This window comes from Peromyscus maniculatus, chromosome 10 (genome assembly GCF_049852395.1).
Source record: "Peromyscus maniculatus bairdii isolate BWxNUB_F1_BW_parent chromosome 10, HU_Pman_BW_mat_3.1, whole genome shotgun sequence".
NCBI classification, from domain to species: domain Eukaryota; kingdom Metazoa; phylum Chordata; class Mammalia; order Rodentia; family Cricetidae; genus Peromyscus; species Peromyscus maniculatus.
The window spans coordinates 71,809,080-71,863,869 of NC_134861.1; the positions used below are offsets into that span (position 1 = coordinate 71,809,080).

Below are 54,790 nucleotides of genomic sequence, written 5' to 3' on the forward strand. Positions count from 1 at the left end.
TTGTAGAAATGGAAAGGCCAATCTTCAAAATTACTACAGAACTGCCAAAGGCTCCTGGTAGCAAAAACAAGCAAACAAAACCTTGAAAAATAAGTACAAAGTTGGAGGATGTATGCTTTCTGTTTGTGAAACTCACTACAAAACCATTATAATTAAAACAGCCTGGTACGAGCATAAGGCTAGTCCCAGAACACAAAGCTACCAAGTTCATCCAAGGGAGAAGGAATAATCTCTTCAACTGATGAGGCTTGGATAACTGGATAGCCACCCAAAAGAATTGAATTAGACACATGGCTTACACCAGCTATAAAAATTTAAGTGACTCATTAACCTAAACATAGTCACTAAACCCATAAATTATTAGAATGAAATATACGGGTAAATCTTGAGGACTTTGGAATTGATACTGGATTCTAATAATGTCAAAAGAAAAAATTAGTAAACCAGACTTCATCTCTTTGCACCAAAGGACATTATCAAGAAATTGAAAACAAGCCTTGGAAGAAAGAATATATCTTCAAATCATGTGACTGAAAAAGACTTAAAGCCTAGACACACAGAGAATTCAGTGACACAAAACAGCCCTGTTTAAAATGGGCAAAGGACATTGACAGATAGTTCTGCAAATACATATAACCAACAAACACGAGAAAGGTGTTCAGCATCACTAGTCCTTAGGCAAATGCAAATCAAAACCAAAGTGTCAAGTCAGATCTGCTTTCACATCTACTAGGATGTCTGTGTCTTTATGAAATGAACATGGGTGTTAAAAGCTATAGAGGGTGTGGAGCAACTGGCGCCCTCTTCCATTGCTAGTAGGGATGTAGATGCTACGGCCATGTAAGAAATGGGTTTGTTGGTGCACTGGAGCAACCTATTCCCAGTGTACAAGAACTGGCCCCAGGGAGTCAAGGGACCAAAGAAAAGACGCAGCCGAATCCAGGACTTCACAGAGTACACTCTACTGGGGACTTACTGAGAGAAATGTAGGTCTTGTTGGTCAGGGTACCTTCAGATCCTTGCAATTTTGGGTGGGGACAAAGTGAATCAAATTAAGCTGGAATGACCTTGCTTAATCACACTAGTACCAAAGTGTCCCTTAAAGTACTGGTACTGATGGCCTCGTCATTCTGGGTTCAGTTGTAAAACACACATTACTCCAATAATTTGTTTATTTTAACTTTCTGGGAAACAAAGGGAAATTGAGAAGTGCTATTCAAAAGTAGTCATAGAATGTACAATTCAGGACGGCTCATTCCGTACAGGCAATTCCTAAGAAGCTACCAAATGACTCAGTATTTCCTTCAGAGGTGCAGACCCAAGCAAATTCAAAACAGTGCCTTGAATAAATAGTTGTATACCAATGTACACACAATTATGTTGTGTTTGCAGCATTCTTCATAATACCAAAAGAAGAAAACAGCATGCGTCCATCAAAAGATGAATGAATTGACATATACCAAGTAATTGGCATAGCCAAGTAATGGAATATTATTCAGCCTTTAAAGAGATACAAGTTTCAAAGCATGCTACATTTTAAAATGTTATGTTAAGTTAAATAACCCACAAACGAAAGGACAATTATTGCATGATTTGCCTTTATGAAATATTTGGAGTAGATAAATTCAGAGGCAGAATAGAGGAAAGCTAAGAGACTGGAGGAGAGAGGAATGAAGGTATTTCTTAATTGTTACACAGTTTCTGTGATGAAAAATTTTAGAAATGGAAATCGTGCAACGTGATGAATGTAACTAATCCTACCTTCTTGTACATCAAATATGGTTAAAACAGTCAATATAATGTTATATATTGGACATAATTAAAAATAATGTGGTAAATGAACAGCATATACTACATACTTTAAATAGGTAGGTTATATGGTAAATGAACTATACAATAATTAGCATATAAAAGGAAAAAAGGATCTCCTTCCATCTACTAGAAGGAAAATATGTAAACTTTTTACAAACTAAGAAGGAGGAAATTTTCCTTACCATCACTCAAAATCCAGGAACAGAGTAAATAATATTAACTATATAAAATACATATAAAAAAAACTACAGACAAAGCCAAAAACAAATTGCAAACTGGGAAAAATTACAACTTGTATCAAAGCCTGCATATGTTCCTAAAGTTGAGGAGTTTAGAAAAGGCTAGCAGCCAACTGAAAAATATATGGGCAGACAGTTCACAGGGAAGGAATTTCAAATGACACTGGAAAGCTTGAAAAGAAACTGGCATTTTATCTGTGGGGTGAGCTCATTTCTTGTCTTATAGGGAAAAGCCAAAATATTGATAGTATTTCAGAGAAATGGAAAATAAATAAGTCCTTGTGTTTATTACTGCATGAGAAAGTTGACATTCTTTTTCAAATTGTGTGTGTGTGTGTATGTATGTGTGTGTGTGTGTGTAACTCTTAAATGTGGTGATCTCAAAGATGTATTGGAGTAGCTACAAAATGACATGTGAGCAGGCATGTGTTTGCAAAATGTTTAGATGAACTCAAGTATCCAATATTGGAAGATTAATAGAATAAATTATTGTGTATAAAATTAGAGTGCACAGAAAATGGGGAAGGCTTCAGCACACCCTGATTGGGGATATGGGTAGATACCCTGACTGAGGGTGGAGGTAGATATCCTGATTGGGGGTGGGGTCAGAAAATTAGAAGCAGGGGATCTTTTGTGGTTAGGAATACATATTTGGGTTCTTCAGTTTGGCCCTAAGATTTAAGGAAGAGTCAATAAATACAGAAGCCATTAACTATTAAGTCCTAGCCACTTGGAGCCAATTGCTCTGGGGTTTTTTGGCTAGATGTCTGGACTATATGCTATACTTGTGGTAACTTCATGGACTCGTTACTGTACATAGCGTGTTGGGTCCTGGGCTGCTTGCTGCAGGTTGTAAGTCAGAGTTCCATTTTTGCATATAATCTGACCATTGTTTGAATACTCAGAAATATCTTAATTGTGACAGTAGTTACACCTACGTACATTTATCAGAATTCAGCAAACCTAAAGCCATACTCAGAGACTGTGGTAGTTTGAACGAGAATGGTCCCCTTAGGCTCATGTGTTTGAATTCTTCATCCCCAGTATGTAGAACTGTTTGGGAAAGATTAGGAGGTGCGGCCTTATTGGAGGAGGTGTGGCATTGTTGGAGGAGGTGTATCCCTGCAGTAGGCTTTGAGGTTTCAAAAGCACACAAGAGACCCAATATCTCCCCCACCTCTCTCTCCCTCTCCCTCCCTCCTCCCTCTCTCTCTGTCTCTCTCTCTGTCTCTCTCTCTGTCTCTGTCTCTCTGTCTCTGTCTCTCTCTCTCTCTCTCTCTCTCTCTCTCTCTGCCTCCATCTTACAGATCAATTGTTTGCTCTCAGCTATTGATCCAATATGGACTAACTCTTTGATATTAAACCCCAAATTAAATGCTTTCTTTTAAATTGCCTTGGTCATAGTGTCCCTTCACAGCAGAGAACAGTAACTAAGATAGAAACGCAATAGAAGTATAAGAACCTTTTTAAAAATAAGCACACAGCCCCTAGAGCTGTTTGTTAGTACCTTTAAGCAAGCAAGTCAACTAATAATGTTGAGCATGCATCTTACCATGTGGGGTGAACTATAGACACTACTTCCTGCATGGGGTCCTCTTGAAGAAACTCGTGACCACCTAGCAGGTGAGGATGCTTATCACACATGCTTTGCTTAAAGATAACAGAACTAGGAAATGTATGGCTGCTTTTGAAAACAGAAAATCATGTTAGTGAATTTATATTAATATTTACAAGTAAAATTTAGAAGTATGAGGTCTCCACTTTGATTTTTACGTGGTGATTATATTTTCTCTCTTATCCTTGGTTCTTACTGACATTATCATTTGGTGCATGATTTGTCTACCACACTCCTTGAATGAATCCAAAATCACACTACAACGTTAATTCCTACTAATATTTGGACATCTGGGTATGGGTTTTCTTTTCAGAGCACTTCCTCATCATCCAGCACTACGGTTATTGTAGGCTAATGCAACATTTCTTTCTTCCAGCTGTTCCCTAGCCCTCTAGATCTCTTTATAAGAGAGAGATTTCAAGTGATCCTCAACTTTGTTTTCTGGCTCTGTCACACCTCCTTCACTTATTATTTGGGATTTTCTTTCCTGAAGATGTTCCCTTCTCTGCAGTACAGCTCCTAGAAGAAAAGAGAAATACAACACATCCTTACACTTTTCTCTATTCATCAATATCTAAATATCATAATGATGACAAATGGATCGTTAGTATTATAAGATCCAAGGACTTACATGTGGCCAAAGACATAAAGGACAAGCCTATTTTTCAAGTACATTCCAAACTTAGGCTCATGTCAGGTCCACTAGCAATACCATTGGTCAAAACAAGCAAGTCAAAGCCAAAGTCTGAAACGAAAAAGTATACTCCACCTACCAGGGATCAAACCAAAACTATGAGTGAACATTTTTGCTTTCTTGGGCAAAATTTGGGCCAGTAGATTATTAATCAACACCATTACTTCCCACATATTATAGGGCTGCATAATAAATATTTATCTTACAACAATATTTATAAAAACTCTCTACCCCAAAAATCCTATTGAAAGGGAATATCATATATGCAAATAGAGAACAGGGAGAAGGGGAGGGAACATGGCTGTGTAAAATGGGGCTGTCAGTTTGGGGTAAGGAGGATAAGGGAAATTATTGTTTCTTGAATGCAGAGTTTCGGTTTTGCAACATAAGGACAGTTCTGAAATGGGTGATGGATCTGAAATGGATTTATATATGTTATCAATTATAGCATTGTACTTTTTTTCTTGAGATAGGGTCTCACACTTTATCTCGGCCTGGCCTTGAACTCACAGAGATATACCTACCTCAGCCTCCTGAGTGTTGTTATGAATGTCTTTAATCCCAGTACTCTGGAGGCAGTGGCAGGGGGAATCTCTGTGAGTTCCAGGCCAGCCAGGGCTTCACAGTGAGACCCTGTCTCCAAAAACAATTTTAAAAAGTGATTAAAATGGTTAGATTTTATGTCACAGAAAATTTTAACACAATAAAAAGTTTGAGAAAAAGAAAACACAGCAAATGAACAATGTATTATGTTTTCAGTTTTTTCCTCCCTTTAACCAAAAAACAAGATAACAGAAAAGCTGTAAGTTCTTCTAAAAATTAACATTGATAAGAATATTAAGGCCACACAAACACATAACACGTGACTCTCCATCCGAGAGATGTTTTAAATTTCCGGATGAGGAAAGTGATGACCAGAGGGTGGAGTAACTTCCCTGGTGTCCACTGACGCGGTAAAGGATGAAACCCACCATCTGTGGGAGTTCACCAACCATAGGGTTTCTACTACTTTATGTCCACTACTGGTCGATAGTTAAGAACGGTCCTATCTTTATGTAATTTAAATGCCACTTTCCAGAAAAGTACTTTTTATGGTTTAAATATGGGTTTCTAAGTTTATGTGAGAACACATTCTCCAGCTGAATAATATACAAACAAATCATAATTTAATACCTCTTGGGATAAAATAGGAATAAAAGCTTAAAGCATTTGGCATACTTAACATGAAATCTGACTTTCATAAAAGTTAATGTGGTAAATCCATGGATTCAGTCATATTTTCGTGGCTTACTTACTTTTCTAGGAGGCGAGTCTGGGCTTGCCGGTGGCATCCTTCCCAAATGCCCCATGTGCGGATTAGATCAAACGCTACACCTTGTGTTTGAGCCAAGTGTGACTGAAAAGGGACGTGCAATGACTCAAGAGGGACAGATCATAGTGAAATCCAGGAAGGAGTAGACATGAAAAGACTGAGGAGTGGTTAGATTTGGCATACACACTGGAGGTAGAATAAGATTTCTGCAATCACCAGATGTGGAAGATGAGAACGAAGGAGGAGGTGAGGACTGATTTGGGCAGGTGAAAACATGGAGAAACCGTTGCCTCAAAGAGACAACTGAGGGGCCAGCAGTTCCGTCTCCTTGTGTAGCCCCCAACACCTTGCTAGGTCCTTCTTTTTGTCTAGGTGATTGCTGCAGTGGCCGGTTATAGGCATCAGCTAGCTAGATGATGTCATATCACTCCTCAGGGATGATATGACAACAGCTTGCCTCTCTCACTCCCTGGCATGCCATATGGCAGACAAGGCCACCATGGCTTGGAATATCTGCACAACTCAGCCCTCCAGCCACATGTGGTCATAGGTGGTGAAATGGTGAGCAGTGGCAGGGGAAGCCAACGCCTGAACACTTCTCTTTTTTCATGTGCATAGAATTGTAAGACATATCTCTAAGATTCTCCCAAAGTATCACATAATCAGAGCTCACTATGAAGGCCAGAGGGCCTCTAGGCCAGTGGAAGCACTCTGAGGCTATGATGAAACCCAGCCCCAGTATTTAATCATAAAAGAAACAGAAGATCAAGAAAATCGAAATTCATAGCCTGGGAATATCATCTTCATCAAGGCCAGTGCCCTAATAGAAAAGGAATGGGTCTTTGAAGTCTAGAATGGAGACAATGTATAGACTTCACACTTAAACCCTCAGACTTTTTTTTAAACCCTCAGTGACAACAATCTCCTGAGAATGAAGAGCAGTCTCCCCATGTCTGGAAAAGTTGCAAAGAAAATTGCTTCATAATATAACTTTGTTTTCTTCATGTCCCTTCCCCATTGCCTTGACTTCAAAACCAAGCTACCCAAGCACAGCCTCTGTGAGAAACTGAAATTGCTGCTTTAGAGAGAACCAGGACAAAGGTTTCTCCCTTTGGACAACTGGGGCATTTCGGGATAGACGGTTCTTGGTGTTATAGATCGCTTAACACCTACTCTGCCTTCTACCCACTAGATGTCAGCAGATCTCTTTCAGTAATGACAACCAAAGATGTCTCAAAATACGGTCAAATATTCCCCAGGGAGTAAAAAAAAAAAAAAAAAAAAAAAAAATCATCTGATGTTGAGAATCACTGAACTATGCTAAATCAAAAGATACTGCAAAATAAAAAAAAGGGCTAATATTCATCAATAGGAACAAGTGGAATGTATGTGAGAATAAATATAGAGAGCTTTAGATCGGAAGAATAAATACAGTTGTAAGGCTGAACAGAGGAAAGTCGATGACAGCCCCCGGTTTGTGGTTCAGTGGTTTTGGCAAGGACAGGTGGTGTGAGTTCTAACCCAGCCTTTGTGCTACCTGAAGATGACCTATGCCACATGAGAGTAAGATGCTAGAACAAAGCTGAATGGGTGCTGAGACTTAGAAGGATCGGGGAGGCAGGGATGTCGGAATGAATTTACTCCATGAAGAGTGAAGAAGAGTGACTAGACTGTTTCCCAGGAGGAAGGACGTTGGAATAAACTCAATACAAAATTACAGTACTCACCACTTGCCTATGTTGCCCAGGAGGGATGTCATACAAGCTGCCCTAATACCAGACCATTTGTTCCAAACATAGTACTAGATCCTGTGAAAATCATCCCAAGTAGCCTTGACTAGGAGATGTTAATCTCAACAACAAACAGGTCCCTGTCTATTATTTCTCCTAATTTTTCAAAAATTCCATCTTCAGATAAATGTTAGCAGACACTGCTTTCCTTCTTTCACGTCACCTTGTCTAGTCCTACCTCCCTGTGAACTCCTTCGGGGACAGGATTCATGTTTGAATGGCCTTTTCTACCTGGAATCAAAGTTCCAGACACTCAATCCTTGCGTGGGATGTGGCCTAATGAAGCACTTGTCTTCCAGCTCAAAATCCTGGCTTCATCCATGTCTCTTCAAAGTGATGACCAGCCACAAAATCTGCAAGAAATTAATAAAGAGGGGGTTAATGAAATAAGCTTCAGTTTTCACTGGTGCACTTCTGTTAAGACCATACTGGTATTCATCAACACCCCCAACACTACTCATCCCTGACTAGCACACTAGCTGCTCTAGATTGTGTTTAGGGTAAGGTAGCATACAGCGTCAGACTTTATTTTCCTTGTCCAACTGGGCCACAGCTGTTATAATTGCCTCGTGATCTTTTTTTCCTGGGTACAGGACAAATCCCTGAGCCTCCGAGATAATCCCAGATTAGTTGTTTTAATTTCCGACTCCTGCGTTCCGATGCGGTATAACAGCAATCCCAGATTCTTTTGCTAATCAGAGTTGGTCGCCCCCACCAGGTTAACTGCTGTCTTTGCGAGCTGGTTCATTTCTATATGGAATACAAAGTGACAAACTGACAAAGTTTCCACTGTATCCTAGTGGAATCTCTCCCAGCCTGCTTTCCGATGAATCAATGTAGCAGTCTCACACTGAAGCAAGCATCATCTTAAAGTGAAGATTCTGGTTCAGTATCCGATGTGAGCCAGAGAGGATCCAGTTTCTAAAAAGCACCCAAGAAGCAGATCTGCACAATCCAGTTAGAATATGGAGTTCACAAGTGCCATGGTTCTAGACCTTAGGTGTTGTACCTCAAGTCCCCCTCCCCAAGACCATCAGGAGACCAAATCCAATCTTTTTATTGTGTAACTTTTAATTGGCTAGGGTTAGCTGGGTGTTACAGTTATCCATTTCTGGGCAGGCCTGGACAAATCCCAGGCTTTGTCCTTGAGCTGCTCTAGAGGCTGGCTGGCTGGCCTAGCACGTACTGACTGTGGGGGCTGGCTCAGTGGCCCAGGCTCGGTGGGTCCTGTCTCCCTGACCCTGCCTGCTGGCAGGGGCAGCAGTGATTGTCTTTTGTTTACGGCCCTCCCAGAAACTGCTTGCTCAGTCTCAGAAAACTGAAATTGATGCCTGATCTCTGAGAGAAGACTGAGCAGCCCACTATGGCATCTGCTTGGTCCTTTCATTAGTTTTTTATGGAAATTAAGTCAGAAAAAATTAAGGGTACTAATGATGTTTAAGTTCCACTTCCATAGCTTCTGACTTCACTCACAGAAGTGCTTGCTCCCAAACTCTGACCCCCAGATTCTAGAGTTAACAGCGTTTTTACATACACAAAGGAGAAAACATTTAATGAGCTCTCAAATGAATTGCCACAAGTACCGGAATGGGTACTTCTAGAGAAAAGGAAATACCACCATATCAACTCCTCCAGTTGGCCTGTTTCAGTGGTTCCCAGCTATAGTCTGGTTACACTCAACCTTCCTAATACTGCCACCCTTTAATGCAGCTCCTCATGTTGTGGTGACCCCTCAACTATAAAATTATTTTTGTTGCTACTTCATAACTGTACTTTTTCTGTTATGATTCATAATATAAAACTCTGATATGTAGAATGTCTGGTATCCGACCCCGTGAAAGAGTCTTTTGAACTCTTAAGGGGTCGCGACCCACGAGTTGAGAACCGCTGGCTTGGGCGCCTGCAGATGTCCCGCCTCCTCCACGTCCATTGGCTGGTCTCTCCCCCCCCCCCCCCCCGGCCACAGCCTCCACTTCCGTCTCCACAAGGTCAACTTCCGGCGCGGAGCGCTCACGTGACCGGAGACGGGAAGTGGCGGGTCCTGGGCGCTTCTCATCCTCCCCGCTCAATGAGCAGCGGTCCACATCGGCTGCCGCTGCCGCTGCCTTTCCAGTGTCGGCCTCGGAGCACCCGCCTCCGCCGGGCCGGGCCTCGCGGTAAGCTTCCCGCCGCGGACCGCGGTCCTGGAGGTGGTGGCCTAACGGAGGCGCCGTTCAGTCGGCGCCGGGTCCGCCGCTCCCAGCCGACCCGGCCCACCCTGCTCCCCTCCGGGGGTGCGGATCTCCGGCCGCGTCCGCACCCCTTGTTGTTCTGGGCGCCGGGAGAAGGCTCCAGGAGGCAGCCCTGTCTCTCCCTCCACGGTTCCGCCCATCCGGGACAGATTATTATATATATTTTTTTCTTTTTTGCCAAATTAGCGTGCCCTGGGAGAGAAGGACGTGACATGGCTTCCACGGGGCCCAGTATAAATCCCTTAAGTGCATCGCCCAGCCTCTGAGCAGTTTTCTCTTCTGGGTGACAGCTCTCCGTCTGTGCAGTCGCTGGGCCCAACCCCACGAAGGCATTTGCACTGACACATTAGTATAATGATGTCCCGACTGAGCCGAGGGGAACGAGATCCATGATGAACGCTGGTGTTAGCTATCTGTGACGTGCAGGCTTGGGGTGTCAGAAGGCGAAGGTCTAAAGAGAACCCTGAGTGTGGACATGGGTTTGGGACTTGGGAAAAAGCTGTAAAAGGCCACTATAAACTTACTTGCTGGCAAACTGAAACGTTCTGTAAACAATGGAGAGTTCATTACTAGCCCCAAAGACTGACTGTCACGTAGCTACGTCATCCCATTCATGTCTGTCAGATTCTCCCCTGTGCCCCAGAGTGCTGCCTGGCACTTAGCAAATAGCAATATTTGTTGAATTATGTCTAACCCCTTTATGAGTTATGACCAACCCTCTCGTGTTGGGCCGTTTCCCACGCACTGAGTCTTTAGTATGGTGAGCATTGGCCGTTATTAATTGTTCTTTTGACCAGTTTTTACTGTTGTGGTAAAACAGGTTACATCAAGAGTTGGTTTTTTGTTTGTCTTTTTTTTTCTTTTTAAGTACCTAACCCACAAACCTGTGATAGAGCACTCCTCCTCCTTTCAGAGATGGCTGTGGAGATCCAGGCGATGACATTCATGCCCCACTTAGATAGCAAGCACTTGTCTAGTAAATGCAGTAAGTGCGGTCGACATTTAAGTGAAAGATTAGTGTGGATTAAGATCTTCATGCAAATCCAGAAATGTAGATTTGGATAGGGAGAAGATAAATCATCCTGCTTGGGAAAAGTGCTTAAGCCAAGATTTCGAGCCAAAAATGAACAAGTGCTTTGAATGAAAGGCTTGGTTTGAGAACGTTAGGCTAATATTGAGCAGGTGTGTGGTGTGAGGAGCACTTTTTAAAAGGTATTTGCTTCTTTTTCGGAACTGTAGAAATCTAAAAAAATAATAATAATAATAGTAACAGGTGCTGTTCCATAGAGGTAGTAAGTTTTGGTCAGTGTGTTGACAACAAAGCTGAGAAGAATAAATGTATGTAGATGGAGAAGTCACAGGATATGCCAACAGATTTCACTTTGACACGGAGGAAGTGGTCAATTATGACGAATTTTGAGCCTGAGTATTTGCTTACTGATGTGGAAGTTGGAAAGAGGCAACTTTGAGGGAACTATCCCTGATCTGTTATTGAGTGCTGCAGTATTACTTCACTGAAGTGTTTACTAAGCACCTACTGTGTGCCTTTGGTCAATTGCTAGCAATATAAAGCTGAATAAGATAAGGTCCTTGCCAACAGAGAACTACTTTTAATAGAGGTGAGTGCACTAGCTAGAAAATAGTTTGGAAGGGCTGTGTCAGAGGAGAGGTGAAATACCAAACAGTAGAAAAGGAAGTTTCCAAGGAGAAAAGGCTTCAAAGAAGAGAAAATGTCTTATCAGAATCTTGAGGGCAAGTTGGAATTTGATACAGTGAAAAGAATTTCGGAAAAAGGAAAAAAGTGAACAAAAGCCCAGAGGCCAGACAGTATACTGGGCGGTGTGCAGGTATGCAGTGTGTTGGGGATAAGATGGAATAGAGCTGTAATGTCACATCCAGGCCCTAGGACATACTAAGGGGTGTGCTGGCTAGTTTTGACATAAGCTAGAGTCATCTGAAAGGAGGGAACCTCCATTGAGAAAATACCTCCATTAAGATTGGGCTGTACGGGTATTTTCTTAATTAGTGATTGATAGAGGAGGGCCCAGCCCATCGGGGTTGGTGCCATTCCTGAGCCAGTGGTCCTGGGTTCTATAAGAAAGCAAACTGAGCAAGCCATGAGGAGCAAACCAGTAAGCAGTACCCTCCATGGCTCTACATAAGCTCCTGCCTCCAGGTTCCTGCCCTGTTTGAGTTCGTGTCCTGACTTCCTTCAATGATGAACTGTGATGTGGAAGTGTAAGCCGAATAACCATTTCCTTCCCAAGTTGCTTTGGTCATGGTTTTCGTGACAGCAACAGTCACCCTAACTAGGATGAGGGGTTAGTAACGTGGATACTGTAATAGAGTGGAGGTTAGGCTGGGTGAGTGTGCAGAGAGGGAGAAGAGAGCACTAGGGAGAATTGTGCTTCCTGGTTTGTCCTCTGTGGGATGGGTGGCCATTTCCACAGAGGGAGGAGACTGGCACTAGAGTTGAGGATTGGAGACTAGTAACTAGAGTGTGGGGCCTGGGGAAGGAGTCATCAGAGGTAGTGGGAAAGAGTTGCTGGGCGGCTTGAAAGCCAGTTTGGACTTGGTTCAGAGGTTGGCAGTGATGTGATGGCCATGGCTTTTTCTGCTGGCTAGTGGCCTAGAGAAGTAGAGAAGAAACCCAGTTTATGGAGATTGATAAGTGAGGACAAACTGGCTGCAAGTGGTAAAGTCAGCAAAGGGATGGATCCGAGGACCACCCACCTCCAGGCTAGCTTGGGAAAGAAGTTACATGACTAACGCTCAAGCGGAGGTGAATGAAGGATGGGAACGGAAGGTATGGGTTGTACGAGAAAGAAGTTTTGCAGTTGGCATGCAGAGAGAAGCTTCACAGAGTAGTATGTAGAAGAGATGCAGTTTGTGGAAGTTCTATGAAGAAGTCATTGTTCTATAAAAATGTACTTAATTAAAGCTTGTGTTTTCTTCCTTTACCGTTGAACGAAATGATATTAGAAGAAATTAATGCCATAGGCACATTTGCACTGAAAAATAGAGAGAAAACCATTTAAATTATTCTCATGAAAAATTGAAGATTTTTGAAAATTAGCTTAGTGTGTTTGAAGAAAGACTGAATTGGATGAGAAGAAAGGAAATGGAAAGCTACTTTTACAAGGATTTGATATATAATTCACTTACAAGATTCCCCCACTTGAAGTGTCCCTTCATCGTTTAGTGTGTTCACAAGTTTTTACACCATCGCACTAAGTGAAGAACACTTGCCTCTCCCTGTCAGCAGCTGTTCCCATTCTTCTGTCTCCTGACAGCTGCTCATCTTTCTGTCTTCATGAATTTGTTCCCATTCTAAGTATTTGTTATAAATGTAGGCCTATCGTGTATGGTCTTTTGTACATGGTTTCTTTTGCTTAGCACAGTGATTTATTGTGCCTTCATTCTTATTATTACTTTATTCTTATTATTCTTATTCTTATTACTTCATTCTTATTATTTTTCACAGCCTAAATGTGTCATGTTTTCCTTATCTGTCCATTGATAAACATTTGGGTTGTTCCTACTTTTTGGCTACTGCAAAATGTAGTTCACCTTCTCTGTGTCTGCAGGTTCCAAATCTAGTCATTCAACCAGCCACCAACTGAAGACATTTGGGGAAAAATGGTTTTTATACTGAGCATGTATGGAGTTTTGTTTCGTTTTTTAATATTCTCTAAACAATACAGAATAACAAGTTTATATAGCATTTGCACTACACTTGGGATTGAAAGTAATCTAGAGATGATGCAGTTTTGTAGGTTATATTTTATTAACTATAGCATCCTATGTCGGGCCTTAGACATCTGTAGGTTTGGGTATCTACAGGGCCCTGAAGCTGGTGCCTCCCCGCATATACTGAGGGTGGTTGTCATATCTCTGTGAACACTCACATGTGAGTTCGTCTGTGAAGGTCTTTTCATTTCTCTTGGCATTTGTGTGCTGGATGATAGTGGTGGGTGCGCGCATGACTTTGAAGCCTCTGCTGCACTGTTTTCTGAAGAATCCCACCAGCCATTGGGAAAGGAGCACTTGCTGTTGTGTGTCCTTGTGATTTTCAGCTTCCTAACAGTGAAAGTAGTAGATATCTCACTGTGGATTTCATCTGCGTTTCCCAAGTGCGCAATGGTACGGAATGCTTTGGTTTCTGGTCTTAGTCTAGATGAGAGCCAGAGGGCAGCTGCACATGTTTTCCTCAAGGAAAACATTCCACCATTCACAGCCGCTCCCCTCTTTTAGACATGGTTCCTCACCAATAGGTGAGGCTGTCTGGTCAGTGAACCCCAGGGATCTGCTTGACTCTGTCTCCCCAGCACTAGGCTAACAGCAGGCCCCAGCACGCACTGCTTGTTGTGTGAGCTCTAGAGAGCAGACAAGGTGGGACTTGTGTTGTCCTCGTGTTTGTGAGGGAGCACTTTACCACAGAACTATTGCCCCAGCCCAATACTGTGTTGTATGTGTGTGTGCATGTATGTATGGATGTGTGGGTATGGACATGTGTGTATTAGGGTTATTTGTCTGTCTGTGTATATATGTGTGTTGTTGAACACTTAGAAACATTTTTTGACTTTGACAATGCTGATTTTTCTGATTTCGTTTCCAAACTTGTAGCCTCGTGCTTTTATGATGTACATATATTAATATATCATATATTTATTTATTAATGAAGAATTTATCATTTGAGTCAGAAATGGAACAGTTTATGAGGGAGGGCAGTGGTTTTGATAATGAGCTCAATCCCTCGATTCTGAATTGTCTGCAGCTGAGAAAAGATGACAGCGATCAAGCACGCGTTACAGAGAGACATCTTCACACCAAACGATGAGCGCCTGCTGAGCATCGTGAATGTCTGCAAAGCGGGCAAGAAGAAGAAGAACTGTTTCCTGTGTGCCACAGGTGGGCATGTATAAGCAAAAATGTGTGCTTGGTACTTCTTCATTCCTTAGGGGCATTCCTTCCTTTAAAAAATATTTCCATTGTTTCTATAACTTGAGAAAATTATTGAACTGACAGATTAATTTTTCATTGTGTTTATTGACTATCGAGTGGGTGTAAGAAAGAATTTATACCTTGTATCTAAGGTAGATGACAAGTCAGGGAGACAGTCGGCACCTAGTGTATCTCTGAAGGGTCCCATCATCCTCCTCACCCCAGTCTGCTCTCCAGGAACAGGTGTCTGCCTCCCGAATCTTACCACGTTCCCCAGGTAGAATTTCAAACTAGATGCTATTTAGTTCTGCTTGTCTTTAAACTTTTAATAAATTGAATTATAATTCTTTGTGATCCCTCCCATTCAACAGTACATTTATGAGAATTTTGTTTTGTTTAGGAGTTTTTTTATTGTTTTACTTTTTGAGATAGAGTCTCACTGGGTTGTCCTGGAGCTTGCTACATAGACTGGACTGGCCTGGAACTCACAGAGATCCACCTGTCTCTGCAATCTGCTACCACACCTGGCCATAAGTTTGGATTTTGTTCTTTCACAAGGCTCTAGTCCCTTCCTAGTCACTGCTGAGGCGTATTCCACTGGGAGTGTCCTCCCAGGCGTCCACAGTGGTCTGTTTCTAGGCTTTGCTGTTTAGACAGCTCATCTGTGCATGTGTTTGTGCTTGTCTCCTGCTATACACACCAAAATTGTTTTAAAGAACATACTTAGATGTGGATTCTGCTCTAATATACAGTTATTTAAAGGGGATTCTCCTTCTCACTCCCACAGCAGTGCGGTTCTCTTGAGTTCTCTATGCCTTCAGCAGCAGTTGCTTCTGACAGACTAATTGTTGCCAGGGTGGCAGGGGTGACATGGTATCTCATTGTGGTTTCAAAATGCACTTTCCTGATTAACGATGAGGCTGAGCATCTTCTCATGAATTTATTAGCCATCTTCTTTACTTATAAAGTTTACCACATAAGTCTTTTGCTTATTTTCCTATTGGGTTGGTTGTCCTTAAATGAATTTGTACTTTTTTTTTTATATACTGTTATTATCTAGATAGATATTGTAAGATAGATCTATTACTTGCATAGGTATTTCTATTATGTGGCTGCATGCTTTCTGGTTTGTGGTTTCTCTTTGCACTTTTTATGGTTCCTCTTAATGAAATTGGAGGAGGTGGGAATGGAGGGTGGGTTGGGGGAATGCTAGGGGTCGGGAAGAGGGAGGACAGGGTAAATCTGTGGTTGGTATGTAAAATGAATAGAAAAATCTTTTAATTAAAAAAAAGAAAGAAATTTATAATTGTCATTAAATAAAATTAATCTGATGCTTTATGGCTTCTGCATTATTTTGTAAAGGTTTTGACTCACTCATGTCTTAGAGAGTGTGGTGTATTTGTATGTGTCTGTCTGTCTATGTACATGAGTACATGTATGTATTTCAGGGTTTTACCGTTTATCTCATTTTTGTTTTATTTTGTTCTTTATTCTTTCACCTTAATTTTCAAATCAACTTCTTAATTTCCAGATTTTGTTGGGGTTTTGATTGGGTTTTTTTGTTTTGTTTTGTTTTGTTTTTTTATTTTTTTGGTTTTTCGAGACAGGGTTTCTCTGTGTATCTTTGCGCCTTTTCCTGGAACTCACTTGGTAGCCCAGGCTGGCCTCGAACTCACAGAGATCCTCCTACCTCTGCCTCCCGAGTGCTGGGATTAAAGGCGTGCGCCACCACCGCCCGGCGATTGGGATTGTTTTTACCCTATCGTTCAAGTTGTAGAGAACTTGCGGTTTTTAGTGATATGTTTATGTCTGTGAACATGGTGATTTTCTGTTTTCATGAGCTTTGCTGTTTTCTCTAAAAATTTTGCATGTTGTCATATTTGCTGTGAGGTAATCTTCCTTAGATCTGTGTGCTGTTACCAGTGATAATGTAAGATTTGATGAAAGGAAATGATGTTGTCTTTTATAAACACCCTGTTTGCCAGGATATTGTTTAAGACTTTGCATCCATGTTCATTATCATGTGTAATTTTCCTTTCGTTCCCTTTGACTCTTTAACCACAGTTATTCAATAAATCAGGGCACATGCCTTGTCTTCTCACTGGAATTGTTGTGTTTGAAGTTATTTTTTTCCTTGAAAACTTGGCAGGAGAAGCAAGTAGAATGGCTAGACTAGTTTTGGGGAGTGGGATGTTGGCAGATTTTTGCTTAGCAAGTACAGTTTAGTAGGTACATTTTCCAAATATTCCTTAAGCCAGTGGTTCTCAACCTTCCTAATGCTGCAACCCTTTAATACAATTCCTTGTGTTGTGGTGATTCCAACCATAACATTATTTCATAGCTACTTCATAACTGTAATTTTGTTGCTGTTGTGAGTCATAATGTAAATATCTGATATGCAGGATGTCTGATATGCAACCCCTGTGACAGGGTGTTGGACCCCCAGGTTGAGAACCATTGCTTTAGTCCTTTTGATGTGGAAGATTTTAAGAGATTATGGGGGTGGGGGTTGTTGTTTGTTCCCTGTTGTTGCTGTTTGGAAAACCATTTGCTTTTCAAATGCATCGGCATTCATTCTAAATCCAAACTCCATTCTGTTGCCAGAGTCATGTATTGAAATTAGAAACTAGAGCATGCTATTTCTCTACTAGCAGCCCTGAGTACCTCAGATGGAGCCCTGAAGAGCCGGGCACCCATTTGTGGTGACTTCATTTCCATCCACCTTCTCTTGCACTGTGCTGCCTGTGTTGAATTACGTACTGTGGCTTTGTGGTGGCGTTAGGGTCCCTCAGGACTCTGCACTTACACATGTCAGTCATAGATTCCCCACCCCCACCCCCGGCCCTTTAAAACAGGGCTGAAGCTTTACCTCTCTAGCATCTGTCTGCCTTCCACCCTCTGGTCTGATTTAGGTGTTCCCTTAGGATTCCATGGAGTCCTCCGGTGACTTATTACAGAACATTGACTTACTTTACTCCTAAAGGTCACGTACAGCGAGGGAATGAAGAATGAGCAGATGGCTAAAGTGCTAACAGTCGTGTGTATTTTGTTCAACAGTGACAACTGAACGCCCCGTGCAGGTGAAGGTGGTCAAAGTCAAGAAATCTGATAAGGGGGATTTCTACAAAAGGCAGATCGCCTGGGCCCTTCGAGACCTTGCTGTGGTAGATGCCAAAGATGCCATCAAAGTACGTTTTCCCTAGTCCTTGGACTTGTGTTCACAAAGTGTCGTTCATGGATATATATAGCACTGTGTGCCCTGAGATGCTCTAAACTTGTCCTGTAGCTGTAGGCCTGCCATGTGTTGGTCTGAAATACATTAACCTCCACCTCTTCACCCCCAGCATTAAATAATTACAGCTGCATGCATTGTTCAGGTTTTACTTCGTTAAAACTTCACTTACAGTGGTGTTCAAGATACATAAATAAACCAGGACAAAATTGCCTTAATACTGTGTGTTTCTTTTTTTGAATTAAATATGCTTAGTAGAAAATTCTGTAAATTTTGGATTTTAAAGTAATATGTTGTGTGAGTCAACTGTCTAAAAACTATTCATTGTTGGGTAAGATATGACTCAAAGCATTTATGATTGCATAAAGCGAGCCTTCCTCCTTTAATCCTCCTGAGTGGGATGTAGACTCACCGTGAGGCAGCCAGTCAGGACACGTGACGTTTGTGAGTCAAATAAAGGAAGTGATAGGGGGCTACACACCTTCTTTTGAGGTGATTAAATGAAGTTTTAAGGATATAAATTTTATGCCATGTTTGAGTGTGCTCAAGCTTCAAGGACATAGACTAGTTCAGTAGTCACATTAAAGGGCACACCCACTGTGCCCCTGATGCCTCTCAGACCAAGGCTTGCACTGATGTAACTGTCAGACCTCTGCTGGTGTGGAGACCCACAGAGGCTTCCTAGTGAGACCTTACTCAGGGTCAGAGATCTGGGCTTGCTTTACCCAGCAGAGATGCATAAGGGGATGATTTGGCCACAGGCGTGGTTACCAGGTGTTTGGAAGGGTCTGCACTTGGCTGTGCCGTGTGCTTTGATCTTGTAAGGTCTTTTGTCTCACCCTTTGGTGTTGTATAAAAAGCCCTTTGGAATAAACCTTGAGGTGACTGGGTCCAAAAGAGGAAATGGCAAAGACACTTGTACATTGACCTCGTAAGATAAACTCCAGGGTTTTGTTTGTTACCTGGGCAGGGTCTCATGCAACCTATGTTGGCCTCAAGCTTCTTGTGGTAGCTGAGGCCATCTCTAAACTCCTGCTCTTGTGCTTGTTGGGATGACAGGCATGCACAGCCATGCCTGGCTGCATCTCTGGTTTTACACTTACTGTAGCATGAATCTAGGCATTAAAGAGCGGAATAAAACGAATGGTAATTGAATCAGTGCAAAGCAAAAGTAATTTTAGGAGATCCTTGCCAATGTGTGTCCATTACTCCTAAATGACACACATACACACAGAGGAGAGGAGGGGGAGGAGGAGAGGAGTAGGGGGAAGGGAGAGGAGAGAGAGACCTCTTCTTTACATATTTTATTGAACTAGACTTTTGCTTTATCTCTAAAAAGCACACAGGTTTTAGGAAAATGTAGAAAGCGGTTTGACAAATGTGGGGGAGGGAGAGTTAGGAGTATTTGGAAAGAAAAGTCTTTTTGTTTGGTTTTTTAGCTTCAGTAAATACTTTCTAACACGGAGGTGGTGGGGAAGCACCCTTTTGGAAAGTTTTAAGAGGAAATGCGTTGGCAGTGTAGACTTCCTCCGTCCGCTGCCTTCCCTGCATGAACCTGTTGCTTGGGGCGTCCCCCCATACTTCCCAGTACTTGCTCAGCAGACGACTCTCTGCTGGCTTGCTTAGTGGGGTTTTGTCGTTGATGTTTCATTTATGTAGGCACCTTGGTGTGTGTTTACTATATGTGGGTATGAATATGAAGTTTTTAGACCTAGCCTGGCAGGAGCCATTCAGTATCATACATTGATTTGCACAGCTGCTGCTACTGCAGCGCTCAGCCTCGTTACTGGTGTATGGGAAGTATTCCCAGGGAAGTGATCATTTCCATCAAGTTCATGTTAGTTGACAGTACTCTTAGATATGTTTGTAAGTAGTAAAGTAATTACTTTGAATCATCAACAGAAGTTTTCAACTAAAATTTAGTTATTACATTTATTCGCACATGTGCGAGCATGCATTCGTGTGTGAGTGTGTGTGTGTGTGTGTGTGTGTGTGTGTGTGTGTGTGTGTGTGTGTTGGAGATGCCCACGTTTCATAGCATACATGTGGAGGTTAGAGGACAGGTGGGGAGAGTCTGTTCTCTCCTCCTCCTGTGGAGCCTGGAGATGGAATGCAGGTTGGTAGGCTTGGCGGCCTCTGCCTGCTGAGCCATCTGACCAGTCAGCTTTTCAGGTTTTTGGAGGCTTAAACTCTGTATGTAAGTTGAACTAATTACTAATTTTATCCTACTGTTAGGTGATTATCATGCTAAAAGTCAAGTCTTGTTCCTTAAAATACCCCATTCTTCAAAGCACTAGTTACATCTAACTTTGCTTGCCTTGGAGGTCTATTGACATTTTGTTACCCCTAAATAATGCTGTGATGAATAAAATTATCTTCATACCCTATAGAACATTAATATGTTGGAATATGTTTCTGTCCTGTACTGTAGTGCATTGTGAGTCTATGTTTTAATTCTTTGGAAATGAACAATAGTACACATTCATATGATTTCATTTCCACATAAGGGTCAAGGAGTCCTGTAGTCAAGAAAGAACTATTGCTACATAATGGTTGAACTGGTTAGTTATTCTCAACCTGATACAAACTAGAGTCCCTGGAAGGAAGGAACTTCAACTGAGGAAATGCCTCCGTCAAAGTGGCCTGTAGGCATATCTATGTGGCATTTTCTTGATAGTTGATTGATGTGGGAGGGCCCAGCCCACTGTGGGTGGTGCCAACCCTGGGCAGGTTCCTTGGAGGTATATTAAAGGTAGCTAAATGGGAGCTTGGCAGCAGGCCAGTAAGCAGCTTTCCTTCATGGTTCCTGTCCTGACTTTTCCTCCATAATGGACACATCTTGTACCTGGAAGTATAAGATGAAATAAACCCCTTTCTCCCCAAGTTGGTTTGGTCATTGTCTTATCATAGCAACAGAGAAGTAGACAAAGCACTGATCTAACAGACTTATCGAAGGCATAATGTGATTCACATTGCCTCAGTTTCCTAAAACAACTTTAAGGTTCACCGGCATTTTTGCCTTTTTAGATGCTTACAATAATTCTACATTTTAAAAACAACAGTAAGTGCAGCTCTTGTTTCTCACTTGTTCTTAGAAAATACACAAGGGTTTAGATTAAATTTTTTCTCATGTTTTAATTATGTATATTCTTTAATAGGGAGTTAGTATCAGACCACAGCTATGAATAATAACACACTGTCAAAATATGTAACCAAAACTTCATAAGCAACGTAAAGAGAGAAAAGGAGCGCCATATTGAAGCTAATACACATTGTCATGTTACTGCAGGGAAGCTGAGCACTGTCCTTAAGTGTACACAGCCTTTCCTTTCACCCCTAGACTTGAAGGGCACCAGGAGAAAGTGTCCACTGGGAGATGCCGTTGCTTGTCCAGTTTTTGCTATAAATTAAATTCTCTAAGCACTTCAAGACATGGGTTGATGTGCGTGTAGTCACTGAAGCCAGGCCCTTGGACATGAGGCAAGTGTTCCACCACTCAGCTACATCCCTAACCACTTACATGATATTTTTAGTGGTCTGTTTTTGCCCCCCAAGAACAGCTTCCATTCTTAATTTGTCAGTCGGTTATAGAGTAACAATGAGAAGTGACGGGATCAAAATCAGCATATTTCTACTTCTTTTTGTTCTAGGAAAACCCTGAATTTGATTTACATTTTGAAAAAGTCTACAAGTGGGTTGCCAGCAGCACTGCGGAAAAGAATGCGTTCATCTCGTGCATTTGGAAGCTGAACCAGCGCTATCTCCGCAAGAAAATCGACTTTGTCAATGTCAGCTCCCAGCTTTTGGAAGGTAAACGTAAATGAAAACTTGTATTCGTGGTCAAGTGTTTCCCTGAATGCATATATCATTTGGCATTATTTAAAGTAATTGGAGTACTGGATCTACTTCATAATATGTCATAAAAAATTTCAAAGCATTTTTTCTTATTGAAGATATTATGTGTATGCATTATAGGATATTGATACATTAAATTTAAAAAGTAAAATCACTCATAAACCTGGGCTTGGTGGCACAGGCCAGTAATCCCAGCTACTTGGGAAGTTAAGGCAGAAGGATTACGAGTTCAGGACCTGCCTTGGCTCCAGAGTGAGGCTCTTGGGCAACTTAGTGAGACCCTGTCTAAAAATAAACACTGATGGATAGAGATGCAGCTCATTGCCAGAGCTCCTGCCTGCCATGTGCAGGGACACAGGATTCAATCTCAATACCTAAAAAAGATTCACTTATAAATCTATTCCTTAGAGATAGCTACTGTTAAAATTTTGGCATAAATTCTTCTAGGCTTTTTTTCTATGAATACTTAATTTTCTTTAAATAGGGAAATTTACACTTATGTTTCCTGACATTTTCTTTTCCTATAATAAATTCCGCACAAACATTTATTATGCTACTAAATACTTAGTTTAAACCTTTATTAGCATCGTGGTTTTCCGTTGTCTGGCTATACCATTGTTTGTTTAGTAAGGTTCCTGCCCTTTCTTACTTTAAACAGCTGTGGATGAATGTCCCCACAGCAGTACTTCCGTGCCTAGCAGTAGACATAGTCATGAGGAACCTAGTGCTGGGTTATACTGCCTGACTTGAAGTTCTGTCCGTTTCCTTTATTTTTAAAGTAGAGGGGATGATAGTGTCTGCCTACGGACCTCATTACCACTTCATGTGAGGAGCTAATAATCACCTAAGTAGGTCGATACTATAGTAACTGTTCATGCAGCAGCCGCAGCAACTTCTGTAGTTTTCAGTAATGACAATTGAGCGTTGGGGTATAGAGACAGAGAGGGAAGGTCTTGTTTTTAGCCTTTTCTTTCTGTCATTTAACTTGCAGCTCGATCTTTAAATAGTCGTCCCCTGAACCTTTGCCTGCCTGCCTGCACTGCCTGCACTGCCGTCTCCTGTGCTGTTCTTGCCCCGTCGTCCTACTCTTTGAAACGGTGTTGTGACTAACCCTCTGTGAGGGAGGGGGTCCTGGCAGAGCCATGGCCCTGAGTGACAGTAACTACACCAATGCATGAGTCACAACTGACTGAAAACAACCCCAGGAAGTGGTTTCATTCCCCGTCTTCAGGGACTAGTCAGTACTGTCTCTGAAAGACTGAGAGGAGATCTGGTAATAAGAAAAACAAGCGTGGAAGTTAAACTTCTTAGGATCTGCCCACTGCGGTTGGTGTTGGTGTTGATGTTGCCCCGAGCACCCAAATTCAGCATGAAGTTCAAATGCAAGCAATATGGGTAGTCGTTAAAAGTTTTAAATCTGTGCTTTTCTACCCAGCTAATATTCTTTGCTTACTTTCCTCTGCTTTCCTCGTACCTTTTACTCTCCAGAACTGCCTAAAGTTACAGAAGGTGCGTAACACCTTTTCTTCTTACTCTGTTCCATGTGTATGCATTACTTGCCTCTGTTGTATACTGTTGGAGTTGTACAAGGATTAATTTATTACAAAATCCATAGAGTAATGAAAGTATAGTACTATTCCGAAGGACTATTTCAGGAGAAGAAAATACTACGAAAGTAGTTGTGATGACTTAAAACACTTGTTTATTTGAAATGTTAGTGTAAGGCACTGTGGTAGATGAATGATTTACGTAGTCCCTGCCCTCTAGTGGTTAATAAGGAGTCACATCTGATAATTCTGCATTTCCACGATGAACAAAATGGCCTCATTGAAAAGATAAGGGACATGGCAGTGCCTCTCAAGAAACACTTCTATAGTACAGTCTCTAAATTGCATGTACCAGAAATTTTAATATCCTCCCCCACAATGTAACTAAATCTGCCTAACTTACTCTCTTCTTCAGAATCAATACTGTCTCACTTGGAATTAGCAGGTGTTTGTTCTGAGACAAATAAACAGATTTCAACCATGCTAAGTGAAAGTATTCATTTTCATGTAAAATAACAAACACTAAAAGAGCATCCAGACTTTGTGGTTTAGTTCATGTCCCAATCAGCCTATCCATAGCTTTCTTTAGAGCTAGAGTTCAGGCATGTTCTCTCATTGGAGTTACTAAGGAAATTTCTATAGTTCATCATTTTATCTATGCATGTGAGGTTTTTAAACAATAACAAAAATAGAATATGCAGTCAATATTTTCAGTACTCACAGTTTCTTGTGGATAATGCACATGCCTCTCACTTCAATTAAAAGTTATTTGAAGTGTGTGTGTGTGTGTGTGTGTGTGTGTGTGTGTGTGTGTGTAATAAAGAAGATGAAAATAACAAAAACAAGGAAATACTACCCAGAAAGAAAGGAAAGAACTGTTTTCTATGTTTATAGTTCATCATCACTGTTTTGTTAGAGCAACAGCCATCTCTGGTGGAGAATAGATAAATTAGATTCACTTCTTCATGCTCTCTATTTTAGTGGAATTGTGTTCTGGGAGATTTTGACTAGGGCCCATTTTAACACCTGTAAGTCAGCGAGCATACTAGACTGCATGCTTTCTTCTGCTCGTAGGACCTCACTTCAATAACATTGTGATTCTGTATGAAAATAAGGTTTGAGACTTTTCTTCATATTCTGAATCATTCTTTTCTATCCTTCAACCACTAAATGTGTCCTGTGCTTATAATCAGTCTTAACTAGCTGTCACCTTAAGTGCTGCCATGTTATAATTCTTCCAATTTTTTGATGACTTTCTTCCCTTACATTTTTGCCTGCTTTAAGAATCTGTTCCAAGTGGTGAAAATCAGAGTGTAACCGGAGGGGATGAGGAAGCAGTAGATGAGTACCAAGAATTAAACGCAAGAGAAGAGCAGGACATTGAAATAATGATGGAAGGCTGCGAGTGTGCCATCTCTAATGCTGAGGCCTTTGCAGAGAAGTTGTCCAGGGAGCTGCAAGTGCTGGACGGGGTAAGAACTCCTCGTGAGCTGTGAGTGAGGGGTGCACACCGGATTGCACTCCTCGTGACCTGTGAGTGAGGGGTGCACACCGGATTGCACTCCTCATAAGCTGTGGATGAGGGTGCACGCCGGATGGCAAAGGCTGGGGATGCTGCGCGTGTTTTCTACCTCACACTTCAGCTTTTCCAGCGTGGTTACTGCTGTCCCCCAGCTCACTCTTCTTGTTCATAAGATAGAGCCAGATGCTAAGGAGATGGATCAGTAGCTAACACACTTGGCACGCAAGCTTGAGGACCAGAGTTCAGATCCCCAGAACCCAAGTAAATACTTGGAGTGCATAGTAGCTCCTCTGTAGTCCCACGCTCATGAGTCAGAGATAAGGGGTCCCTGGGGCAGGCTGACTAGACAGATGAGGGAGCGCTGGGTTCGGGTGAGAGACCTGTCTCAGTAATAAGGGGGGAGCAATTAAGACATCCTACATTTGGTGTTCACGCTCACTTACACACATGCAAATGTGTGTTCACACATCACATATACACATGCACGCACATGATAAAAATCATTTCCAGTGAAGACATTTGGCTAAGGTTTTAGATTTTGGAATGTTCTTAATACGCAATGGTAGAAGAAAAAAGTAGACACCATCTTCTTAGGGGTTAATTCCTCCAGTCTCTGAATAGTTCATTACCAAAGAATAGCATTTTCATTGTTTGTAAAAAAACAAAACAAAACTGTAAGTACGAATCAGAATAAGAGAAATGCAGGTAAAATAAGTGAATCATGTACCAAGGGGAGCCGAGTCAGTATGGTGAGAAGGGAAAACGGTCTAGGTCTTGCCACTAAAGGGCTTTAGAACAGAACCCTCTGATTTCCCTGCATAGTTTCTGAGGCATGGTCTCAAATCTTAATACAGAGGCAAGTAAGCCTTCTCAAAGTACTGTGTAGAAGGTGGGTGGAAGCTGATTGACTAGATGCAAAGAGAGCGGGTATGTTTCCCCTTTCTGCTGCTTTTCCACATTTAAAGAGCACGGGCCGAATATTTTTTTTTTCACTTGGTAGGCTAACATTCAGTCCATCATGGCCTCAGAAAAGCAAGTGAATATCCTGATGCAGTTGCTGGATGAGGCCCTAAAGGAGGTGGATCAGATCGAACTGAAACTGAGCAGTTATGAAGAAATGCTCCAGAGTGTAAAAGAGCAGATGGACCAGATCTCTGAAAGCAACCACCTGATTCATCTCAGCAACACGAATAATGTGAAGCTCCTGTCCGAGATAGAGTTCCTCGTGGTGAGCATTTCCTAGAGTACCCGTCGAATGTGTAAAACTCATTTATAGACCTCGTGGGCTTGGGATTTCAAGAAATTACCGACTGGGTGATAGGATTGACTAGCTCACAATTAATTACACGTGCAAGTGTTGTGTTTGAATATATTCCAGAACCACATGGACTTGGCCAAAGGTCACATAAAGGCCCTTCAGGAAGGAGACCTGGCTTCTTCCAGAGGCATTGAGGCCTGCACCAATGCTGCCGATGCCCTTCTGCAGTGCATGAATGTCGCTCTTCGACCAGGTGTGTCCAACAGCCGTGATAGAACCTGACCGAGAACTGAGACCTGGTAACACTAAGAACTTTTTCATTTCAGTTCCTTCTAGGTGGCCATCATTGACTCTAACATCTTTACCTTCACAAATGTACTATTATGGTTATCTAGTGTTTATTCTGTTTAGTTTGGGCTTAACATCTCACTAAATAGCCTAGGCTGGTCTCAAACCCACAATCCCCCTGCTTCCCAAGTGTTGTGAGTGCAGACAAGCACCGCCATGCTGTACTCTCACTATAATCTTATTTTAAAATGTAATTTTATTTATACTGAGGTCAGAGGACATCTTCATAGATTCATTTCTCTTCTTCCACCTTTCCCTGTGTTCTGGAGGTTGACAGGTCACCTGGTTTGTGTGGCAAGCATCTTTACCTGCAGATTCATCTCGCTGCCCTACCACAATCTTTGGATCTTTCTTATTAGAAGCAAGCACAAGTACCATTCAGACATGCCAGAGAAGGCAGTGGTTCTAAAACTTGAATGTGTGTTCAGATCAGTTAGAAGACTTATTAAAACATTACTGGGCATATCTCCACATTCAGTAGATCTGGGCTGAAGTCCTGAAATTCACATTTCTAGTGGTTGCCACATGATATTAAAGAAGAAACAGTGTATTACATTATTTTTTTTTCCTTAATTTTTTTAAATTGGGGGCTGGAGAGATGGCTCAGCGGGTAGGAGCACTGGCTGCTCTTCCAGAGGTCCTGAGTTCAATTCCCAGCAACACATGGTGGCTCACAACCATCTGTAATGAGATCTGGTGCCCTCTTCTGGTGCACAGGCACACACGCCTGCAGAATACTGTGTACATAATAAATGAATAAATCTTTTTAAAAATTGTAAAGCAAGTAAAAAAGCCACTAAAGATTTGGGTTCTTCCAGACTGAAGTGTGGCTGTCATTAGAACAGTAGAGATTGGAGCTGCACCTCAGCGGGAGACAGTTTGCCTAACAGGGCTCTGGGTGCCGTGGGGAGTGGGGGAAGAAAATTAATTCACTGAGCATGGGGGGAAGGCCAGCAAGATGGTCGGTCCATCAAGAAAATGTATTTGCTGCACGACTTGGCGACCGAGATGGATCATTAGAACTTACTAAAGGTGAAGGCTGAGAATGGACTCCACAAAATTGTCCTCTGAGCTCCACATGCACACTGCCATGGCATTTCTTGTTAAACATGGAGGGAATCTTTGCCCTTACTGAGTCAGTGAGGGACTGTTGTTCTGATGCAGGCCACGACATGCTCCTGGCCGTCAAGCAGCAGCAGCAGCGTTTCAGTGACTTGAGGGAGCACTTCGCCCGGAGACTGGCCAGTCATCTCAACAATGTTTTCGTTCAACAGGTAATTTTAATTTATTATTAACTGACATATTTCCATAGGTCATTTATATGTTGCCCTAAACCTAAATTCCCACAACAATTTTTAATGTATTCATTTGGGCCTATAATATAGTCCTTCGTACATTTCTATGATTTTAAGGTTTTGAAATCTGTGCATAGTGCCTCATGGAAGTACTTTGGACTTCGGATAACCCTTTACACAGACATCAAGTTCTTTTTAGCTACATTCATGAATTACATATACAGTTGGCAGGTCTGTGTTAATTGTTGAGCCGCTTGTGTTTTTCAGTGTTTAGAGGTGAGAATTAGACCTGACTTCTTATTTTCAATGTTGCATAGGTTCTGTGTGTCAAATATATTGTGTACATGTAAGAAAACAATTAGATCAACTGTGAATGTCGTGACTCAGTCTCCGTGTTACAAACTTGCATCTTTTTCATGGAGTTATTATAATTAATGGCATGGCAACAATATTTTAATAATGCCAAGGGCACCTTACAGTGATTTGAGCAGAAGATATTTTAATAGTTAATATACTTAGGTTCTTGTGGGGTTCTTTTGTCTTTACTTTATTAGACATATTGAACAGAAAAAATAAGGAGAAATCTCAATAATCAATATGTGCTCTCTGGAAATACTGGCTTCTCTTTACAGTATTCTAAAACAATTGTATTATATTTTATTCCTGACTAGTTTACTCAGGCCCTCCTTCAGCTCTATAGCAGGTCCTACTTTCTTTCGGTTCCTGTGAGTACATAAAACTGGCTCCAGCTTCTCTGTTTTGTTTCTCATGTATATATAAAGTTTGCTAAAGTTAGCAGCAGAATTTTTATGCTTACAGCTTAACTTACTGACTTAAGCTACCCGTTAACTATATTTGTAACAGTTTTAAAATGTCCCATTTTGCCAAAAAGGCATTTAACCTCATTCTGCTTGCCTTTCTCCGCCATTTCTCATCTCCTTGGTTTTTCAGTAATTGCTTCTTGGTGGTTGAGGTGCGTCTCAGACATTGCTTCTCTTTCTGTCTGAGAGAAGCTCAAAGTCTAGGTAAGGGAAACAGACAGATTGACTTGGGGATTACAGCTGAGATGGCGGTGCTGTGCAAACATAAAGGAAGACCACCTCACTAAACATGGGAGGGGGAAATTGGGCAGACTCCCTCAACATTTCACTGGACTGAAAAGTCACACAGGAAACTCCCCTTTTCTTAGCTTATTATTTTTAGTGCTGTTGGCAGTGATGTTATCCACATGTGTAGATGGCATCACAAATGTCAATCAACAAACAGTCTTTTTGCATCTTAATTATTGGCTATAATGTGTAGTATTCATTCTGTTTGCTTCTTTGCCATGTAAACTAATGGCTCTGTTTAAAATGAATGCTTCCCATTTCTGAAAATCTAATATGTACTGTTAACATGGGAGTGATGCATGTTAAAAAACAGAATGTTGCAACAGCCTGTGATGTGTTGCCGAAGGTGGGAAAGGATATCTCAAGTACAAGAGATTGTCTCTGTGTTGAACTTAGTCATCAGGTCACTAGCTAAAGGGCTAAAGACCATGGAGATTTCCATTGCAGACAAAGGGACACAGTAGCTGGGAGGTTTTGACTAGCATATGATGGTACGCCTCTGCCACCACCCATCTTACTTGCCTTATTTAATAGCAGAGATAATAAAAGTATCTACTTCACTTAGAAGAGTGTTTGGCTCTAGTGAGGTGTGCCATGTTACCTCTTATTAAATTCCAGTATCTAGCTGAATGTGGTGGTACACACCTTTAATCCCAGCACTTGGGAAGCAGATGCAGGCAGATTTCCATGCTAGTCAAGACTGCACAGTGAGACCCTGTTTCAAAAACAAAAATTATAGTATATAATATATATGTGCTGGTAAAATTTTGTGGCTCACCAAGTTTTTATGTTTCTTAATTTGAATACCCTGTGAATTATGTTAATTATAGATTTACCATTTTCTTAGATGAGAATACATTATAAGATTAGTGTAAGGATTCAGATTTATATATAAAAAGAACCTGGGTAATGAGCATTCAGTAATTCAGTAATTGTTATTAATCTGTTGTTATGTATAAAAGAAACTTTAAAATGTTTTAACGTTTTTAAGCATGTGAAGAACAAATTTCTTTATACTTAGTGTTTTGCATGTGATAATTTTTATATTGATTGAATTAAGCAACTTAAACAATTTTACAATTCCTATGTTTGTTCTGGAACCATTTTATCTAAAATTAAATCTTCTAGTAACATTCAGTCTATCTTGACAGCAATAACTAAAGGAATGTTAGTTGATATGTGAACCGCCAGTTTCTCAGGCGTTTGTAACATGGAAATGCTGTGGACACTTAGTATAGTCACGTATGCAAAGAGCTTTGTAAGCTGCAAGGCCCTCCACACAATTGTTAATAATTCATTCTTCCACTCTCCAGAGGAGATTTAATGATTTCAAGTCTTCTCAACCTGAAATAATGTAACTTAGCATGTAATAGACCAGGTAAATGGCTGTAGAAAACATAGTTTTGTCTTGAGTCATTGAGAAAAGTTAACGGAGAAGAATATTTTGGGTGACGCAAGCATATGTGACGTTGCTCATTAGCACAGTATTTGGAGGATTGTGAAGCAGGAGAGCAGCCTCCCTTCTCCATCAGCACCATAGGTGAGAGACAGCGGGAGACACTCCTGACCCTGGAGTGTAGAGGCTGCAGACTCCTTTGTTCTCCACGCGCTTCTGTAGACCCATTCTGATGTGAAACTGTAGAGTGGAGACCGAGCAACGATCTACATAATAAAGCATGTAAATTAGAAGTGAGAAATCTCTCAAAGTAAAATCATTTTAGTTCCTTTCATTCAGGGTGCTTATCAAACTATTGTAGTTCTACTACTATTGTATACATTTAGGTGACTTTACCAAGAAATTAATTATCCAATTCCTCCTCCTGAGTCAGCAGTTTTTGTCAATTTGATGGTTTCCATAAAATACTGAAACCATCTCTGACTGGGCAACTCAAATGAATGGAAATGACTTCAGGTAAATGCGGCTTGTGTTGGCCTTTGCTTGCTCGTTGGAAAATTCTGTTTCAAGGCCAGTCTGCTCTTGCACCTTTCTCATCTCTCGGACACTGGCTTTAAGCTCCATCACAGATGTTAACTAAATATCGAGGAAGAACCAGACTGTTCAACAGAAGGCTGAAGCGTTACATTTACAGAGAGATGCACATACACTTACTCAATTCCACACACTCACAGCTAGACAGCAGCTGCAGTTTTTGATTCTGGTTAAATGCTTTTATTTGAATGTTTTTAAAGGAAGATAGAAGTTAGACTTGGTTATCAAGATTCCAATTGTGGCTTTCATCCTATGTGACCTGAGAAAGTTAATTAATACCCTGAGCCTTGGGTTCTTCTAGAAAATAGGGTTAATAAGCCAATAATCTAGCAGTCTATATTTTTCCAAAGCAAACATCAAGACACATGATCTAACTGTTTATTATTAATTTATTTACATAAAATTGTCAAGGTTTAAAATAGTCATGTGGTAGTTTGACTAGCACATCACTTTAATGGAAAAGTTGGAATTAACATTGTTATTAGGGATTATCATGGAAAACCCAAGATATAACCATCTATAGTCCTTACTAATTTTAAAATTTCATATCTTATACATTTTTATCTGTTAAAAAATAGTTTTCATGGAAAGCTCATTAAAGTGGATAGTTTGTTTTGGATGACTTCCCTTTAGTGTGTTTTTTTAATACAGTCTGTATCAAGAAGTTTATTTGCTTAGTATGTTGTAAAGTGATATAGAGAGGCAAGCTTTATACACTCAACTCTTGAAAGATGGAGTGATGCTTTATCACAGTGCCACCCATTCATGTTTGTGAATATTAATGGTGGTAGTATTCCATGGATACACAGGATGATAAAAACAGACAAGTAAGTACTTGATTTTTACTTTTCTGTATTTATTTGGTATTACTTGACTACATTTGGTTATTATCTAGAATTTTCTATTGTAACCGTGTTTTCTTGAACTTTCCATTGTATTTATTTACTTATTTACTCACTCTAGGGTCATGATCAGAGTTCAACTCTTGTTCAGCATTCTGTTGAACTGACTCTACCCAATCATCATCCATTTCATAGAGACTTGCTCCGATATGCCAAGCTGATGGAGTGGCTAAAGAGCACAGATTATGGAAAATATGAGGGGCTAACAAAGGTATGGATCTGATGTCAGTTACTCACTGGGTCTACAGCACAGTCTTAGATGGTATATTTAGTTCCTTAAGTTTGAAATATTTCAGTATGTTTTTTACAAAGCAAAAAATAATTGAATTTCTGAGTGCTCAATTATTTACTTGGATAAAAAGGAACTAGGCATGCACATGATGCACAGACATGAATATAGGAAAAATACACTTAAATAAATACATCTATTTTTAATAAAGAACAAAGTATCTGTTTATTAAGCCAACATTCTACTGTGCCAGGCACCTGGAGTGTAACAAGCCAATCTCTAATTCTAAAGAGCTTTAAGAATGACTGGGAAGAGTAACACTCAGCAAAAACCTAAGTACCAAGCTGGAAATTATTTCACAATACATGGCAGTTTGGAGAAGGGAAACCCAAGTCCTGGAGCCATGGGGGGAGACTTCATGGGAGATATTAGGCTTGAGTTTTAAATAATGCACAAGGCTGCTGGTGGGTCCGCTGCCCCTTACAGTGGACTTAGTACATCTTAGGATGAGATGAACCAGAAAGAAGAGGAAGGGCATCAGGGGTGTGGGAACAAGATGTACAGACAGAAGTGGTGAGCATCTGCCCCGTCACATGACAGCAGGCCCGGAGTAGAGACTTCAGTCTCTAGAGCAGTGAGGACTTAGATGAACCAGATGAGTCGTACAAAGCAGCACCCCTCAAGCACAGGCAAAGACTAGATGGAGGTGACCGGCTGTGGTGGCTCACCCTGTTAGTCCCAGCACCCAGGAGGCAGATAAGGGTAAGTTTCTCTGAGTTCCAGGCCAGCAAGGACTATACTGTGAGACATTTGTCTCAAAAAAAAATTAATAATGATAATAGGAACCTTCATTTGAGATTCCTGACACCTACACCCTAAATAAAAGATGGGGAAACTTACTATGGATCTAGTGTAATAATTCAGATGAAATGAAGTCTTGACTCAGGAAGGTGGTGGTGGGAATAAGAAGGGAAAGAGTGCCTCCAAAGGCAGACGTACTAGGATAACCCTGAACTTGCCAGGATTGGTCATAAGAACAGTAAGGTATACTGGTGGCCACCCTCCAGAAGTCTGAATCTTTGATTCAGTGTCTTCCATATATTCTGTGCTAACACTGTTGAGTGTGGGAGGTTTGGCAAGCACTTGCCATGTCGTAGTGCATATCTTGAGAAGAAAGACGAAACAAGTTAACTATACATAGGGAAGAAGTACTGTGGGTGCTCTGGAGAAAATTCAGGGGACACCAGTGTTTGAGGAAGGCTCCACTTTCAGGTACAGTGGTGAGGGACCTAGTCATGAGGAGGTGATGTTGGAGCACTGATTAGATAAGTAAAGGGTGAGCAGTGAGCATTTCCTGTCACAGGACAGGCCTCTGAAGCAGAGCATGCCCAGTGTTCTTGAGAATGCCAGGAGCCCACTGTGGTTGCAGCACTGTGAACTGGAGAACGGAGTCCGTGTGGACTGGCAGGTGTGGAGATGTTAGACCATCGGAGGGGGCTGGCCTTACTGCGTGTGACATTGGACAGGGGAGAGTGGGTGTTGAGGAATAGAATGATGCTGTCTACCTTGGACTTCATAACACCCTCAGGAAGCTAGTATAGCAAGAGCCAGGAGTCCCTGGCATTTACGCATCACCCTTAGAAACTGGACAGCAGTGTCCGTTTAAAAAGACAGGCAGAATTGTCACCACCTACCTCAGACATACAGACAGCTAGAAATACATTCTGGAGAGGCCCAGCTGCGAGAGCAGTTTCCAGTCTGAGACGTTGAAATGCTTTCATCTTTACGATTTTGTGAATTGAGAGCTGAAAATGAAATATTCAAATAATGTATTAAGTTGTTTTAATAATTATATATCTAATAGGGTGGTAAAGGATATCCTGGAGTTGAAATGAGACAGAGTTTTGTCTTTGTGGAGTAAGAATGCTGAAATTTTTCATTAAAAAAGCAGTTCCAGCAGCTGCCGTAAATGTGCACCTCAGGGGAGGCAGAGGGATAGGTAGAGATGCCAAGAGGTGGGCGGTGTCCTAGCCCTGTGCTGAGTCTAGCACATCTTTAATGTCACTCCACATATGTCTTCTCTTGAATTACCTTCGCCCATTTGAAGTCAAATCTGTCTCCTCTGTTTCTAAACTGAGGTGGGTTTTATTGTTAGTGTTGGTTTGTTTTGTTTTGTTGGGGTTTTTTGTTTGGTTGGTTAGTTGGTTTGGTTTGGTTTTTTCCTTGCTTTTTTTCCCTTCCCAGTTCTCTTCTCACATCTTCTTTCTGGTTTTGAATTCGTTCCGTTTCTTCCTATTTCACTTTCCTTGGGAGCTAACAAACCCCGGGTTTTGAACCCCACCCTGCCCCACCCCGCCCTGCTCTCATCAGACCCTTCCTCTTCCTTTGGTTCTCCAGTACAGTTTTTAGGTTTTTGTATTTGGGGTTTTTGTTGTTATTGTTTTGTTTTTTGTTTCTTTTATAGCTAGTGTAGCTGGCGCAGTTGTGCTGGAGAAAAGGCACATAATTAAATGGAGTTTGCTTAATTCCTTGTTTTCAACTCCTCTGAACTTCAGTGCCCTTTTGTTTATATATATGTAAGTATTTTCACTCGGTGGTGTCCATTTGAACTTGGCCTGTTCCTCAACCCTCTTTCTTTTTTGTTAAGGAAAAAAAATGGCTTTTCCACACAGTATATTCTGGTCACCATTTCCCCTTCCCGAACTCCTCTTAGCTCCTCCCACCTCCTCACCATCCAACTCCACACCCTTCCTGTTTCTCTTTAGAAAACAAACAGGAAAAACAAAACAAAACCCCAGAACTTTAAAGAAGGGAAAAACAAAAGATACACACACACACACACACACACACACACACACACACAAACTTACAAAAGCACTAAATTGGAAACTATAATACACAAGCAAAACACACACAAAAAATGCTCAGACAAAGCAATATGAGACAAAAAAAGGTCTTCACAAATACCATTGAGTTTATTTTATGTTAGCCATCTACCCCTGGGTCTGGAGCCCACCTTAGTGTGGTTAATATACCCAGTGAAACTCCATTGGAGAAACTAATTTTTTCTTTGAAAGCAGATGTCTGTGTGGAGATAGCTTCTGGGTTAGGGTTGGGAGCTCATGTCTACTCCCCCTTTTAGCTCTGGAACCCCATCTGGCTTGGACCTGTGTGGACCCTCCTGTGTGGGCCCAGTGCATGCTGCCACAGTCTTTGTGAGTTTATTTGTGTGGTAGTCCTGTTGTCTATAGAAGGCCCTGTTTCCTTGGAGTCATCCATTATCTCTGGATCTTAAAATTTTACAGTCTTCCTCCTCTACTGCACAGCTCCCTGATCCCTAAGGGGAGGGATTTGGTGAAGGCATCCCATTTAGGATGAGTGTTTCCATTTCATTCTCTGTATGTTATTTAGTGTGGGTCTCAGTGTTAATTCTGCTCTACTACAAGAAGAAACTTCTCCAAAGCCGAGTGTCATTAGAAGTCTTTTTATTGCTGCATTCTATTCTTTCAGCAGAACAATAGTATTTGGTTTCCCCCAACCCCATGGCCTATCCAGGTCTCAGATTCTTGACCACCCAAGCAGTGTCCAGCATGAGTTCCATCTTGGAGTGGGCCTTAATCCAGTCAGAGAGTTGTTGGTTACTCCCACAGCCTTTGTGCCGCTGTTGTGCCAGTATGTCCTGCAGGCAGGTCACCATTGTGGATTGCAGGGTTTGTAGTGAGTTGGTGTTTGCCTTTCTCCTCTGGTAGTGTGCCGAGTATCTTCCTGTACCTTGAACACTAGTCAGTAGGTGTGAAGGCTCTAGTTAGGCACCAGCTGTACTTAACCATGTTCAATGAGATATGTAAGTATGTCTTCAGCAATAGGGCCTTACCATCATAAACTGAGATTTTTTAAAAGGGAAGATCAGTCTGGTACAGTGTATTTTCAAACCGTAATTAAAAATGCCTTTCAGGGGCTGGTGGGACAGTCCAGCTAGCAAAGGTGCCCGCTGCCCATCACAGCAGCCTGAGTTCCCCTCCCTGGACCCATATGCTAGAAGGAGAAAACCAGCTCCTCTCACAAGTTCACCAGCTCTCACTGACTCCACCCGCTCTCCCACTCTCAACCTCTACCCCACGCCCCATACAAACACACAAACACTGTGAGTGCACAAAAACTGTTTAAATGCTTTTCAAAAGAAATGTCTATCCTCTTAAGAGTCTATGGACATCTGATCTAGCTTGCTAGTATAGGTATGATTATTTTTGCTCCTCAGAATGAGTCTTTTGAGTGTTATGCAATTCTTCTGTTATGTTATTCTGTTTTATTTCATACAACAGAATTCTGATTTGGAGATATGTTAAGTAAAAATATTTATTGTACTCAGATTTTTTTCCCTTTTGAAGTTTTAGGAAAGTAATATTTTAAATAATTAAATACATCTTAGGAGTTTCATGCCAACAAGTGCTTTGGCCCCTAGTGACTGTTCAAATAAATAAGCTTTTTGCCTAATTGTGTTCTCAGAGTATCTTGTCTTTACATATTATGCAGTATTCATAAATGCAATTTAAAGTGAAGAAATAAGATGCACGCCATCCTAGTGGTGATTTACGGCCCATTCTGTGCTCAGAGGGTATTCTTTTTCCTACAAGAGGGTAGTTTTGAATGACACTACTAATGAGCTTTTTCAATGAAATTGACTTTTGGTTTGAGCGCGTACACACACACACACACACACACACACACACACACACACACCTACCTTATATGGCCAATTTAGTTGCTGATATATTGTGAAAAATCAGGAATTGTGTTTAAAAAGGAAGGAAAAAGTGACATAAAAACAACAACAAAAGAACCCAAATAAACAGACAAGCAGACCCGTGTTTCTCTTAGCACTTGGTGGGTGTCCACAGCTCACACTTGGTGGAGTGAATAGGGAGCCTGTTCCAAATTCTTGGGGAATCTGTTCCTCGCCATCACTCCCAGCTGTGCTCAGGCTGGCTCGAGACCTTACTTTTTGTTTGTGTAGTCAGAGCTCTGGAAGACAGAGGGGCTTTGGGCATGTCACCTGTCCTCTCTCTCTCCCAGGACTCCAGCATCCGTATTTCTGGGTGGTGCATATAGGAAGGAGGTGCTTCACTCGTGATTAGAAACATCTGAGCTTTCCTCTGCAGTCACAGTCTGAGACTGACTGTCTTGAAGAGTCCTCAGACGTAGCTCCAGTGCCCAGTTCAGCAGCACGTATACTGAAATTGGAACAACATGGACTGGCAAGACCTCGTGCATGCATCAGTGCATATTCATGAAGCACTTCATAGTTTCATGATGGAAAACCCTCCCATACTTGTGGACAGGCAGAATCCGCACTATGAGTATCAGTGTGTTATCAGTCTTAGTTTCACATTGGAGGAATGTGCCTGGTTGTGAAAAAGAAAGAAGGGAGGGAGGGAGGGAGGGAGGGAGGGAGGGAGGGAGGGAGGGAGGGAGGGAGGGAGGAAGGAAGGAAGGAAGGAAGGAAGGAAGGAAGGAAGGAAGGAAGGAAGGAAGGAAGGAAGGAAGAAAGAAAGAACTCTAAGAGGCCTCTGGAAGACAACTTAGAGCCAGCACAAAGCGAAATTGAAAAGGCTGCCTGGGACCACAGTATTTAAACACAAGATTGATTTCAAGTCAGATGTTCAAAGGAATTAATTTTGTGGTGTATTTTAATTTGTATGTGCTTTTGAATTAGTATAAGGATCATAGGAAATAACTGCTCAGTGACTCTTACAGATATAGTCTATACATTGGAAAGGTGCAGACTCTAAAGTATGTTTGATCCCACTGTTGTTATAGAGCTGCTCTATATAAAATGATTGATTAATTTGAGATAAAGAATCTTGAAGCTAAAATTCTGTCCTAAGTTTAAAAGAATACGGAGAATGATTATTCTACTGTGGATTTCTTTAAATTTAGCTAAACTCTCTAATGCCATTTAACTTAGGGTCTAGAAAAATACACGGTCTCTACTATTGAAGAGTCCTTACAGGTACATAGAGTATTTCATGTAAGCATAGACAGGTGCAACTTAAAAAAAAATAGTCTTTATGCTAAATAATAGATGTTTTCATTTAAGGCTCAATCAAATCTGTTTTCAGAAAAATTATTTTGGAAATTGTGTTGTATATATAGTAATGAAATTCTGACCTTTGGAATCACACCCAAGGCTGACAAGGGTCAGTGAAATCAGATCTCCATTGCCACTGGCACTGTTGGAAACATGGCAGTGTGGAGGGTGCAGTCTAAAGATTCCCAGAGGCCTTCAAAGTGAAGTGGCATCAGCCCCATGAAGAGTCCCATACTCTTCCACTCTATAATCTGCCCCTAGGAAATCCCCAAAGAGCCAGAATTCTCACTGCGACGTTGTCATAACAACACAAATGGCTTCAGTGTCCTTTGTTAGGGAATCTGATGGCTGGATTATGGTGCACCCATGCACTAGAACACTGTGCCGCCATTCCAGTGCAGCAGGAGAAACTCAGCTGCTCTGGCTCACATATCCTAGCTAGTGTGGTTGCAACCACAGTTAAAATGGACCGAAGCAACACGTAAACATGGAACACAGTTAAAATGGACTGAAGTAACGAGTAAACATGGAAATATAAGTATGATTGTTTCACTTGACGTTTCCATAAATTATAACAATATGCTACCTGTTCATTCTGCTTTGTTTCTTCTTCAATGAGAAAACAGCCTAACTTTTTTATATTCACTGAAATATACTAAGGTTTTATAAGCATGAAGGATTTAAGGGAAAGATTAAGGAGAAAATTGTTAGTTTGCTAATAATTGCATATTCTATTTATTTTAAGAATTACATGGATTATTTATCCCGACTTTATGAAAGAGAAATCAAAGATTTCTTTGAAGTTGCAAAGATCAAGATGACTGGCACCACTAAAGAAAGCAAGAAGTTTGGTAAGCCTAGCCGTGGGCTCAGGGTCTCCCTTTGAAGTAATCTTACTGAATAGCAACTCCCGAGGCTTTTAAACAAGGTGGAAGAAAACGCAATAGAATTAAAGAAAGAAGAGGTCTAGCTAATATATTTGATTTACAGTGTTTCCGAGCAAGTGTATTTGAAAAGAAATGTCTGTCTGTCAGTACGGTTTTACAAGCTAAGATTAAGTGGTGCACCCGTCCACAGCAGTTGGGCATCCCTGCTGAGATTGGAAGTCACTATGCTAGGGAAGCAGAGGTGGGAAACTGAAGTGCAGCCGGTAGAGAAGGGGTCAGGCAGGGCACTACTGCTGAGGGTGGTTTCTGATCCCCAAAGACGTTTGCAGGCGGGGACAAGTCATTGCTCTCCACAGAGAAAGAACTAAAAGCCATTCCTGGCTTCTTACTTCTCACTGGCTGCTTTGAATTCAGAAGTGTTTATTTTCTCTTGCCAATGGTATATAGAAATGTCACCAGAATCTCCCTTGTGATTATACCTTATTTTTCTAAAGCAATTTATTTGGAGCATATTGCCTTTTATTTCCTAATACTTAAAGGGACAAAAACCACTCTTTGAAAGACTAGCCAGTGAAAGTATCAAGCTAAGAAAGAATGTACTGAGGCCACGTTCTGCTCTTGCATGTACCCATCTCTGGAGTTCTCTTTGGACGGAGTTCTGTGCCTATTCAAGTCCAAACCTGGCCTTAAAGGGCTACATCGTGCACTCCTCGGTGTCTGTGGAGTCCCTTTAGAACGCTGAGTTTAGCATTGACTGTTGAAAGGAGCCTGTGCCCTAAGCAATGGCAGGAAGCAGATAGCAGCGTTGAGTATTGCTGGCCCTGCTCCTGTCTGCTCTTCTGGGCAGAGAAGACTGCCTTAGATATCACATTAATTACTGTGGTCCAGAATTTGAAGTGCTTTGGATTGTCTGTTAATATGCTACACTTCGTAAAACACTGTCTTGGGACAGTAGGCTTTTGAAAACAGAAATGCTAACTCATCCTAAAGGCTAATTGTTCTTAAACAGCAGTGTGTTTATATCCTTGTTGATGTTTCACTGTGGATATGTTATGCCTTTTTTGGGCAAAGAGCATATTATTAATGCAGCTACATGTTTAATGTTTTCATTAAGTATATTCGTCATCACTTGTTAGTGTGCCATTTTATGCTGAGAAATCTCTTTTTTTGGTATATGTATACAAGTTGGATATACATTAAGATAAATGACATAAAAATACAACTTAAATAAAATACAATAGTATCTTTATATTATCATCACATTATCCTAAAGCTTAAGCCTTTTCTTTTCCTACTCTAAGTTCTTAAATTATCTTGTTAAAATACTTTAATTTACATATATAAGTTTAGAATGCATTTTTATCATTTTAAAACAATGTCATAACAAAAAGATAAATCTATTAAATACTGATGGATAGAGTAATTTGTGATAATTCATCACAGAAAATTATATTATCAGTTATTTTGTTATCAAATACAAAAGAAAAACTAAATTCAGAGAATAATAGCAGTTTGTTGATCTCTCTACATTTGACTTGTTAACATTTTAAAAGAAAAATTCAAGTTAAAAACACATGACTTAAGAAATTCTGAGCCGGGCGGTGGTGGCACACGCCTTTGATCCCAGCACTCGGGAGGCAGAGCTAGGCGGATCTCTGTGAGTTCGAGGCCAGCCTGGGCTACCAAGTGAGCTCCAGGAAAGGCGCAAAGCTACGCAGAGAAACCTTGTCTCGAAAAACCAAAAAAAAAAAAAAAAAAAAAGAAAGAAAGAAATTCTGAATCGAGTAGGTTGGAAATTTTTCCCAACAGATTTTTTTCAATGATCCAGGTTATGTTTAAGTGAATTTTAATAGTAACTATAATTAAAATTAAAACATGGATTTAGAAAGCTAGCTTTTCAGTGACTCCGAGTTGATGATTTTAAATATAAGTTCTGCTTTGTACTCGCTCTGGCAATCCTTTCTCAAGATGCGGATAAGAGTTCCCCTTACAAAAGGAAGAACATGACATAATGGGCATCATCAGAATGGGCTGCCTTTTCCTTTTTGAAAATTTCATTTTATCTTTATCATCACTTATTTCAAGAAATTCAAAATAGATTAAAGATGCCAAGAGGATATCTGTTCTTCGTGATAAGATCTCTATATAAATTATTCCCTATTGATGAATAATTTATCTCGATATCCTCAGGGGAATAAGATTTTCCTCCTGGGATTGATACTTTGATGGATTCTTCCATTCCTCTTCTCCAAATGTACTTAATGAGACAGAGGCAAAGGAAACTGAGTGATTATTCTTACAATTGTTATTTTTACTGGGTTTTCCTTCCCTACTTGAGATGCATACTTTACTTTTGTTGTTGTTGTTGTTGGTGGTGGTGGTGGTGGTTTTTCGAGACAGGGTTTCTCTGTGTAGCTTTGCGACTTTCCTGGATCTCACTTTGGAGACCAGGCTGGCCTCGAACTCACAGAGATCCGCCTGCCTCTGCCTCCCAAGTGCTGGGATTAAAGGCGTGCGCCACCACCGCCCGGCTAGATGCATACTTTAAAGACAGACATGCCACTGGGGGCCAGGGTAGTGCTTATAATGGGGCTTTAGCTGTTGGGTTTGACATATCATATATAAAATATATATGTCTTAACTATATATAAAATATATACAGAGATCTTAACTATTAAAAATGAGTTATTTATAAAATATACATAAGGTTTTAGTTCCTTGTATATATAATTACATGATTATAATGCCCCTGTTTAATATTATAAAATCTTTACAATGGTATCTAAAGTCATCTTATCATTGTTTCTCAATTAAACTAAGTAGGATTTTTTATTCCAAAGGTAGTTGAATACAAGGCTGGATTCCAGGTTTGGCGGAAGACTAATTAAAGAAATGTTTATGAATGTCCATTGTACAAGTAAACACTGGAAGTACGGCCCTGAACGAAGGTCCTTATCCACTACTCTTAGTATGTTTATCATCTACTGGAGATTACTTAAAGATACTTAGGACTTTATGTGAGACTCTACTGCTGAGGAAGAATCTAGAATGTTTCCAGTTCCAAATTATAACTAATAGGCAGTATTGGTGACTAGTCACAATTGTCTGCTTTTAAAAATCCTTGCACTAGACCGTGCTCCGCGAAGGTGAGCCTGCAGAAGGACAGCTTAGGCCCGGGCAGTAGTGCTCACATTAGTGAGCAGTTAGCTGCACTGTGCTGCTGGCCACTTTAGTATCTGCCCTTCTTGTTTCCCACCCTTGAGCTTCAGGTGGCCGAGGCTGGCGTCCCCACATTAAAGGATTAGTCAGATTCTCTCACTTACTCGACAGTCGTCACTGAGCAACTACACGTGTGTTGGCACCTCTCATTAGTCAGTGCTCACAGTTCTTTGCATGTGTCTTTTAAACTAGAGCTTTAACTGCCTCTTGTGCATGGTTTGTGCAGATTGCAGTTTATTAACTTGTCTTTGTCTTTGATGCTTGCAACCTAATCCATCACAGCTACACTGCCTCGAAAAGAAAGTGCTGTCAAACAGGAAACAGAGAGTGAGTATGCTTACTGTGCTAGTGGGCACCCTCAGTGCATGTCTGTTGATGTCAGATGTTAGTTACTTGTCTTGAGAATCATTAACAGCAGATGTGTGGATTGCACCCAGTCGCCAGGTATTGGAAAAAGAAACCCAGCATGGTGGTTGTATGTACATCCAAGACACAAGTGACGTGGTTACAGTTCCGCAGCAAGGGGTGGAAGCTCTGTTGTCAGAACTCAGTGGGGACCCTAACAGTGCACTTCTGTTCTAGTCTGTGTTTAGAAGAGCTACAGCTATTACTAGAGGGGCACTGGAGAGATGGCTCCGCAGTTAAGAGCACGTGCTGCTCTGTGAGAGGACCTGAGTGCAGTTCCCAGCACCCAGCTCAGGTGGCTCAGAACCACCTGTAGCTCCAGCTCCACAGGGCTCCAGTACCTCTGGATTTGCTGACACCCGCACTCACGTGCACATACCCATATGCACACATGTGCATACGCGCACACACACACGTTCACACACATGCACGCACACATGCACGCACATATGTACACACACACACACAATTTAAAATAATAAAAATAAATCCTTGAAGAAAGTCTTAGAGGTCTGGTAATGGTTTGTATAATGATGCCAAAACTTGAATTGTCTATCATAACTTAATTTTTCCTTTCTGCCTATTAGTAAATAGTGCAACTTACCAAAGCAGTATTCAAGAAGAGTGGTTTTTTAAGTGTTTTATTGTTTCTATTCTGAATCTGAACCTTATGTTTTCTAAGAATGAACTGTTAATTCCTAGTGTGGGGGAGCCGTTGCTCTTTTCCCATGGCCATGATGAATTCCTAAATTCTACCTAAGCACACCTGTCTCTTACTTGTATGGCTAGTGATGTCACTTTTCAGTTATATTTTAAAGATAATCAGGTGCTTAGGGTGTTTTTGTTCATGTATCTGTCACTAGCCAAGTCACCTACTCAGAAAAGCAGGGTCTCTAAAGGTCAGGAACACACTAAGTTTCATCATAAGTGATTGACTTTTATGGGGAAAATTGTCAGGAATTAATAGTTTCATGTGGTTCAACTTAACAGATTTGTGTTTAAAGTAGAGATGATTAATACTTGATTATAGGTTTTCTTTAGAAATATTCCAGAGTGCTGTGAGCTCTGTACTCATGAGTAGTGTTAGCACAGTACTCATGACCCTCATCTGTGTTCCTGCCCCATCTGTTTTAGCCCAGAGACAGCACCAGACAGCTTTACCTTTAGCCTGGCATGGGTCAGGGCATCCATAGATACATGTAGTTTTCCTTCTCCTTACAACATTCTCTGCAACTGACCCAGCGTCAGTGAATGTCACGGATTCTGCAAACCATGTAGTAGACTCTGAGTCCTGGAAGACCTAGACTCTTAACAGGTAGCCCTGAGGTAGATTGTAGGTCTTTTATTCCTGAGACACAGCTTTCAGAGCTCTGGTATTTCTTAGGTCTCCATGGAAGCTCTGGGAAACTCACTGGATCGACATCTAGTCTGAATAAACTGAGCGTTCAGAGCTCGGGCAATCGCCGGTCCCAGTCATCCTCCCTGCTGGACATGGGGAACATGTCTGCCTCTGACCTTGATGTGGCCGACAGAACCAAGTTTGATAAGGTAAAGTAACAGGAGATTCTTAGCACTGGCACTGTGGTTGCCTCAAGTGTTTTCAGAGATGCAGCCTCTTGGGACACCTTTTAAGTCATTATCGTGCCCTTCCAATTCTGAATGAATCTGAAAAAGGAAAAATCCCCATCAAAAAGGACAGCTAAAATAGGATTTATCAGTTAAGTAACCTAAGAGCTGCATTAACCTTTACTTGTTACAAATATGGCGTGCAAATCACACCTAAGCTGGTTGAGGGATGACGGAATCAAGAGGGAGGAACAGCTTCACTGCAGCTGTGACGCCTTGAGTCAGCGTCAGAGTTTGTCTTCCCCTTCCACATTTGAAGGGAGGAACTGTGAGGTTTCTTCCGGTCTGTTTCACCTTGGTATTTTATCACTCTATCAGTCTTGGGAGAGCTTGTCTTTGGCATATTGGAGGGTTCTAGACTTAGGAAATTATTCATCCTTTGGTATGTGTCCTTGCTGAAGAGGGAACTCAACATGGTGTCTGTTTAAGCATTCCATGTGGTTCTTTAATCCTTGGCTCATTGGTTTCCTTCAGATCTTTGAACAGGTACTGAGTGAACTGGAGCCGCTGTGTCTGGCAGAACAGGACTTCATAAGTAAATTTTTCAAACTACAGCAACATCAAAACATGTCTGCATCAATGGTATGGCTTCCATTTGTTTGGACAGTATTTATAGTCTGTAACATAACCTAACCTAGTTACTATTATTACATTTTCACAATTTCAGTATCCAAACAGAAAAGGAAAGATTTGCAATAAATCAATCTTAAGTATTCTTGTTACTCACAGAATACTCGAAATAGGAAGTAGTTTAGAATTTGGATTTTTAGTATTCCAGAATATCTTAAGCCAACATCCTCTAACTTTAACAAGAGAGGAAATGTCTGCATTTGTTCTGGAGAACATCATTCAAAAAGCAATTTTTGGGGGTAGGAGGTGGTTTGAGACAGGGTTTCTCTATGTAGCTCTGTAGCTCAGGCTGGTCTCGAACTCACAGAGATCCGCCTGCCTCTGCCTCCCAAGTGCTGCCATGTGCCACCACCGCCCAGCTTAAAAAAAAAAAAATAGCCATTTTAAGCAGGATGTGATATCTTGTGTCTAAAATTCAAGCACTTGAGAATCTAGGTGGAAGAATTGCATGAGTTCCAGGCCAGCCTGGGATACAGAATATAAGATCTAAAAAACCAGAAACCCTACCAATTTAATAATTTAGTGTTCCCAAAGAAAAATACAGCCTCAGAGATGATGCTTTACAGAGGGGAAGTGGGGGCATCAGCTTGAAGTCCGATCTTGCTTGTGGCCTTACAGGTAAACAGCTAGACACTGTAGCTGGTGCCCTAATCCTCAGTCACCTCTTCCATAATGTGAATACAGCAGTTCCTCCTCATACCATCAGGGCATAAGAGTAAGAGGATGAATGAGAGAATTTCTAGAATATTTTGAAGAACTCAAAACCATAATTCAGATGGGAGTCATCTCAAAAAGTTGTGCCTTGGGCAGCCAACATATACAAAGCTGTTATGAGATGAGTGAGAAATTCATTACTGTTGGGAGTCTGTTGTTCTCATAGTAGGAGTGTTGGGAGATTTGCTTGCTTGACTTCAGAAAGAGTTTATGACAGCATTTATATATTTATGTTTTTATTTGATTTGTATGCATGTCTCGTCTGCATGTATGTCTATGTCCCACGTGTGTGCATTAAGCAGGGAAGCCAGAAGAGGATGTAGGATGCTGGAAACTGGAGTTACAGGTGGTTGTGAGCTGTGATGGGGGGCTGGGAATCCAGCCTGGGTCCTGTGGAAGAGCAGCCAGTGCTCCTCACTGCTGAGCTGGCTTCCAGCCCCACTGCATTTTCTCAATGCTGAAGTGTTCGTTCTAAAGTTGTTGTTGGATGTTTTCCTTTTTTTTGGGTTTTGGGTTTTTTTGTGCTGAACTGCTTTACATCTGAGTACATGCCTGGCCTCATGCACTCTCTCTTCTTTTCACAACTACACCAGTGTACACATAGACAAAGAACTGTTTACCCTGTATTAATTCTTGGGGGAGGAGGATTCTAGAAACAGGCTGATGAGATGAGTAAGTGAATAAGGTGCTTGCTGAGCAAGCCTCATGACCTGAGTTCAATTCCAGGAGCCTACCCACGAGTAAGCTGAAAGGACAGACCCCGCCACATTGTCCTCGCCCTCCATGCACACACTGGCATTTTGTGCAAGCTCACTCACACATGCACGTGTACACACTGAAGTGATTGTTTCAAATCTAAGAACGCATTTCATGAGACTTTCTTAAAGAATGTATAATCTGTTGTCACCTTAGTAGTACTAAAGATATTACTATTTTCCATAAAGTGTTTTCTTGTAAGTGTTTTAAAACATAGCAGGCTTTTGGTACATAATTTGTCACTGTGCTGGTTTTCATTATATAAAGTTTATGACTGTTTTTGCAGACTGAAGCAGAAGACGTGGATGGTAGCTCATTATCACGACAGCATAGTTCTGGCTCACTGCTGCCTGTCTCATCTGAGTAAGTGTTTATTACTGTCTGTTGTTTGTTCTGGAAAAAATAAACTTTAATTGAGGGATAATGAAGTATTTCTCATGGAAACATCCACATGATTCTTGTACCCACACAGACCCGAGTGCTAGCCTAGTTGTGATGAAAACCCCTGATGAAAGCAAAGGGTTCATTTTGTCCCACAGTTAGAGTGGGGAGGTCAAGGCAGCAGGAACTTGAGCAGGTGGTCGTGTTCCATAGTTGTGAGCAAGAGGAGAGCAATGAGTGCCTGTGTTTAGCTCCCTTTCTCCTTTGTGTACAATCCAGCAGCCAGCCCAGGGATTGGTGCCACCCACAGTAGGCGGATCTTACCACCTCAGCTAACCTAATCGAGGTCATCCAGAAGCAATCTAGCATAGATAATCTCTCACAGATATACATGGAGGCTTGTCTCCTGGGTGATTCTAGAGTCTGTCAAGTTGACCATCAGCGCTAGTCATCACGTGTGCTCACTGTCCTGTTAGGGATATGTTATTGGTCCTCTTCTAGGCCTCATGAGTGAGCTCTTCTGTCTGGTGATCACAGATGGATCAGTCAGTGCTAGTGACTGCTGGTAGAAAATACTGGAGTTTTTAAAGATTAAAAAAAAAAAACATAGTTTAGTGCCCAGCTTTATAAATGAAGCAAACAATTGGCTGTTTTTACATTCAAAACTGCTATAGAATAGTTCATCATAGTTTGACGTTTTTAGTTGCAGTACCAGTTTTTAAGCTTTTTTTATATATAGTAAACTACAGTTATAGGTAGATTCATCTGAAGTTTATACTAATTATTTTTTCTTGCTTTCTGAACAGGAAAGATATGATTCGCCAAATGATGATCAAAATATTTCGTTGCATTGAACCAGAACTGAACAACTTAATTGCATTAGGAGACAAAATTGATAGCTTTAACTCCCTCTACATGTTAGTCAAAATGAGTCATCATGTGTGGACTGCACAAAATGTCGACCCTGCTTCTTTTCTAAGTACTACATTGGGAAATGTCTTGGTGACTGTGAAGAGGAACTTTGACAAATGCATTGTAAGTTGTAAAAATTAACTCAAGGACAAGTCACTATGCAGAATGGCTAATTATTTAATCTAGGGTCTAGTGTTCCTGACCCCCAAAGCTATGAAGTAGGGAGTTGGCACCAGCCCATTTGAGCAGAGTAAGTTAGAGGGTTTGGAGGGACAAGTAGAATCTGCAGCACACACATGGGGACAGCTTCTGCCCCAGTGACCCACTGGGTCCTGATGACTCATTTCCTGATCTGTGACCTGGGATTTAATGAAACAATTGAAAGGTATTTGGATTTATTATTTTTTTTATATATTCTAGTAAAATTTCTTTATTTTAATTGATAATTTAAATTATTGTAGTTCATTTTAATTAATAGGATGCAAAGTTTAATAATCACACTCCTGGGTGGGCATGGTGGCACATGCCTTTAGTCCCAGTAGTCAAAGGCAGAGACAGGTGGATACCTGCCTTGTCCCTGTCCTTCATGAATGGCAGAATGATATACTGATTCTACTTGGAATACAGACTTGAAGCTCAAAATCCCTGATTAAATCATCTTAGAAAGAAGTTCCATTCTTCTCCTTGCTTTTGTTTTCAGAAGACAGTGCAGTGTAGGATGTTTCTATCAGGAGAGGTGTTCTCCGCTCACCCTGTTGCAGTTCTAAGCAGCATCTGTAGTGCCTTCCTTGGTCATCGCGGGTGCCTTTGGTCATCACGTGTGCCTTTGGTCATCTGTGCTTTCTAAGTTGCTTGACTTTTCTCCCCTTGCTTTCTGCCTAACTTTAGAGTAACCAAATAAGGCAAATGGAAGAAGTCAAGATCTCAAAGAAGAGTAAAGTAGGAATTCTTCCATTTGTTGCTGAATTTGAAGAATTTGCTGGACTTGCAGAATCAATCTTCAAAAATGCTGAACGTCGTGGCGATCTGGACAAAGCCTACACCAAACTAATCAGAGGAGTGTTTGTTAATGGTGAATTTGTATGGTTTGTTCTAAAGAACGTTATGGCTCTTCTCTGGTTTCTGGGTAACTCTGACGCTGGGTGCAGGCGAGCTCACTGTTTTTAGTGGTCTGTAGTCTGAACCTGAGCATCTGTGGAGTGTGGAAACTGAGCAGCATGGAAGCTGCTAACCCCTCAGGAGCCACTCCTGTACCGGGCTCCTGGGCCTATCACTGTGCAGAACTGAAAGGCACTTTTCAAATGTAGAAAATGACCTTGTTTCGTTTGCATTTTAATAAGGGTCTTCTGGGCGCTGGGCAAGGATGTCTGTAGTGCTTACAAGTCAGTTCGCTGAAGCTTCATTTTTTTTTTAATCTGTAACACAGGGAGATTAGCTGTGTGCTGGCCTGTGTGAAAGCCCACTCAGTTAGGGACTTTTTTTGGATGTGTTATTTAATTTGAAATTGTCTGATAACTTACACTCAATGATTTCAAAAGCAAAAATTGAACAGGAAGTTGAATCATGTCGTATTGCATATAACACTTTGTTGTGAAAGGAAAGGGAGAGGGTGTGGAAAAGTTTGTAAGTAGAAACATTAAATGTTACAAATAATCTTTCCCTTGATTTAAAAGTATTTTCTAGTTTTTGTGAGTGCATATGAGCATATTTTATTTTAGAATCAGATAAAACAAACAAAATGTATATGGTTTTGTAAGTGACATTCTTTAGTGCACTTTTCCATACACTGGAAGCTGCTTAACTCCGAAATCCTGTTATCTTTCCTTATTCAGTAATATAGATTTCTGTCTCATTTTTTTCTGTTGCTTTGATAAAATACTCTGATAAAAAAGCAGCTTAAAGATTAATTTGCGTCACAGTTGAAGGTACAGTGCAAAGCTGGAAGCAGTTGGTCACATACACCCATAGTCCGAAGAAGGTAGCACCGAGTGCATGCATGTTAGTGTTTGCTTTCTCTGGCTTACACAGTCCAAGATCCCCTTCCTAGGGAATGGCACCACCTACAATGGGTAGGTCTTCACACCCCGATTAATGTAACCAAGAATCACCCACAGCCATGTCCCAAGGCTCATATCATTCTAGATTCTGCCAAGCTGACTGTATTAACCATTATAATAACTACAATTATTTTAATGACTACGTGGTCTTCTGTTATTACTGTTTACTTACTGAATATGCTGTTAGTATGTTTTAGTTTGTTTCCAGCTGGAAATGAAATTGGTGGTTCAAAGGTTTATGTGTATATTAAGGTTTTGCCAAATTACAGTGCAGAGAGCTTATACCAGTTTAGTGCTCTGAGCATTTGGTGAAAATTTCCATTGCTCTGCATGCTCTACAACTGCTAGGTATTACTCCCTATTGTCAGTCTCTATCCCTTGCCAGACCAGTCGGCTGGCTCTAAATGATCTAATTTCATTGTACTTTGTGGTTTTGCTCCTGGTGTCCTTGTAGGAGTTTTCAAATTTTGTGTCACCTTTTTCTTTCAGCTCTTGTGTTGAAGTCATTCTTTAGAAGGCCGTGCTATCACAAACCTTTATTTTTAGCTAGACATATTTTTGTTGATGCTTGTGTTCCTGTTACTGCTTTTTACATTTAAGTAATTGATCATTTTAGAATGTAGCCATGATGTTGATCATCTGGCTGCCCTAACGTACCAGCTATAATTCATAATTCCTCCACTGATTTGAAAAGTCACCTTTAGTCCATACTGCATTTCCAGGTGTGTGGGGTATTATCTGAAGAAGATTGTCCCGGGGGCTCTGAAGACCTTGCAGGACAGAGTAGTGTATTTAGTACTGAATGGTTTGACTCATATCAGAAGGTGTTCTTTGTTTTTCTGCTTCAATTTTAGTGGAGAAAGTAGCACATGAAAGCCAGAAGACCCCCAGGGATGTCGTTATGATGGAAAACTTCCACCATATTTTTGCAACTCTGTCTCGTTTGAAAATCTCATGTCTAGAAGCTGAGAAAAAAGAAGCCAAGCAGAAGTACACTGATCACCTTCAGTCTTACGTCATTTACTCTTTAGGACAGCCTCTTGAAAAACTAAACGTAAATATATTTTCATTTGGTCTTTTCCTGCTTTTGAATCCAATAACGTACAGATGTTCTGTGTCCTGGCACAGAAGGAGGATGAAAGACTTAGTTGTTGAGGCTGCCAGCGTGCCAGGCATTAATAGATGTTCTATGTATGTAGTTTCTTCTAATTCGTATAAACAGTGATGCAACCAGGTGTGGAAGCCACTCTGCCTGGATTATAATCCTCACTGCCTGGAAAGCTGAAACAAGAGGATTGTATGTATGTTCAGTGCCTGCATGGACAACTTAGCAGAGCTCCCTCAAAGTAAATAGTACATAAATTGAACAGTGATATGAGCTAAGATACTGTTATCCCATTTTACAAATTCAGAAACAAAATCAACTTGAGGGTGAAACTTGACTGAGCTTTTCCCATTGTTTTCTTCATAAATGGCCAACTTTTACATAGTTCAGGGGACGATTTCAAAAACTTTATCAAGATAAAAAAAAGGGTCAGGCATGGTGGATTGAAGGCCAGCCTGGTCTACAGAGTGAGTGCTAGAATAGCCAGGACTACACAGAGAAACCCTGTCTTGAGAAAAGAAAGGAAAAAAGGAAGAGAGGAAGAAAGGGAAGAAAGGAAGAGAGGAAGAAAGGGAAGAAAGGAAGAGAGGAAGGAAGGAAGGGACTGGAGTGAAGATTCGGGGTAAAGTGTTTGCTGAGTTTCTAATGTCCTCGTAAAAGCACGCTGTAACCCCAGCGTGAGCACATGGAGACGGGCAAATCCCAAGTCCTCGCTGGCCAACAAATGTAGCCTAAACAGTGAGTTCCAGGCTCTGTGAGAGATCTTGCTTCAAAAAATAAGGTGGAGAAGCAATTGAGGAAGACATCCTGGCCTCCACACCTACCCACATACGTCACACACAAGATTAATTTTATATATATATATATATATATATATATATATATATATATATAAAATGTTGCCTTTCTTTTCTTTCCTGACTTGAGTCATTTCCCTGAGCAAATGATAAATAATAAAATCAAGAAGTGGTTGTTTTACCAGGTATAATGATTCGTGTTTGTAATCCCATCCCAACTTGCAGGAAGCTAAAAGAGAGACAGGAAACCCCGAGTCTATAAACATATTAAATGGAAAATGCAGCATATGAGATTGTAGTTTTGTACACTCACATTAAAGAAATAGAAGGAAATCCAGAGTGTCAACAACAGTTACTCCTGAGTAGTATGGTAATAGATGATTATTATTTTAGTACCGAATGGTTTGACTCATATCAGAAGGTGTTCTTCGTTTTTCTGCTTCGATTTTAGTGGAGAAAGTAGCTTCCGTGCACTTACATCCTTTAAACCTGGTTTTTAAAAGGTTCAGGTGATAATATAAGAAGCTCTTAGCTTAGCCATTACTGGTTTTCCTTTCCTTGAAGCATTTCTTTGAAGGCGTTGAAGCTCGAGTAGCCCAGGGCATACGGGAGGAGGAAGTGAGCTACCAGCTTGCGTTCAACAAGCAAGAGCTTCGCAAAGTTATTAAAGAATATCCTGGCAAGGAGGTGAAGAAGGGCCTTGATAACCTCTACAAGAAGGTTGACAAGCATTTATGTGAAGAGGAGAACTTACTGCAGGTATGCACATCCCTGGCTTCAGACCTGGGCTTCTCTCCACACGTGCTGCACATGCTCCATTTTTAGTGCCTAGAAGAGTTCCATAGCCCAGTGTGGGGTGCACGCCTGCAGTCCCAGCATTTGGGACACTGAGGCACAAGGACCAAGAGATCAGGGTCATCCTAGGCTGCATGGTGAGCTTAAGGCCACCCTGAGCTACACCCTGCCTCAAAAAAGGGAAACAAAAGGAGAAGACAGGCCAGGGTGGAGATTGTAAGGCAGACAGGAGTCCTTGTGTAACTCCTTCTGTTTCAGTGTTGGTGTTTTTCGAAGGTGAGGCATTGCTTCTCTGTTTGACTGGGGTTTGTCTCATTGTTTTTGGATTGCAGGTGACTGTAAACGCAGTATTGCTTACTATGGTGCAGGGACTCTGAGTCGGGGATGGAGCTAGAAATGGATCTCTAATCTGGATCCAGATGAGGGATGAGGCTGTGCAATGTAGGGCGCGTTACTTGACTGCTGAGCTTCAACTTTCCTTATCCCAAAACTGATGCCTCTCTCGTGGGCTCCGCTGTTTTATAGATAAGAGGAATGAGTGCTTGAGAGGCGGAGTAACATGGCAGCAAGCCTCGTTCAAGTGCAGTGGGGCAAGATTTGAACAAACTGAAGCTGTATGCTTTATAAACTATGCCAAAAGACCCAGAGGTGGAGATTAACTCTAGCTTCAGCATCATAGGAACGGCCACCCACTTCCCAGGGGAAAACAGCGTGCTAATGAGTGGCAAGTGTGGTGCTCAGTGGAGGAAACGGCACAGCCAAGGGATGAAAAGCAAAGGGTGTAATAAAGACGGGAGGTAGTGACTGGTCTGCCATCGACAGGAATGGAGGCTTGAGGAGGCCACGAGAGAAACCCCGGAAGAGTTTGACATTCCCTCGGGTGACATGCTGGGATCTGATCATAGTTCCCACCCTCACCTGGTCCTCAGGAGACTTCAGTTACTTAGTGCTGACACAGAGTGAACCTTGATGAATTTAAGCCCTTGTATCATTATGTGTCTGGAATTGTGTCTTTAAGTTACCCCATGTCCGACTCCATGATGAGGTGGTTAATCACATAGGGGGAGGTAGTGAGCTTGGATCGTCTGGAGACCTCCCCAGTATCAAGCAGTGGTTATGCCATCAATTTTAAATAAGGAAAAGTGGATCTTTGTCTGAAACGGAGCTGAAGTGTTAAGTATTGCACTTCCTGAATGGTGGTCCTCGTTCCACACATAATTGTGCAGAGCTGCATCTGTGTGGATATTAAGTTTGTGAGATAACAGCTAAAACATGATGGGTGCTTGCTCATGGCAGACCTGTCCTAAGTCCTCTGCTTTATTCCCTGGGTTAACTTAGGAGGAAAGAGTGCTGTTATCCACAGCTTGTTTACAGATACCAACTTGAGGAGGCCCACAGGGCCAATGGCATATAGTGGAGGTCACCAATCTTTTTAAGTAGAAGGACTGAGGGTACTATCTTCAGAATGCATGTTCTTAACTACCAGGTTCTTAGATTCTCTCTGTAATCTCTTCTCCGTGTGTGATACTGTAACCCTTCCCCTCACAGTTCTCTGGCCTTCCCTTCCTGTTTGCGATAGGTGGTGTGGCACTCTATGCAAGATGAGTTTATCCGCCAGTACAAGCACTTCGAGGGCTTGATCGCGCGCTGCTATCCTGGGTCCGGAGTTACGATGGAATTCACTATTCAGGACATTCTGGACTATTGCTCCAGCATTGCACAGTCCCACTAAATGAGCCTCATGAAGGAGAAAAAAGAAGCGAACACACACTCTCAGTACACCAGCACTACAGAGAACAATGAAGCATTTGAGAAGCCGGACTCAGACCTTTGTGTGTTAGGAAGTGTCTGATAACTGCGTGGTGCTCTGCTCCGGGAACTTAGGTGCAGAGCGGTACCTGGGGGTTCGTTTTCTTTGACCTCCAGGTGAGGTACGCACTTAAGCATTTATCTCATCATGAAATGCCTTCGGCACTTGTCAGTGACAGGGAGGCCATTTCCCTTAATTGCCAGCCTGTGAGTTGCTGTTCTGAGTGGAACGGTCGGAGCAGGCCAGCACTCAGGCTCACTGGTTGCTAACCAATCACGGAACTCTGAGAGCATTGTACAGTATTGTTTGTCATTGTCTAACAAGTGTGCATATGGGTGAGGGGGCTGAGAGGGTACTCAGTTACCAGCCTGGGTTTTAAGGGGTATGTGGCGCTGTATATTAAAAACAGTTTTTAAGTTGATATTTGGAAATAGTCTTTGGTTTTATATATCGTGCATATAAAAACAAACTTACAGAATCTGTGTATCAAAATTAATTGTGAGGCCTTATACCAAAGAATACTTAGAATTCTAACAATAAGAAAGTTAATAGAATAATGAGAAAAAAAGTCATTTGTCATAGCTTCAGAGATGGTTTGTATTTAGGACTGACTATTGAAATGTGTACTATAGGCTGAGCAACCGAATGTCCGTCAGCAGTAGAGCAGATGACTAACTATGTTCA

At 41.3% G+C, this 54,790-nt stretch overlaps 1 protein-coding gene across 7 annotated transcripts; it reads left to right on the top strand.

Annotated features, from left to right (window-relative positions):
- Positions 1 to 9,450: 9,450 nt before the first annotated feature.
- On the top strand, positions 9,451 to 54,527 carry Exoc1 (exocyst complex component 1). Of its 7 annotated transcripts, XM_015998375.3 has the most exons (21): positions 9,468 to 9,618; positions 14,471 to 14,604; positions 17,695 to 17,825; positions 21,520 to 21,679; positions 23,213 to 23,233; positions 24,556 to 24,743; positions 25,794 to 26,021; positions 26,172 to 26,304; positions 27,564 to 27,673; positions 28,366 to 28,419; positions 31,757 to 31,906; positions 38,758 to 38,863; positions 42,401 to 42,445; positions 43,908 to 44,071; positions 44,624 to 44,731; positions 46,536 to 46,612; positions 47,437 to 47,665; positions 48,431 to 48,614; positions 50,454 to 50,653; positions 52,066 to 52,260; positions 53,876 to 54,527. In XM_015998375.3, the coding sequence occupies exons 2-21, from the start codon at positions 14,481 to 14,483 to the stop codon at positions 54,026 to 54,028; spliced, it is 2,760 nt and encodes a 919-aa protein (XP_015853861.1). In that variant the 5' UTR covers positions 9,468 to 9,618; positions 14,471 to 14,480; the 3' UTR covers positions 54,029 to 54,527. The 7 variants fall into 7 exon arrangements, with proteins under 7 accessions (XP_006979800.1, XP_006979802.1, XP_006979799.1 ...); XM_006979737.4 differs by lacking the exon at positions 28,366 to 28,419 and having other exon boundaries at positions 9,460 to 9,618; XM_015998376.3 differs by lacking the exon at positions 23,213 to 23,233 and having other exon boundaries at positions 9,461 to 9,618.
- Positions 54,528 to 54,790: the final 263 nt, after the last annotated feature.

Coding starts and splice junctions, on each gene's coding strand:
- Exoc1 (XM_015998375.3), top strand. CDS start 14,481: ATGACAGCGATCAAGCACGCGTTACAGAGAGACATCTTCACACCAAAC. Junction 24,744..25,793: donor AGCTGCAAGTGCTGGACGGG/GTAAGAACTCCT, acceptor TTCACTTGGTAG/GCTAACATTCAGTCCATCAT. Junction 44,732..46,535: donor AAAACATGTCTGCATCAATG/GTATGGCTTCCA, acceptor CTGTTTTTGCAG/ACTGAAGCAGAAGACGTGGA.